The sequence below is a fragment of the Pleuronectes platessa genome, chromosome 5, assembly GCF_947347685.1.
Source record: "Pleuronectes platessa chromosome 5, fPlePla1.1, whole genome shotgun sequence".
NCBI lineage: Eukaryota > Metazoa > Chordata > Actinopteri > Pleuronectiformes > Pleuronectidae > Pleuronectes > Pleuronectes platessa.
In genome coordinates, this window is record NC_070630.1 from 17925376 (window position 1) to 17997464 (window position 72089).

Here is a 72089-nt window from a genome sequence, read left to right on the forward strand (position 1 = left end):
ACAAACTCTAGCTATGCTAATATTTCTCTGTGGATACATCACTGTGGGTCTGTGACCAATAGTGACGATCGCAATACGGATGACAGCATCTTAACAATGAATTCTGAGGAATCGGATAAACATCTATGATGTTTTACATTGAGCAAGTACATAAAGGACATTTCTTGTTAAAAACTGAAACTTTTTCTGAAACTACTAGGAACCAAAGTCTGGATTTGAATGCCTCCACACTTGGTGTATTGGTGGGTTGGTTCCTATATGAAACCAATTCTATATAGAACTGGTTCAAAACTGACATAAAGAAACTCTATTTGAGAGGCGGCACTCAGTGAACTGTACCAGGCTGTCAGCGAGAAACAGACAGCCCACCCAGATGGATTTCTCATTCTTGGGGATTTCAACCATGGCAACCCAAAGACAGTTTTACCCAGGCTCCACCAACATGTTGATTTTTCCATCCAGAACAAATAACACACTGGACTTGGTTTTCACCGACAAGAAAACAGAGTTTGTCAACATTGGCGATATTTTTTTTAAGGAATAAAACACAGATCAGATTTCTATACAGGCGATGGCTCCTATCCATAAAACAACAGTAACCATAGTCAATGCTATATCAAATGTAGACGCACACACACAGACGTACACACACATGTAATAAACTGTGCCTTTCCTCTGCTGATGTCTGAAACGATAAAATTATCTATTCTCCATGACATAAAGATGTTATTATTCTGTTGTGCAGGTCACACATCTGTGGTTAATAAACACACTGACGCAGGGCTCATTTATTTTCATACCGCATCAAGAAAAAACAGGAAGTGTGAGGTCTAAAAGCAGAAGCATGTACTGAGCGTGAACAGGAAGTGTGCAGTGAACGTGTACAGGCCAGCCTGTTGTGAAATATGTATTTTAATAAAACAAACAGATGTGAAACTGTCTGAAGGGACTTTCTTCTTCTGCCCAACAGTTGGTGCAACCCATCACATCAGGCACAAAGTTCATAAAAGTTTGGATATCATTTACCAACAAGGCCGCCAAACTGGCCAACCACCGTCTTTTTGGTCTTTACCTTCAGATACCAACCACATGAGTGTCTGCTGCAGTGGGTGGCACACATCCCTGATGGGAGATCTAACGTTAAATGAATCTTGATCATAAACAAGCTGCCATGTTGTCACTGATCAAGGTAAGCAAAATGTGTTCAGGCAGTGAAATGAAAAAATAGAGCCATAGATAGATAGACAGACAGACAGATATATAGATAGATAGATAGATAGATAGATAGATAGATAGATAGATAGATAGATAGATAGATAGATAGATAGATAGATAGATAGATAGATAGATAGAAAGCAAGTTATTTGTCTTTAATCAGAGTCAAGGAATATGATGAAACAAATTTTTTCCGAATACTAAAAATATAATTGAAAGAAATTGCAGTGACTAAATTGGAAATGAATTAGATAAATATACGTTTTACTTATTATTGTAAATGTTACTTGTATATGCTTTTTCAGTTGTGTTTTCACTTTTAGAAATGTATTAGTTTTATTTGAGGGAAGGGAAATGTCTTCAAGTTAGCTTCCCAAATCCTTATTTTCCTCATTCCAAATATAAGTTTTAGACATATTTCCTCAGTAAAAAGGATCATCTATGAGAATAAAACGGTTCTGGTAGGGACGTGAGATTCTTCCCTGCTTCCAACATCTGTCTTGGGGAATGTGACAGCATCTAAAGAACCACTTGTGTTGTTGACACTTTAGTTGATTTGTGTGAATAAAGTATATTGTTGCACTTTTCATGTCTTAATAAATCAGCACCTAATCCATAATATTTGGATTCCATCCAAGTCACTTAATATCTGCGCCACAGCCAATGGTAGCTGTTTCTGCTTTGTAGGTTACTTGTACAAACACATCTAGATTCACTTCCTGTTCCGTACAATGGGAAGCTCACTGCAATTAGTTTATAACACGTCCGTACAGGTGGGTACATTAAATGCTTGTCACCTTGACAGTCACATCTTCTCACTTTTATATGCATTTCCTTATTAGCACTGTTACGAACATAACGCTTGAAGAAACACTCCATGTCAGGACAGCGGTTTGTGTTTGACTCGTATCACGCCCCCCCCCTTATGACTATGCGGGAGTCTAGGGGGGTTTTCAAGACACATTTATTGAATGGTTGTCCTGTGAATTAGGAAATATAGAGCCCTTTGTCGTGGTTTCCTTCAGCTCTTCCGCCGCGGTCAATCACACCAGCCAGTGAAAGTAAAAGCTGAGCGAGGGGGCAGAGGAAGTGGTCAGGACGGCTGGGAGAGAGGGGAGTTTAGGGAGTTTTTCCTGTGCCTCTAGTTTACCATTTTCTACCCCCCGCCCTCTTCATCCTCCGCCTTCCTCCCCCTTCCTCCTCCGTCTTCTCTACCCCCCCCTGTCCTCCGTGTTTGCCTCACAGCTGTGATGTTGTATGAAATGAGGGCAGGAGGAGGAGGAGGTTTGGATTGAGCTCTGGAGCTGAGGAATGTGCAAGAGGGAGAGAACATGGCTATAAAAGGATAGCACTTCCACTCGGCTGCTGATGTCACGACTCAAACATTTCCTCCTTCCTTCCCTCCTCAGTCTGACTGACTGACTGACTGACGCTGCTGTTTCGCCTTATTTCTCCTCATGATTTGTTTTGGTGTTTGGGAGGAAAAACTGATAATAATCGGTTTGCACAGCAGTCATGACTTATATGCATGATGTCTGATTAACATATTAGACTCACATGAACTATCAACTGTCACCCTATCACCCTTTTCACTTAATTTAAACAAAATGTTTGCTTATTTTCTCTTGAGCCCCACAGAAATTGACATTTAGTCATCTTTTCTATTCATTTAACTTGCATTCTCTATTGTTATGTTTACGTCATAATCGGTATTTGTCAGTGATTTGCTGGTTTGTTCTGATAACACACTGTAGCATGAATACATCGATCAGCCAGCACATAAAACTGGCAACTGGTTTTAATGTTGTAGCTGCTCAGTAAAGATCTACATGTCTTTATTTGGATTTACTTTGAAAAGTGACCGATGTTTAGTGTCTGTGTCTTTGTCTGGTATTTAAACTGAGATAGGCAGATAAATAGGAGCTGATGAGAGCCAAGATCATCAGAGATTATTAGCTAATTAAGCTAAACATCATGTCTACAGCCCTATAACATGTATTGATATCTGGAAAAAAGCATTTTTTAACAATGCATGGCAACATTTTCTGTCTTCATTTGGACTTTATCTTCATAGCATCACTTACCATAAGGGCACTAACCCATATATTTGTTCAACTTGACCTTTAACCTTTGACTGATCAGCTATAAAAGTTAATCATCTGGAGATACACTGCCAAGAAACACACCCATAAAGCTTGTGGAAAAACCAAGGGAGCGTTTTGGTTTCATTTTTTACACACACACACACACACACACACACACACACACACACACACACTTCAGACAGTTGGTAACTCTCATGTGAAGAGGTGGTTATGGGTGGAATATTGGCTCAACGCTCAGTTTACAGATTTTAAGGTGCAATAACCCACCGGGCATTTTATCTTTTCCTAGGAAACGTTTTCCAATGAACAGTTACATAAGCCCTGCGTCATTCTCTGAATGGTGGACAAAGGTTTGCAGTTGAAAGATTACTCAACCGTAAGGCTTCATCTGCAGGTTATGACAGAGAAAGAGGGAAAGAGGGAAGGATCGGTGTTCAGGAGTGATTTCGCAGGTGGAAATGTGATTATGTGAGTTGTTCTAGAAAATCTATCTATCCGGCAAAACTGAAAAGAGATCACTGACAGAAAACTCGTCATTTAAGGATCACAGTGAAAAGATTTTCCCAGGAGCAGTTTCTTTTCTTGCAGCTGTGAGTTGCATGAATGACACCCTTGTCCCGAGACTGTTGCTTAATGTTATCTTTGGATAAGAATCACTCTCTCTCTCCTTCTCATACTCTGCATCATATGTAATTACCTCAATTCAACCGATCTCCGCCCAGCTCGGAACTTTATCTGTTAGGTGTGTATGCGCGAGTGTGTGCGTGCGTTTATGGGTTTGGATATGTGTGTGTGTGTGTGTGTGTGTGTGTGTTTGTACAGTGCTCAGGATCAGGTGACTTGGGTAAAGGGAGATATTTGACACCAGCAACTTTGTGGTTGATTATTAACAGCTCCACAGAAAGTGGTAGTGTATAAAGAATGACCTGTAGCAGCTGTTGGATTAGAGCATTATAAAGTGATACTAAATAAAAATTAACAATAGATTATTAATAGTTCAGTGAATAGTTAGCACATTGATTTAGCGCATTATTCTACACATGAAGTGAGGTTGAGACACATTCTGACGAAGGATGTCTCATTTTAACTTGTTGTCCCACTACGTGACTCCAGTCTACAGAGTTTTGGTGAACTTTAACCAGTCTGCTCGGGCTGGGAGGTTAATATTTCTGTACAAACAAACAACTCCCTGATCCCTTCTTTCTTGTCTTTTACTGTTTACACTCACTGGTCATTGTCCATCACCATAGCAACACATCCTGCCACCGGTCCAAAGGGAAACCAGTTTTAAAGACACAATGCACAGTAAACTGGTCAGAGCAGAGGTCTACTGAGTGTCTAAAACCCAGATACACATTAACTAGTGTCCTTAGCATTTTCAAAGTTAGTGTGTGATACAGACAAATAAGTGTCATATTGAAACTGAGTCTAAAGGCTGCCTCAAAGGACATGTGGATGTTTATGTATGTATATATAATTTGTAGGCCTTAAAGTGTGTACCTCGGTGTAGAAGCACAGACAAACACTATGTAGAAGATGATTAGAACCCTTAAGGGTGTAGTTTGGTCGCTTGGTTTGGTCTCAAGAAAAACATTGCATTACATTGTTTCATTCAAGAAACAATATATTTTTGTGTTCATGCTGACTGACTACAAAAAGTAACTGAGCACTGAAAACATGTACTCACATTAACTGCGGGCCCACTGGTGTGTTCACATCATTCCCTGGTTTTGTGACTCTTCCACTGTGGTTTGTGGGAATTTGAACCATTCTGGTGGCCTGAGACAAAATTAAGTAAATGAAGATATGATATCGGTCAAGAGCGTCTGTCATGAGAGAGGGAGAACAGAAATATGGAGCAGTTTAATGGAGGGGACGGAATGGGGTCGGTAGTTAGGTGGATTATCAGTAGGCCCTTGTATTGAAGGAAGTGTCACAATTTCACTCATACTTACTATCATAGACTGTTCCGAAAGACAGACAAAGCATCTCCACTTCCTCCCTCTGTTGCTGAACACCAGAATCTGTGCAGTAGTGATCGGGGGATGAAGCTGTGGTAACGAGGTCCCGCTTTAAATACAGTCTATCTTTGGTATGTACGATATAAACACTAATGTACGTGTGTGTGTTCATATATAATTTTTGTAAGAAGTTTTGAGCATGCTATGTATATGTGAATACTGTATATGTATGTGTTGGTATAATAATATGATGACAACATACCACAAGTGAACCACGGGGATAGCTTCTAAGTTCAAATATGAAAAAATATTGAAAAATATTGAAAAAATACATTAGGGGACATTTTTGCTAGGTAAGTGTACGATACGTAACTTTATCTGCTAGGGGTCTTTCAAAAGTAAGAAAAGGGCTACATAGAAATTTATTGACAATTACACACAGATTTATACAGTGCAATCTATGGGCAGCACTTTTTCTATGAGGGGCAATTTGGACTTCAGTGTCTTGCCCAAGGACACTTTGGCATGCAAATGGGGAAAAGCGGGATCGAACCGCCAACCCTCTCCAACAACACCTAAGACCTTGTTTGCTGACGTCGTTTATCAGTGTTGGATTATTGGAGTTGTTGCTTTTACAACCATTGCTGATGAAATTTTACCTCATGTCATTTTTCCCCGAAGTTACGGCAGCGGCGAGACAAAACCATGAGTAAGAGGATATGACACAATAAAAGTGACCAAAAAGAAACATCCTTTTACCTTGAATTAGGGATTCCTCTGGGTTCGGATTGGATAGCGTCTAAATGTGCCACATCTTTCTGTCACACACACACACACACACTTGTTGTTGAGCCATCATGTGTTCTCTCATCACAAACACACGACACAAGAGTTTGGGTGGATGTGGATGGGAACCAATGACAGTGCTGAGACCAGCTTAAATCCACCAGACACTAGGGTCAAAAATAGAAGAAGAAAGTATTTATTACGAATTGATCCAAACCAGCTGAGGTGTAGAATCCGATCTCTTCCACATGCTCATTTTGCATGCTTACACAGAGAGAGGGAGCAGTACAAGTTAGTGGGAAGCAGCCACAGGGTTGCACGGAAAATATAAACTCCCCCTATGGCCATATCTCAAGCTCTGGAGTTCTTAAGAAGCCCCCACATGTCCTTTTGGTTATCCGATTCATTAGACCGTCCACAAACAGAGACTTCCGCAACTGCATTTTCCAGCCGCAAATCATCATCTGCTTTATGTTTCACTTCAGTCAGCAAAGATTGTGCAATGTTGTAAGGGCAAAAAAAAAGGGAGAAATATCTCAAACTATTTCACACTGATCATCCGATAATTCAGAAACCTCTTTTGTTTATGTTTGGGTCTGTTTCTCAGTTACCATGAGCCGTTACTCTAACACTGTGTCCAGATTGCTGCCTTGCTACACAGTACAGGGGTGTTGGCTGTGGTGACTCGCTGTTCAACGCAAGACCTCTCAGGGAATAAAATGAGGAAATTGCAACAGGGTACTTTCGTGAACTTCTGCTTAACTTGCAAATGTGCGTTACACAATCCCACTTGTCCCAAACAGGTTCTGTCATTCAGCCCATAAACCTCGGTCGACTAAGTAAACTCAGGACGTTCGGGTGATCCATCAAATGAGTTGAAGGCTGGATATAACAGCAACTGAAAGTTTCCAGTGTAGAAAGCAGAATTTGTTTAACCCAATGACTTTCTCCATTGTCCAAAAGCCCCAAATATTAAGCAGGGGTGTCTTTGCAGATACATTAGCTTATAGATTACGATCTCAGACTGTATACAAAGATAGATGACACATCTCCACTTCCTCACACTATCCAGAAATATAGCCAAAATATATATAATTAGACAAGAGGTATTTGATGTTTGCATTGACTTTTTAGTTTAGTCCATTTCCACTCCACTAACACAGGAAAGGACGGGGTTATGAACTATAAATTGAGGAGCTGTTATGCTGCAATGTAATGAACAGGTGGACCCCAATGCAGGAGATACGTCTAAAAGTATATTTTTGTGTTCTCTCAGGAAAGGGAGGGTTGGAAAAAATCTAAAGTCCAAATAAACTTCAACAAAGAGAAGCACTAGGTGAAAAAGCACTGGTGCAAACAACAGATAGGAAACAAGATGAACAAGACAAACTGACAAAGACAAAGGGAAGCACAGAGACGTATGAAAGGGAGACAGGCATCAGGGATCACAGGTAAAAGTCACATGGAACAGGTGCCGATGAACACAAGAGCGGGAAAACGGCAGGAAATCAAGCTGGAGACACTGGTGGAGCATAATTTCAAAATAAAACAGGAAACAGAATTCAGAATATAGAACAATTAAACCCAAATCCAAAACACAAGTTAAAACAACATAGTGTCCATGATCGAAAATGCCCCAAAACAGACAATCCAAAACCTTTTTACACAGTTTTTTTTAGAGTTCAGGGCTCAGAGTCATAGCACATGTCTTCTATCTTTGTATCCCAGGTCTGTAGACTGGTAGGCTGGTACAGCCATGAGCCACCTGGGAAGTCTGTGTATTGGTTTTTGTAGATGCAACATGGAAACGCTGACATCAGCTGTTTATTCATCCAGAAGTATTTTTCCTTTTTCTAATCTCTGACATTAAGCCTAATGAAGTCTGGGAATGTGTGGAATCCCCATAGAGTGGAACATTTCTCATAGAGTGTAAAGAGCTTTGGTTGCTGCTCCTGACCAATGAACAACCACTTGAATTTTGGTACACGTAAACTGTATTTGTAGAGATCACGGAGGTAATTTGTTACAGAAACTTGGAGCATCCCTGAGAACAGCTCTGAAAACACTGCAGCTTTTACCTGGAAATGAGAGGCTGTGTGATGGTGTGCGTACGTGAGGTGATCTAAATACTGCACTGTATACACAACAAAGACGATGTGTGCCACTAAACACAGCAGGGGAGAGGACGACAGGCACTCCACATGCAATCCTCGTTTCCATTGTAAAACAGTAGAGGTTAAATAAATTTATATGAAGTCTTAAGTGTAAAGTGCAGGAATGTTCATAACTCCTTGGCCTTATGAATATGAAGCTGAAATGTGCTGTCTCAAATTGATCCTAAACCTTCATGTTAGTTTAAACGACCTCAAATAATATATTTTTATTAAAGATTTGAGTTTACTGTTGGATTTCACCCAAAACATAACTAGGTTATATTCCTCAAGAGGTTGAAAATAGTAAATTCTTAAAACCAATAACATATAATTACAGCATTAATAACATGCTGCATTCCCATTACTTTCCTTCAAATATCTGAATGGCATGATGGGTAAGTAAAATCCTTCACTATGCATGTGACAATGCAATTTATAAAATAATGTATACTCTGTTATGTTTGTGGCCTTTTTTATGTAAATGGAGGGTAAAATAAGGAAGTATCCACTTCTCACAGAATAAACAAAGAGTCCGTTTCATTTCTTTATACATTCAGATTTTATTTTTGTCCCTTTCAGGCAATTAAAAATATAAGATTCTCTTTTTTAACTGCTTTTGTCCCCACTCACATTGGCATTTCACAGACCTTGAAAGATTTCTCCATAAATAAAGTACAAAATACATTTTTTTATTCGTTAAACACAAATAAATATCATAATAAATATATTAGTTTTTAAGTTAAACAACACAAGGCAACCAATAACCAAAAGGAATACTGTGGTGTTAAAAGTCCCTGAACCAGGTTTTCAAAATAACAGGGGGACGGGGTGCAGCGCACAAATTAGACATCAGAACGTTTTACAGGAGGAAATCGAATAAAAATAAGTCACAATTCTGACTTAGACTAATATTTAACTCTAAACTCACTGACATTCATTTTACTATTTTGATCTTTAAGCATTCATTCATTTACTCGTGCACCCCAGGCCGATTTAGAAAAATGGTTACACACACACAGCCTCACATGCATATACACAGACACACGCACAGACATACACACAGGCAGAGTGAAGTATGAAGCTTTGGTTGAATGCTACTGGGAGATTTGACAGTTTCTCCCATTTGAATCAGCTGTAAAGTGCATATCACAGATAAAAATGGGATCAATGACACACTTCAGGTCTCACTGATAAAGGCTACAGAATCAAACATACTGTTTGTGGCACTGAGAGCAAGTATTATCATTAAGGCACTGGAATTAATCAACAATTTACAAACCAGACTATTTGCTGGTGCTGTCCGGACCTGCAGAGGAGTTAACTCTAAGGGAAGACCACATACAAAGGTCTGATAGGCTTTTTAAGTATAAAAATAGATTCTGAAGACATTTGGGTACTAATCTCAGTATTTGTAGTTTGTCCATTTTTGCAAAGATAAATTAAGATGTTTTAAGTGTTGTTGTTTCATCTAAAGCTGACTTGTCCCGATTAGATCTGGTTCTGAAGAAAGTCCAGACAGTTTCTCTTCTCTTCTTTCCCTTCGCATCCTCTTAGTCAGACAGGGACAGACGTTCGAACACAGTGAGCCTCTTGGTGGCTGACCCGTCAAACGTTGGGGACTCGGTTCCGCTGGAGCCTCCGCTGGAACCTCCGCTGGAGCTGCTGTAGCTGTCCTCCAGGGAGTCCTCAGAGGAGAAACGCTGGAGTGCAGCAGGCTTGGTGAAAGCCCCGTGGCCTCCAGAGCCAGGAAACAGCGCGTTGCTGTCCTGGTGGTGCCCGTCAGCCTCCATGTTGCCAAACCCTCTGCTGTTGTTGCTGCTGTTGTTGCTGCTGTTGTTAAAGTTATTCCCATGGCCACACACACAGCGCGAGGCCTTTGGCTCCTGGATGGTAGGAATGTTGTGGATGTCTCCGGCGCTGGCTCGGGTCTGAACGTTGCCAAACTGGAATGCTGCTCCCAGTGCAGGGGAGTCGGCAAACACCGGAGAGAGGAGATCAGCGGGAGGTGGAGAAACAGAGGGAGCACGACTGAAGCCCAGGTTAAGATCGTTGAAGGATGAAGGGAACGATGGAGGAGAAGAGCTGCGTGAAGACTCCAGAAAGCCAGCAAAACTCACACTCTGACGGAGCTGGTGGCGTGGATTCTGACCGCTGAGACATGAAGGATTTGGCTGTCGCTGGTTTGCGTATTTGGAGGGAAACGGAGCTCCACTGATTTTCTCCTCATGGATGAAGTGGCAACGTGAGCCGTAGGGGCAATAGCCAAAGTTGTAGAAGGTTCTGCACGGCTCCGTCTTGTACTTGGGGTGGCGGTTAAGTCCCCTCACCTCATCCTCGCCGTGGGCAAACTGGCACTTGCTGCCATACTTGCAGCTGCCGGTCTCCTGGAAGCCGCGGCACAATTCAGTCTTGTAACGGTTAGAGGACAGCTGTGGTTGGATCTGGGCCAAAAAGGAGGACGACGGAGGGAAGCCCGGCGGGGGTGCCACAGTCGTCGCAGGACCCAAGGGGAAAGCGTCCAGGTTCTTCAGTTGGGCGAACGAGGAGAGCAGGGTGCTGCTGGACTCCGTCAGGCTCATGGAGCGGTCGGGCCTGAAGGGCGGCTGCTTCGGTTTGGAGATGGGGGCCTGGCTCCAGATGTTGGACGGCCAGAAGGGGCTGCCGCTGTCATCGCCGTTGACGTGCTCGTTGCTCAAGCTGTGGTTGGAGGACTCGGGAAGGGAGGGGGGGTCGAAGAGGGAGGGCGACCGCTTCAGGCGACTCTGCCCTGGGACTTTGAGTTGAGACTGTGTGGCAAGTATGGCTTCGTCCATGGACAAGTTCAGGAAGTTCTGTTAGAAAGGAGTCAAACTGTCACTATACAAACTTCCACACTTATAATTAGAAAAACAACAACAAATAAAGAAAACTAAAAAACAACAACACTTGAACGGTTTCTAATTTTTAGATCATGGTTTTAAGATTTATTTCCTTTTTTTTTAAATTTAGAATATTTACATTTATTTGAAGAGAAAAAAATTATCTTCAGAGATTGCGTGCACACAAAAAATGTCAAAACAAAAGTTATGAAAATAAAATGAACAAGATGTTAATTTATGAACTTAATCTGGGAAAAGGAATTTCCCTCCTTAAATCTCTATATTTTTCACACTAAGGCAAATCCTCTGTGAGTTTCCGGAGTTTCAAAACTTTTCTCTGTCGGATTACAGCAAAACAAGAAGCAGGAGTAAACAAACAACAAGAAAAACTCTTCAGGGAGGGAGTGACAGAGCTCTAGCCCGCTCCAGCTCCATTTTTCTTTCCACAACAACAGCTTTGCGCTCACCTTCCTGAAGATGTCGTCGAGCATTTCGGACATGCTGTACCTCTTTCGCAGAAGGGAGAAGAAGAAGGAGGATAAAAGGGTTTCAGCTCTGATCCAGGGGCTCGCTGCTGGATACCTGTGTCCTGACTTAAAGTTGTGTCTGTGGCTCCTCCGGCTGACGTTATATAAAGGCTGTGAAAGATCCTTGGGAGGAGTTTCCATTCGCTAAGTTCCCGGATGACCCGCCCCTCTCTGATCTCACCCTGAAAGCCGAGTCGAGGGGCGGGTCCGACAGCAGAAAAAAAACAAGAAAGAAAAGTGTGTAATTTTAGCCAGCTGGGTGAAAAGTTTCAGTTTTATTTGTCCAGATATAAGGACCTAAATGCTCTTTCCATTTATGGATATATTATTTGTAAATGTATAATAAAAAAAGAATAATAATATTAATAATATTAATAATAATAATAATAATAAGTTGATTTTTTATTTATTTAGACAGATAGATATAAATATATACAGATAGATAGATATATAGATAGATATACAGATATATAGATAGATAGATGGATAGATAGATAGATAGATAGATAGATAGATAGATAGATAGCAATAATACACAAGAATAGGAACAACAATACGCTTTATTTATGTAGTATCTATCATACAATGCTTTCCAAAAACCCATTTATATAAAGGACATGAGGACATACAATGAACATAAAAACATTTGTATACAATGTATGGAAAATAAGAAGGCATTAAAAGCCAGTGAGTAAAACATGAGATGTTATAAGAGTGTGAAGGATAATACCACAGTAAAACAGTGATGAGCTGGGGTTAGGGTGTCAAATAAATAGTCTCATATTTAAAATGGTGCCAGGCTGTTTTTGGCTTAAAGAAATATTTTTTTACATCAATCCTCAATAATATGTTAATATTTTTTATCATGATTCTTTATGTGATTATTTTACATCAGGCAGAGAGAGATGACTCATCCCAGCTCTGTGAATGTTTTCACAGTTTTATTTTGGGCCTCATTGTTTTCATCCTACAGTAGTGGAGCAGCAGAAGTAGAGCAATGTACACAGCCATATATTTACAGTATACACACTGTGACTAATGGTGGGTTTATAGGAAGTGTTATAAATCCCTGACCAAAGAGTTTCGGAGTGTTTTTTAACCCACAGAGAGCCGATGAATAACTGTGTCTTGTTTTGTTGTAGTTTGTTACCAGAATATATGCAGCTACTTTTCCCCTTTACTTCCTTTCGTTTCTGGGATTTAAAACTGAGAACTCTCATACTCTCGCAGAGCAGTGACAGAGACTTTAAGGGCTTCCAGTCATCATTAGAGGTACTGATTGTCAGAAGGCCGAAACCCTTGGGTTTCAGGAAGTTAGTATGAAATGAGCAACTGGACAAATAGTCCAAACAAAATGAACCTGAACAAAAGCGTCTAATTTTGCCATTTGTGCACTAGAATGTATATTTTTTTACATTTAACTTCTATTCACATGCACAAATCTGTTTCTTCAATACTCTGCTCTGTCGAGTTTCTTCACTTTTCACTCATTACTCTTTTTTCTACTGTTATTCTGGAATTCTCACCTCCGCTAAGTGATTTGTCAGATACTGTTACATATGCTCTATGAAGAAAACAAATCTTTATTTCTACTTTTGCTGACTATTCAATAATTAAATTAGAAGCTTGACGAAGCGGCGAAATAAAAAAAGAAAGAATCTCCTGGCCTGTTTAGAGTCACCCTAACCCAACTAATAAATCAAGCAGCCTCCATTGTTTGATGTCAACATTCGTATCAGTTTCTGTGTCGTTTCGGAGATTAAGGCAGTTGTGCTGATATCAGAACACAGGGTGACTACATTATTTTCATGTGCCACCCACTCAAATGAGTCATGTAAAGTCCTGGCAGTGACAGTGCATTCTACACAAATGTTGTGCAAGTGTAGAAAAGGCAGTGCAATAATAATAACCAAGCTACAATTAACAGTAAACGGGTGAGGGTGGCCAGCACAAGTAACATCGGGAATCCAAAATTTGTACAGATGTGAAATGTCAAGTTAATCAAACTTCCTTAATCCAGCTAAAATGTAGGTATCAAATTTTGCTTTAGGTCCCGGGAATTTAATATAGTCCGAGACTTGACGAAACTGACATACAACAGATTTTTATTTTTTAATTATTATAGATTTTTAATTGTAAGCAGTATTTCAAAATGTATTTTTACAATTACACAAACCTTTCACTTCCTAATTACTGTTACAAAGAAGTAGGAATTCTTCTAGTATATTGTCGTTGCAGAAATCGAGCTTAATTACTGATGCATTAATAAAGTATTTTAATGTTATACGTGACTTAGGGGAGTATACCTTCTTCATATATAGTCTATATATAATGTCATCTTTTATTTGACCATAAAGTCTGAATTTATTTTAAGACGTATCTACAGCCGTCCTAAGATTGAAGCAATAAAATATTAAATTAAAATACATTAATATATAAGTAGGTATTGTAAATGTACTAAGTAAGTTCCCACTTCTGCTTCAAGAAACCCTTAGCTCTAAGTTTCACTGCAACTCGCGTCCCAGTTCTCCCCTTTACCCACAAGAGATTTTACTCGAACTGGCGATGAGGTAGGGGAAGCAAATTATGTTTGTAGTATGTGTTTCTTTACATGCTTGTAAATATGTGTTTGTGTGTGTGTGTGTGTGTGTGTGTGTGTGTGTGTGTGTGTGTGTGTGTATTTAGGTTACCTCGCCCTACTAGTTTCTGTTCTATATCTTGCCTCAGCTGCATGGAAAGTCATTCTTAACAGGGAGGGGCACACACACATGCACAGACACACGTTCATTCTCACACAAACACAAGCTTAAAGGAGCATTCCTGCTGACAGTAGCGTTCAAGTAGTTGTTTTTTATCTTTCTGGTGACTAAGTGAGTGAGATCTCAATGCCAAGTTTTCCAATGAGGTTTTTCAAATGACATGAAGGCTCCTAACATGTTTGGGCTTGATCACATGAGTTATGTGTGAGGTATGAGTATACTGTGGGAAAATCTGTAATTTGAGAGAAATGGAGGTAAAAGGTCGTGAGTTTGGTAAAAATCCGTTGAAGAAAATTACGTTTCCGTAATAGCTGAAGAGCTCAGGTGTTGGAAAGTCTTTAAAATATCGTGCTCAATTTGAAAACTTATAATAACTGCGGTATACTTTGTCGGGATGATATAAGGACAGTATTCCTCAAAAGGCTTCACCAGAATGGAGAAAGAACTGTGTTACTGTCAAAGTTTAATGTTTAATAAATACAAGTTCAGTGTGTCTACTGTAAAACATATCAGACCAAGAGAAGGTCACACCGAAAATATCCCACATCCTCCTAGTGCTTTTTGTGCCCTGCAACTGTGTAATGTGACCAGGCAGTATAGATGGATCATTAACTGACATAGGTCTGTGTTTATCAACCATATAGCATCGTCCTTACATTGAACCGCATCAGGAGACTGGATCCGTGGTCAACAACACACAGACAATCAGAAGAGCTACTTTTAGGCCTCTTACATACAGGATGAAATGATTTAGAATCAATTCAAAGAAACACTTTCAACTCAAACTAAATGATAACAATGTTACTGATGGTTCTGATCAGAGGCAAAATATTCTCATCATTTAATCCTACAGTCGATATCATTGTTAACCACACAGACATTTAATCAGAAGCATGTATTAATGTTTTAACAGAATGAAGATGATCTCATATTGTTAATGAGATATGAATTAGTTGAATCTGGAGTATTGGAAAAGTGAAGTACCTCAAATACAGCATTCTCAAGTACATTGCTTCCCACCCTGACCTTGTTATTGAGTACCAGTATGCCTGCTGAATAATCTGAATATTTAAGAATGCGTAGAGCTACATCTAAATGTAAGTATATATAATGTTTAGAAATATACAATACCAAGCCTACATTAAATGATGAAAGGAAGGTAGGCCTACTGTTCAAAACAATTGAATCACTTCTCCAGTTCTCTTTATGAATACATAACTTTTGTAATGACGCTGAAACGACATTGTATGTATTGAGCCTGGTTTCTTTTCATCCCTCAGGATTTCCTCTGTGGAGAGAGAACCAGGCTGTGGTCGGTCCCACTCAGAGGGAATCTGGGGAACTTTTCACTCTGACTCATCCTGGACTGGCTGCAAACTGCAAAGTCACCAGCACATGGCTCATGATGTCAGCCAGGTGAGTTCAACACTGGACACGGCCCAGGTTTCCATTATGGCGAAACAAAAATTGATGTTGACGACTGTGATGATAATGGTTATGAAAGGCATATAAAAGATTTGGTAGCTTGCGCTTGTATATTAAAAGTGACAGAATCGATCCTCTCTCGCCTTTTATTTTTCATTTCCTGTGATCCCTCTCTCCTCGCCCCAGTTTCTCCTATAAAGGCCCAGGTCACTATAGCTTGACCAGCCTGTGCCTCTAATAAGTGATACTTTGCAAATATTTAACCTCGTCCTCCCGTCACATTGCTATGGTGACGCGCCAAACAGTGCACACATTAGCAGCCCCGGGCTCAGCAGTTACTTAGCAGCGGTCTCGGTGCAGATCTAACATGTTGTAACCCCAGGCGGCTGCTCTTGCGACCGAGATTACCAGGCGATTCGTCAGGAGAGAGAGAATGAAGAGATGGAGGGATGATCATGAAGGATGAAGAGGGAGGAGAGATAGTGAGCAAGAGGTTTAATCTCCCTAACGAGTTTACGTGCGGGAGGTGGGTTCGGGGGAAAGTACCCGGCTCTCCAAATACAGTCTACGGAGCAGCAGGTACACAGTGTCTCCACCGTTATCGCATATGCTTCATGTAACAGATAAGGATGTTTCTGTGTAGGATAATGCGCCAGCAGATGTGGACTTTGGAGCCCATGGATTGGACTCACTGAAAACCAGTGAACGTGCAAACACATTACTGTGAGGGTAACTCTACTTCTTTAAGGCGAGAGTCATGTAGTCAACACCATTGTTTTCAAGCCGCAAAGGTGTGAAACTGAATCTCAGTTTACTCATTTACTTTTATTTGTTTAATTAGTTTATTTGACAGAAATGAACTGTTAACCAGAAATGGTACAAAGCGACAAAAATATGTATATCCAACATATACATTAACACAATATTGTATTTCACACCACAATAATGCAGTATAGAGAGTTAGATATGTAACATTACAAAATGATTAAGAAATAAAATTACTTTTCCAATGTTCAAATGTTCATTTCAGTTTCATTACTTTTTCCTCTGTAGCGTCAGTCTATGCTTTAACTGTGAAGAACTTTGAGAAATTCCCCACAGCTGCATGTGTCTGTGTTTACATCAGACCATAGGCTGCGTGCATGGACGCCACTACCAGTAATCTGGCAGGTTGATGACTGGTCAGAATTTTGGGGGGGTATGTGTCAGTGCCGAGGAGCAACAGGGAAGCAGTCATTGGGTGTTTTCCTTTCTCAAGAACTGTATAGTGACAAATCGGTCGTTTAACGAAGCCTGTTTCCTGACTGTCAACTCATCTCTCAACTGCTCATTTATAAAAACTGCTCTCTAGTTTTGTTTTATCAAGTTTGAATCTTTTGATAATATGCTGTTATATAAAGAAACAAGGTCTGATAAATAGGGCAAAGTCATCAAAAGTATGTGTGGTAAATGAACTGTATTTCTAAGTATTGTCAGTTTGCCCATACATTCATACAGCACTTCTATATGCAACACTTTTTCTATCACACACCACTGTCGACAAAGCCATCAGGTGTAACTTGGGGTTCAGTATCTTGCTCAAGGACAATTCCGAATGAAGACCTGCAGGAATCAAACTACCGACCGTCTCTACCTCCCGAGCAACAGTCGCCCCTGCTACTGCCTCGATCCTCCTGATTTCACTCCCAAGGCTGGGAGTGTAGGGCTGGTCATCTCAAATATTATCATTATTAAGTGAGTCAGAATACAACAAAAAAGAACTGTTGACGTGACATCATCCAGTTTCATGATTTAACCAAATTTGAGTTACTCACGGATTACACATTCACATACAGGACACACACAGACACACACCACATGCATTTGATAGTGTCCTTTCTAAAGTATGCTATTGATGTCCGGTCCAACTTCACTCGATTTGTATCGTAATCAAACGATATAGAGTTAAAAAGTAACATTGACGAAATGTGTTTAAGCGATAAGTGTAGAGTGCTGGCTTCACACAGAAGAACAGATGCATCAGAGGAAGATCTGAGGGGCAGAATAAAAAGGATACGAGACTGAATCAAACCGGCACGTTGTGATTTTAAAGATTTAACATAGGTTCATAAAAATCTGGGCAGACATCACCTTCAGTCTTACACCAAGCTTGGTTTTTTCCACAGCGAGAGGGTTAAAGATGTACCCAGCACTAAGGTGTAGCCTGTGGCATGACGCTCAACAGGTTGGACTTGTTTCTGCAGGGTTTTTCCTCAAAGCTTGATCAGGCGTGATGCAGCTAAACCCAATTCTAAGCAAGAACCTATTAATCACTTAATTGTGTTCATTATGTGTGTAAGAAAATCTGCAGTAATTCATGCCTGTTATGGACTTGTAGCACTTTTTGACTATGAGCACTATTAACATTTGTTTTTCGTTACTTTATAGAATGAGCAATAAACATTTTAAGGCAAAACAGACTTTATCTTCAATTTTTCTTTTTTTCCAAAGCTCATAAATAATGAGGAAATATGAAGAAATAAAGTCCAGCTTCCACCACCACGCAGATGTGTGGTTTGGGAGGAATTTCTGCTGTGGGCCAAACTCTGTCAAAAGACAGATGTTCATATAAAAATGGAAATAATTCATTTTCTATGTTAAATCCTTACTGGGACTGTAGGATGGCATTTCAGATAATGCTTGTGCTTTCCAGCCTAAAACTCAAAAGTTGTTTATCAGCCTTTTCGCCTCAGGCGAGTCAGAGGTGGTGGTTTCTTATGACAGAGTGAAATCTGGAATGTGTGTGTGTGTGTTTGTGTGTGTGTGTGTGTGTTTCACATGTGTTTCTATTCCACACGGTGTTTTCTCTGGAGAGTTATACATTTCTCATCCACATCCCAAACAAATTTCCCCCCCACAGGAACAAACAGGAACTTAACAGATGTGGGCAAAAAAAAAAAAGATCTCACGTCATCTTTATGCCAGAGTCCTTCAGACTGAGCATGAAGGATCCTGGTTTGATCTACTGGTCTAAATGCATCAAAACCTCTTTTTATTCAGGTTTTGCAGCTCAGTTGATGATGATGCAGTAGATTTACCTTAACCTAATCTGTGTTATATTGCGAGATGAAGCCTTTCGAGCAGTTTTGCAACAAATGTCAGTAATGAGTCATCGCTCTGTTTGTGCCTTTGCAGAACATGTGCCATTTTGTGTCCTAGCACTTGGGCTCTTTGAATCAAAACAAGTTTGACGAGGTCTTGAAGCAGCATGGGATCATGGGAGTTGTTGTCTTCACCACCGCTACGTGACGCGACTCAGCTCACGTTCACGGATGAGGTCATTTATTAAAGTCTTATTCACGCTACACAGCAAAAGATAATGAAATATTGTGATTCATCATGATTGACTGAAACAAACAGAGGTAACCGGCAAACCATGTGTTTTACCTTTGGCGTACAACGTCTGACCCGGAAGTTACAGCAGGTGAAAACATCTTGTTACCTTGAGGTTTTGGTCAAACATTTGTTTCTGGTATGATTAAGTGTGATATCTGACCATATTTCCTACAAATGAATAATCAGACAAACTTACTGAAAGCTGAAACCAGTCACCTGTTTTAATTGTTTGTAATCCTGTGGCTGATTAGATTGTATGTTTTCCAAAGGTCATCGTGGTGCTGCAGACAAACAGTGTCGAAATACAAACAATCGTTGAACAAATAAAGTAATTTTACTCTTTGAATCTGATAAATAGTCAAACTAAACTAAAGTAATGCTATGAGCGTTTTGGCTTTTGAAAGGAGCTGCTCCTCTATCCCTTGGATAAAAGAGGCTACTCTGGCTGTTTCCATTCATCTAACTGCAAATATGATAATAATGGTAGTAAATAGCCATCACAGTCTGACTAAGTCTTGGTAAATATGTTTAAATGCAGAGCAATCCTTTAAAACCTCAGCCCATTGGCTGAGTAGCTGCATGCTTTATCAGCCCGGGTGTGTGCGGTTGTGTGTTTGTACCGCAGGCTCTCTTGTGCTTCAAGGTCACACGCTGTGTGTGTTGTCAGGAGATCTCCACGTCCTTTGCTGCATTATGACCCAGTCAGTGTGGAAGTGCTTTCCTGCCGCTGCATGTACCTACTGTGATTCCAGCACAACTACAGCGACCTGCCTCCGTGGCCTCTGTCCAGGTTTCATCCCGTGTGCGCCAAGGGCCACACAGAGCCGCAAAGAGAGCCGCGCAGACTTTTCCGGGTGATATATTTGGGACAGTCTAATCATGGCGTTCTCTTGCCAAAACCTGGAAGAGCACAGCCAGATTTTTTAGGGCCGCTGACAATACCCAAAAAAACAAACCTCGTCCACGGGGACAAGGAGAGAACAAACTAAAATGATGGAGAAAGTGAGCACAGCGTCGCACGTGGTGCAACACACTTAGAACGTTCTGAGCAAGTAAACAGAACTGACCCCGACAAAAATACCGGGAAAAAGTATTGATCAGTGCTGATTTGAAAATAGCTTCCTCTAGCATGTTGCATGAGTCCAGGCGAGGCCAGTAGATGGACTGTTGTGTAGTTGTGTCTGTGTGATACCAGGAACGACTTTAGACAATCCATGTAACAGGAAATCATTGACCTGCACTGTATCACGGGAGAGGTTATAAAGCCTCGACCCTGAAGATTTCGTATCGCCAAACCCTTTAGTGTTGGGCAACGCTGTGTTGTTACACAGGAAAGGAGAGTGAGCAGACACAGCTGACTTTCCCCCCTCCTCCTCCATTTCCTTTCCCATTTTTCCAGAACACTTCTTCCTCCTCACACGGAAATGGGGGCCAGGTCGCAGAGAGTTAGAGAAGAATGAGCGGGGAGGGATAAGACGGGAAGCCGCAGTCGGAAAATGAAACAAAATGTTCTGAGCGGCTCGAGGCTGCAGCTCTGGCTGCCAGGAAATGAGCCTGGGAGTGTACGTAGTAAAGTTTACAAACTCCCCTTCACATGAGTTGACAAGTCAAAAACATCCCTGGAAACACATGACAATTGAATTTATACATAAACACATGTCTCATATTATAGTATGGACTTTCGAGGTTTAAGACACCGATTTGTATGACATTGCCCAATCAAAGGTTTAACTTGAAATTATAATCAGAGAAATGCTACTATAATAAAAGGACTCCTGTTGCTTGTGGAAAAGGAATGGTGGAGAGAGGGAGACTAAAAGAGCGGAGGAGAAAGAGATGAATATTTCAGCGTTTTTTTTTTCTGACAGCTTCCTGTAAAACTGTTGTTTTATGGCCGTGGGAGGGCAATTTCCAAATTCAGCTATTCCAGAGAGTGTAGATTTATAGCTGCAAAAACAGTAATCTGAGAGTTTACCCACAGACACACACATTTGTACCCCCTTCCAATTCATAGAAAGTAAAACTCTTTTCAGAATCATTTTAAAAACCACCATCTGGCTAATGTAAAGATTGACCTGTTAGATATTCATTGGTGTATTCTGAATACTAAAGGCGGAGTAGTTTACCTGAGGAACTCAGACTTTGTTACTCTGTTTAGATAATAAGTTCAGAAATAAATAATTCCCAGCCATTTCCTTCCTGTTTAACAGCTGTAAAGTCTTGCAGCACTCTAAGGAGAATATATGACTGTCATGAAGTTGTTCAATTTTTTTTCTCTGTTTTCACAAACAAGACTCTCAATGTTCTCAATTTGTAATTCAGATTCAGAGCATTTCTTTTTTAATTCCTGTCAATAACCACTTCCTTTATAGCACATTCCCAATGTCTTTCCCTTTTGTTTGTTTTTGCTGCGTGCATTATTTACATTTCATCTGTTTACATCAGCACTATAGCAACATGTTTCTCCATCAAAACATCACGGTAACAAATCTTTGGTCTATTGAATTTGAATGATAGACAATCTGTAATAAACTAACAGAGCTTTCTCGGCATTCCACGCTAATATAGCTTCAGCTACAGCTCTGGGTATTTCTCCTCCACAAATCCTCCTCTCACCCTGTCAGAGCAGGAGGCTGCCTGCTGCAATGCTAAAGAAAAATATGGCCCTTGTTACAGGCTTGGCCTCCTCCTCTGGTTTTAAAGAGACACGTGTGGCGAACGTTGAGGAAGAAAGTCTTCACACGGATGAATGATGAAGACTGGGCTTTGGGAAACCATGCAGGAGCCCCGACCTGAGATAAGCCCAACTTTATGGAATTTCTTTAAAAAGGTGCCTCGAAAGATTACAATTAAAATCTGATTTCTTTTGGCCATTTGTTTAAAAATAAATATCAATCTCTGCCGAGATCTCAACCCACAAGTACAATAACTGATGTGACCTACAACTAAAGCAAGGAGCAGAGGCTGATAAAATAACTTAAATATTTCACTCTGACCTCAGGACTCTGTGCAACTGTTTTATTGTCTCATTAACCAAAGTATGAAGACGTTTGACGTCACCCTTCGCTCTAACTCTTTGATGCTGTGCCACTATCTTCTTTAACCGCCTCAGTCTCGTTGGACGACATGCCAAACTCCACTGATAACGCCTCGGAGTCTCGTACTACACTCCAACCTTTGATTCCGTCTGGACGCCATGCGAGTGCTCTGCCCTACGCTTTCTCTTTTACTCCTGTTTCCCTCCAGACCTTTCTTTAAAAGGAAAAGTATGTTCTTGGCCGCACTGTCGGAACAACACACACACACACCCACAGAGAAAGAGAGAGGGAGAGATCAGAATGAGGGAAGAAGGGAGTTTCACAGATGTGCCTTGGCAGTGATAATAATACGATAATATCCAAGAACTGACACAGAGAGCTAGAATTTTCTGTTTCTTTTTCAGAGCTCACACACTCATTACAGTTGAACATCCGTTCTGACTCTCGTTTTTTTTGTTGGTTCAGTCCAGGATTTTTTCCAAAGTGCGTACATTTTGCTGCATATTTGTCTTCATAGACACTAGTCAGTATGTAACGTTCAGTTTGTTTTTAAGTTTCTAAGCGTGAAAAATTTGCCTCTAGTTGTAGAGCATGGATGACCAGCAGTTCAAATAAATCAGTTAGTCTGTTAGATATTCATTAACCAGGAATCAATGAATTTGACATCTACCCTCAGGAGTATTCTGAATGCTTTGGATTTTGCTTGGATATACTACCACATTTTGAAAAAGGTCTACCTTGCCAAAACTTCTTTTCAGCTCACGTTGCCTACATGACCGCATAATTCATTTTTCACAAAACAACATATTGGACCCCTCAACCCACAGGACACGTTGTGGAACTGGAGGGTTAAAGCGAGGGACACTGGGAACCTTCAGAACAGACACAAGCAAATATATTTAGTTGCTAAACCAGTTGGGTGTTACCATAGGTACCAAGTTTATGTATCACATTAACTACACACCCATGCTGTACATGTAAAGCATCCAGATATATATTTACACGTTTAACATATGAACATATATCTTTTAAGATGAAATAAATGAATCACTTTGTTGATAGAGACGAACAGCAAGAGACACAGAAACTCCTCTGTCCTTTGTTCAGTCCCTCTGCTCCTCACTCTCACATACACTTTGTATTTCCCACTACGCCACTATTGACGCACACGCACATGCACACGCACGAACACATATACACACACACACACACACTTACACACACACACACTGTACTGCCACTGACGCCTTTGAAAGACTCTCTTGTAAAGTGTGTGAACAGTACAGAGGTGTAAAGCTGGAATAGGATGGCATTGAGTGTGTGTGTGTGTGTGTGTGTGTGTGTGTGTGTGTGTTTAGTGTGCAGTGAGTAAAAACATAAGATCATGTTCATATGTCACATTCCAGATCCTCTATGCAAATCAAAAAACAGGAAAACACACATTTTTAGGGTTTTTAATGTTGCACTAACACTAGGGTACACCGCTGTCCCTTAAATCAGAAACAACCTTGAGCACACAGGTTGATATATATCAGCAGTGGCTACTTAGATACGTGCAAAGCCTCAATGATTCTTCAATATATCCACCAGATATGAAGTCTTGTAGTGTTTGAGTGGCGTTACAGGGATTACATGTGGCTATTATGGAATTGTGGCAGAGTAGCAGTACCATCCTTTTTGGAAAACATGTTTTTGTTATTTTTATAGCCCAATATAACTAGGGATAAGCCATTGAAAGTAACATTTATTTTAAATCACATTGCTGATGACTCTTTGAACACGTTAAACCAGTGACTATTCTAGAAAAATATTATCTTGTCGTCACAATTCCATGAATCAAATGATTTTTGAACAGTTGGCAGTCTGCATGCATCTTAAAAATGTTGATTGGGTTCTTCGAGTCACACCTGTCAGGTGACAGTATCGGTGCAGCATTACTGCAGAGGCACAAGATGCTCTGTCATCACTGCTCATCTGCACCTAATGGAAAATTACCCATTTCAGAGTGTCCCAGTTTGTACCCAGTGTACACTTACATTTACAGTCTAGATATGGGCTGAATTGTTAGATTTGTTATGGCGCTCTGATAACTCTACATGTAAGCTGAAAAAGGGAATGCGAAGATACCTGATAAATGTGTTTTCTTTCGATAAATGTTTTTTCTTTAAATAATAACTGGTTAAAGTCCAGCTCTTTATCTCTCTCCGTTAGGCAGTCTTCAATCTATCATCAAGAAAGCGCCAACACCTTCTTTGCAACGCTAACTGGGTCAAAACGCTGTGATTTCAACATCTACACACATGCCGTCACTTACTCCTCGACTGCTATTCATGTATGCTCACATACACATTCCTCAAAAAACAGGCAGTTGGCCACACAAAAGAAAACCAGGCAGGGACATTTGCTGTACTTCTCTCGATGATTGATGTGTTACATGACGGCAGGAGCAGGGAGGAGGGGCAGGGATTGCAAACCCATGAAGAAATAAAAACTTGTGTACAGAAGAATTAACAGGTGCTGGAGAAGACAGCATGCAAGACGTAAAAAAACCAAAGCATGCTATAACAGTGTTACCACAAATGTGTGGATCTGTTTCTGTGTGTGTGTGTGTTGGTGTGTATGTGAAGCCTAGAGACAAGTTCTAGGGTGTGGCCTGGTGTTGCTTAAGTTTGACAAAGGCGAAGTCTTATGACATCAGCAGGTGAAACCTGTTTTCAGTTTGTGGCAGGAAATGATGCAGTGTGTGTTTGTGTTTGTGGGTATAGTGGGAACACACTTGTCTTATCTCCATTCTGGTTGTTAGGTTGAGACGATGAAGAAAACAGTTATAATATGCTGTGTTTCAAGGTATATGTAGTGATAGATAAAATGTACAAATGATTATTGATCCCATGTGAACTTGAGCTGACGAGGGCTCCTTATGTAAACGGGTGGACAGAGTGTTTTGACTGGCAGCTAAAGCCCTGGCTGGGCAGATCGTATTATATAATGGGACTGAGTCATTGTCTTGTTTATGTGACAGACAACACACACGGGCCAGAGCTGTGTGAGGACCAGCGAGATGAACACACACACACACACACACACACACACACACACACACACACACACACACACACACACACTCATGGTGAGTCAGTGAGGAATGTGTGCTGTGGGTTTGAGTGGAGCCGTTTGCACAGCATGAGGACAGACGGCAGCTGGGACCCTTCATGCCGGGGCTTGACGCGCTCGCAGTAATGACAAGCATTTCTCAGAACTGTCATTGTGAGGTCAATGCTGAAGGTTTATGTGCTTTTCAAAGACAACCAAGTATTTGCTGAGAGAAAAAAAAAAATCTGTTTGTCAAGTTAAAATCAAGCAGAGGTTTGTTTTCGGCATTCCTACACCAACCAGTGATAGTCGCATTGGTATAGAAATGATTATTCTATCCAAGGCAACAAAGTAAAAGTACGGGCTTATCAGTAGAATCCACCAATAAGTGACAGACTCTGTTGCAGCACAGTCTGACAAGATGGTTAACGTTTAACAAAAAGTGACTGGAAATCCGTTGCTACACTTCATCCCCAGTCCCTCTACCAAAGTTCAATTTCATGGCCATTTCTAGTCGTTGACTGTTTTCCTAAGAGACTCAACAGTTTTGTTTTGGTCGACCACGCTGCCAACTGTGTTTCCAGGGGGATACAAGCTTTTTGTCCTTAATTACATGTTGACTGGGCAGGACGCAAAAAGGGGCGCTCCTAAATAACAGTGACGGGAATTAAGGCTTTTATTTCATGATGTCATGAGCATAGATCCAACACGTGAATGATTCACAGGGATGTAATCAGTATTGGGGGCGATTGGGATCTGTTTCTGAGAACCAGGCTCTATTCATATAAAGAAGTCCGTTTATGATACATGAGTGAACACATACTCCACTTATGAGTTCAAATATGATAAATGAAAATGGTAAAAAATGTTTTATGCTGTTGTTTGAGGTGTTTCATGCAAGGGTACATTCTCTGAGTCATGCCTCATTTCCTCTGAGCTAAGGAAACATTTATGATCGTATCTGAGTTTTCAAGGTCTGTAACAGTCTGTAGACCTGTCAGCAGAATAAAGTCGCTGTATGTAGTGAAAGAACGATGCAGCGTGACATTGTTGTCATATGTCTACTGCAAAAGTTTGGGAAGGCAGAGGGGCCATTCTCACCTGGTCTGAATTTTACGCTAAGATCTTGCTAAGATTTCTGGGCACATGTGGAAAAGGGACCACAAAAGAGTGGAAACATGTCGAGAAGGGAAGACGTCAGTGATCATCTAAAGGGAAAGTTAAGTTTCAACACTTCTAATGATATCAATATTATACTATACTATATAATACAGTGCTGTACTATACTATTCCAGGCAATCTTATGCCACACTACACTACGCTGTACGTTACTATCCTACACTTCACTATGCTACACAGTGTTGTACTGTACTATACTATGCTAATCAATGCTACAGCATGCTACACTATACTATGCAGTACTATAAAGTACTATATAATACTATGCTATACTGTACTGTAATATACTTATGAGACATAGTACACTATACTGTACCATACCATACTCTACTATACTAAGCAGTATTTTACAGTACTGTGCTATACTACAATGTACAATAGTATACATTTTAGTATTCTATGGACTAATACACTGCAGTCATCTTGATCGAGCTGGACAGAAGTGTAGTGCATAATAATAAACTAAGCCAAACAAAACTAATAGTCTCTGCCTTCATTTGGATCTTATTCTATTCAACATTAAAAACAATTTTTAATGCTTTTTTACCTCACAATATTACCTCAAGACCTTCACATTGAGCACTTGTAAGCATTGCAACGAAATAAAATAGGCAATGCAATGTTTGTGGATCATCTCATCAGGAGCCATTTAATACATGAACACATAATGTGCTACTGATGCCCTGCTCATCTGTAAACAGGAAATGTGCCTGGCCTGCTGAGAGTGCAATGACTTGTACGTGACACATTTGTATAACCTCTCGGAGCACGTTCTGTGACTACAACATCATGTCATCTCTCTTTTCTTCATATGGGACACTCTCCTTTGAGAACTTCCCATCTTAGAATATACATTTATTGTTAGCCTCTTTATTTCCGTGTGATGACAGTTCAAGTTTCCAGAGACTAATACACTTTAGTTCCCACAGCTTCACTGTTCACCTCCCGCCTGTTGTGATGCTACAGAGAGCCAGCGCTTATTATCTCCAGTGTCAGACCGCATGACTGAGACTCACATGATGAGGATAGGTACCATCAAAGAACTAACTGCAGTGACTCATGACCACCATCTCTTGATTTGAGTGTGCAACACTTGAAACTGTATATTTTCTCACGTGTTGGTTTTACCAGTATATGTGCCTCATGAAATTACAGTATGTTTGTCACTTCCTCTTTTTGTCAGTTTTATACATTTACCGTCCTTCTTGTGCTGTGGTTTCCAAGTTCTACAATGACAGTTTCCTAATCTATGCGAACTGAAAGTAAACATCTTTCAAATGAGACATCCACACACGCGACAGCTTAGTAGCCAATATGTCATATAATGTCACCTTACTTGTTCTGATGCATAGAATGTAGCCTATATAAAGATGGACGACGATGGACTTCTTCCCCCGAAAATGATGTTAAAGTACAGTTACAGTTGTCTCCATCTCACTCTTGACGTCATTAGGAGCCAGATTCTGAGTTGTAGTTATAGTGTGGTGGAGCGACGGTATCGAGGTCCTTTCAATTCATGTGCTTGACCAATTGCAAGTTAGCCTCAGGTGTCAATCATGACGTTTCATCCCGTTTTTATGGCATCAAATAACTAATTTAAACCAAACTTACGAGAAATATGAGCATTTTATCTTGAAAGACAGGATCGATCTTTGTGAACTAGGTATTTGTGACCTATACTGCAACCAGCCACCAGGGGGCGATCAAGATGCTTCACTTTTGGGAGTCATCATATTGTCCCTCTGAAGTCTCTGCTCTGATATGAGCATTCCTTGACTAGTAATGTTAGCAAAGAGGAGTTAAATTTGACGGAGTCAGTAATTTTGTTTGACTTTGCGACCTCCTGAGTGCACTCTAGAGGAAAGAGTTGCTGACAGAACTTTTTTGTATATTACCTTGCAACTAAATAAGCTAGAAATATTGAACATGGTATGTAAAATGGTACAAATGTATAAATTAACTAAAATCAAACAAATAGGAATAAACTGTGACTAGTCCTGAGATATACAGAGCCCCGAAAATATACAGATCTTGAGCTAAACATGCAAATCCAAACCTGTCCACAGGCCTACACTTAGCTCTTGTATGTAGATTCAACCGATAGTCACCCCAGACCGGTTTTGTTTAGCCTGCTTTTAAAAGACATTCCGACTGCAGCTATTCAGCCTTGACTGAAGCAAAGCAGTAGTTCGGTGCGGTTAAGTAATGCTAGAATGGTGCTATTGTTCAGAAATTAATCTACTCAGCCCGTTCTTTAGTTTCTCAGAGGCAAAGCATACCAGCTCTGCTCCTCTCCTGAAAGAGAAGATAAAATCTCTGTGAACTCTCTAGATTCACCTGAGGCAAATTCTGCACGTCACACACGTCCTACAGTCGCTGCAGTATCGCTCCCTCTCACCTGACAGGGTAGGCGTGGCTTCTGTTAATACCAGCCCTAACGGAGAGGTGTGTATCAGTGAAGCCACCTTGTAGTGGGGCAGGGGGAAGATCACTGACTTGGTTCAAAATCAACAACACAGTGATCAGTCACATGAGGAAACGAAGTGGCCGGAGTTTGTTTGTGGCACATGCGCGTACCATGAATCACTGTACTGCAATTCCCATTGATGACTCAGTCCCCCATGACAGGGCAGATGTAGGATAGCTGAGCCAGCAGCTTTTATCACATGGAAATACTCCAGATTGGAACAATGGAATGCACAATAATTTTACGTCATAATAACCATGTGAGCTACGTTTGGCAGGAGAACTGTTTTTCCTTCATGGAAACTGTGGATCTCCAACTTCTGAATGTTAAGCACCTGGGCCATAGCAAAAAAACATTTCAACCAAAGGTTCAAAAGGTGGCCCAAACTAGTTTTGTGCTATTTGGGCCATATTCACCCTTTACGACATCGGGCACTTTAGATTCTCATCCAGATTACACCTTGCCTAGAGCACTGCATGTTTGCTAAAAAACTCCCTCATCTGTTCTGGGATATTTGGGCAACGTTTGCTATTTAAAAAATGGGAGACTTTGGGCTCAAATCTCTTTCTTTCAGGCCACAACAAGGCAAGAAGTGCTGCATCATAGGCTAAATGGGGCCCATGTCCATATGTTGTCTGGGAAGCGAGTAGTAACATAGCCACAAAATCAGCGCTGATTCCGACTGACCCCTGCTCAGTTGTATGTTCAGCCCGTTGCTTGTCACATTTGATTCACCATTCATAATGTTGATAGATCAGCCGCTTATCATTAGTAACTGAGTAATCAGATTATGATTACATATGGGGCTTTTGCGGCTTTTGAACAGACTTTTAATGGTGTGAATCAGATCTGAATTGACAAAGCCATCTCAGTCACCAGTGATGTGAGCTCCCACCGCTAACAGCTACAGATTCAGTCTGGAGACAGCGGTGATTCATTGGAGTCAGTCGGCTTAAAAGGTTTGATTGTACATGTACTGAACTGAGATAGAGACCGTTTTGGCAAACACATCACAACAACACCTGTGAGAGTTCAAGACACAAAGCCACAGAGCAGCTAATGATAATTATTATGACGACAGCAAATGAGGAAGTGATGAAATTTAACAAATGTTGAGGTAGAGGGACGGATCATCAAAACATTATATTATACACAAGGTGACAGCTGTTTGTTTAGGATTCAAGTCCAAGGACAATTATACAGCAGTAATATGTGTATCACATTTCTAATTACACAAAACCTGTGTATGTAGTTATAACCTGGCTTGTTTACATCTCCATTGTCAATATGTGGAACATTTGGGGAATTACCCGGCCCCTACGTCCAGTTGACCCTCACAAGGGCATGTCTCCCGAGTCAGCTCTCCCCTTTCTATTACTCTACTCCATCTGAGAGGTAAGGGACCTTTTGGTTCCACAAATCATGATATGTTAGTTATGTTTAGTTTACTAGCTAATTTGAAGTTAAAGTGTAATTTAATAACTTTTTGTGTTGTTGGATTTATGTAGGGCCTCCACATGTGTACCAAAAAATCACTTTGGGATTTTGTTCTCTAACTTGTTTTGAACCGAACCGTTTTTACAAAGACGTTTTCCTTCATCTTTAGTCGTTCTTACTTACTTTTTGTAAAAATGGGTTGAGAATGACTTGTGATTGTTCAAACCCTTGTAGCCACAGCTTCATCCCCCAATGCTACTGCGTAGACTCTGACTCCAAATGTGCAGGAGGGCAACCTTTGTATTAATGATATTTTGGCTTAATTTCTTGATAGTTTATTGTTTTAACCAAATGACATTTTCTCAAATTTGAGTCGTCTTCATTTTTTATTTAAAGTGACATGTCAACAGGGGCAAACCAATGACAAACTGCTGCTTTGTGTTGTTGTAGAGGGCACAGACAACAACAAATGTCTGTGTCTGTGAGTGTATAGTCCAATACTCTCAAGTAATATTGGATCCTTGATGATGAGTCATGTCCACGAGTTAAAAAATGTATTTTTCATAGGTGTTTCCCTGAATGTCAACAACATGCACACTGTACCATCAGTGACAGTGAGCATGAGTCCACAATACAAAACTGCTGTGTTATTAATTTCCCTCTCTGTTTCAGCCACCAGCAGCCCGACAATGAGCTGGCCGACCTGTGTTTTGGAAACAACAAGTGCTTATGGAAGTTTTGTAAAGTCAGAGCTTCCTCATGACATTTTTTTGTTTTTTGTTTTTTTGCACAAACGAATAAGTCAGTTCATCAAACTGTGTGTAAGCGTCAACACGTGTTTGTGTCCTTCACTGTGCAAAGACCAGTCTTCTAATCAAATAGCAGAAGTGTTTGTACTGGAAGATTTGTTAAAGGTTAACTTCCTCTTGGTTTTATTCATTTTTAGCTTTAGGACAGGGTCACGCTATGTGTGTGTGTGTGTGTGTGTGTGTGTGTGTGTGTGTGCGTGTGTGTGTGTGTGTGTGTGTGTGTCTGCCTCCTCACAGGGAGAAATAATTTTTCTCAGGCCACTCAGAGACCAAGTAACCGTCGACTGTGGAAGGAATTTACTGGCGGAGAAACAGGAAAATTTAGTAGCAATAAAAAAGGTCATCAGGTGTGAATTTCTCAGTAGATTTGCAGAGTTGAGGATTAGGTTACACTTAATTTGTTGATATGTTAGAAAATAAATGACAGCATAATGTTGATAATTTGAACACTTTTTATAAAATTATTTTTCATGTACTTTATTTTTCTTGCATTGTGGAGTCCAAGAAAAATACCCCCTCCCAGTCTAGAGGGAGTGCATTTGATCATATTCCTGGATACACTGGAGTTAAAAAACTGGAGCGTGGCCAAAAACTGAATCACGTAGGACAGGAAACTGCTGCTACTGCACTTTAATCTGTCGGGGGGGAAACTATCAGGCACGTAGCGCTTCTGGCTGCATCCCAGTGACTGATAACCACGAACCCCCTGAGCGGGAGACTGTGGGAGAGAAGTGACATCAGTCATGACCTGACAACAATACAACACACATAAGATAAAGTGATGATACAAAAAAGGCGGTTTGGCTTCCTACAGATAGGAGACACACTGGACCGGAGGGCTCAACAACAGTATGAAAGTGTACATGCATGTAAAGTTTGTTTTTATAGTTTCCATATGGCAAAAGTGACAGCTATATTTGTTTGTGGATAACATATCCCATCATTTTACTTTTTCTTCTGTAATGGTCAGAACTTTCATTTGGATGTAGTTAATTTTCATGACAATATCTAAAGACAAAAACAACAATTGCAGTGACTTGCTAGTGGAGTTTGGCCCTGGGAACTAAACATAGAAAGATTAAATCAGGACTTCTGACACTTTTTTCCTTTTAGGACAAAGTCCCACAGAACCAGTCACTCTTTCTGTTTTAAGTCTGGCTGCCCAGTTCTGTGTTTTATTATACACAGGCTCAGCTGATTCACTGTATAGGTTAGTGTGTGTGTATACGCTGGAGTGTGTGAGTTCATGTCTATTTAGTTCATTCACATAAGGAGTATTCCCTGAAGTGTTTCAACATGTCTGTATAAATTCCAGATGCTTTTATGTTTATAGTGTATGTGTTTTGACGTGAGTGTATGAATGTGTTTTTATTACACTTGACGAGTAGGCACAGTAAATTTTGGTGTGTGTGTATGCGTGAGAGTGTGTGTGTGTGTGTGTGTATGTGTGTTCATGTGTGTGGGTGTGTAACATTGCCCATGAGTTGGTGAAGTTTACAGGTTTATTGTTTTATTCCGTCCATGTTGAAGTGTTTTATGGAGCAAAAAATCTAACAGATGTCTGACAGTGTCTGAATCACCTCAGAATTAATGACTACTCGTCTGGAGTTTACGTCAAGATGGCGATTAGATTAAAACCCAAATGTTGTTAACTCACATTTATCTCACCTTGAAATCTCAAAATCAGCAGTTTACTGTACAGTATTTGCTTTGAATAATCCCGCTTACAAATTCGAGGGAAGATTTGCAAAGATTTCAAGTATTGGAATCATATCTTTTGAATGCTTTCTGGTATATTTCTATATTTTATGATACGCTGAAATCTGAATCCATTGAAGAAAAGAACAAACATTGTATGTAATTCAATGCTTTGAAGCGGCGGTGGCTGTTAATTATCTACCAGGTTGATTATCCACCAGGGTGGGGTAGATGCTAGATGCAACATGTTCGTGTTAATTGCACCGCTGAGATAGTTCCTATTATAAAGCACAAAGTACAGTAGCTGAATGTTCTTCAATTTGCATACTGGAGTCACATTTTAATTATGGTATTTAAAGTTCAGAGTTTTACTCATAATCTGCTGATAATTAACAAACAAGCATAATAACCAAGTAACTTTAACTGACTGTGAATGCAAATCAGGCCACTTACATGTGCCGTCCGTACTGCAGTGCATTGCTGCATTCACACATTGAGACAAGTCAGCACACATTTAAAGATATTTGACGGTTACACAGGTCTGTGCCCTCCCCGAGCCAGCAAAGACATTTTGATACAAAAATATGTACAGTATATATTAACATACTTAACAATGAAAGGCCTATTTAAGTTTTATTACACAGTTCTATTACAGATAAAAGACTGGAAGGCTTATTCTACACAAAGAAAATACGTTGTGTGTTTGCTCTGTGGTGTGGAGTGAAAGCTAACAGTCATATATGTAGTGAGATTTCTAACAGGCAAAGTGTGACTCGCTTGTTTCACTCTGAATGGTCGGGCTCATATTCACAACCATCTGTCGGCTGGACGTTTCATTACACGTGTAATGACGGCCGCCTTTACTGTATGAGTGACAGAACGTGTTAAGCATTAACTTAACTGTTAATAGATCATTTTTATTGCCTTGTTTAACCTGTGATTTATATTTTCATGGGGAGAAATAAAACTCTGGAGCTTGTTCCTTGTGCCATAAAGTCATACATCCTTAAAGAATATAACGTTGAACATCTTGGATGGTTCAGCTATTCATCAATATTTAATCTACCAATTATTCTCAACATCATTAGAATATAGTGGATGATAAATTTAGCTTCATAGTTGCTGTATAAAAACTTAGATTGAAATAAGAGTTCTCAATCTGTTCAGTGGAGGACTCACAAACCTGCCTCCACACCATGTGAGCTCCACATGTAACGTACACACATCTGCACAGTGTGGTGTATTGTTAGCTCTTCCTGAGTCGATGGGGTTTTGGGTTTTGGGGGAGACTCCAACACATGTATTGATTCATATACAGTAAACACGTGACTGTATATACATATTGTACTGTATAAGGAAAATGTTTTGGTCTCTGTTTGTTTAGTTTGGAATCTTTCACTCAGTGTTAACCACCACACAACCCTCCCTGAATCAGACAGTGGAAGCCCAACCCCCACATCCTCTAACCAACCCTGTGGTAGACTATAGAAATGTGTCAAGAAATTGTAGGTGGTTTTCCACGCTTCACACATACTGGACCAGAGAGAGAAAAAAGACCCCCACACTGCAGAAGGCCCTTTCCACTTGCCATTTGCACATGATCTCTATATATGAACTGTACAGAGTGGGAGCTTACAGGGTCATCATGAATTCCTTAATGTGTGTGATGGAGGAACACGGGTGACATCAGGTGAAATGGGCCACGGCAAACCACAGAATTATCTCGTGTTCATGGGAAACAAGTGAGAGTGTCTGTGGTGGGCTGCAGTGAATGGAGAGGTTAAACAGTTTGTCCAGATAGTCAGAGGGTGTGATGTGAAGAACATTGAGGGACGAACCTGTGATGTTTTCACCTGAGGAGGTCGATGCTGGGGCAATAATAGACTTGGGGGGGTCATAGTGGACTCTAGACAGACTCATAGAGTGAGCCTAACAGAAGATGTTCAAATCAGGGGCTACCTAATCGAAATGAAATGATCTGGTGTACAGACGATTTCCTTTATTTGCATCGGCTGCTTGTCCCGACCTTACTGCTGTCCCCTAGCAACAGACCTACAGTTGGACACAAAGAGAAAGTTTGAATGCTTCCTCACAGAGTCGTTAGTTACTCTGGTAAGTAGAATAATAATTTACATGGTATATAATCTCTTGCTCACAGTGTCCTTAAGTGCCGTGGTCCGGTTATTAATAGAGTGAAATCATATCTTTCAGATGCTGAAGGATACCATGTAGACACTCCTGTTGTGACAAAGCAGCAGAATTTGATGGTTGTGGAATCAGAAGGGGCTGAAAGGACACAATTGTTGATCTCATTTGGAAGAGCCTCTGAAATGAGTCATACAAGTCACTCCGGTGTGACACAATCAGACTTTAAATGCAGCTTCTGAAGGGACGCAGCTACCGTCTGACATCGAGCCTGTTTCCTCTCCTCATAACCAATGTATGTTTCTTTCTGTTGTGCAATCATCATCCAGGCTTGGTTTAACCAACACTCCTGTTTCCCAGAACCCTGTGACATCATTCCCTCAAACCCTCTAGAAAAGAGCATCAGTCCGTCTATACTGTGAAGCATGAATGTCTGCAATGATCAACTTTAACACCTGAAAGTTGGTAACCCCGTGAGGAGTCACAACGTGCGGCAGCTGTTTTCAGTGCCGAAGGTGAAGCAATAAGATGCTAAACTGGAGCCAATAGTACATTGCTCTGTGGTGAAGAGAAGGAGAGAGTGTCACATAGCGTGATTATGAACAGAACATCATGTACCAAATAGGCTCTTTGATTTGATTCGAATAGCATCCACCCACCCCAATGGAACCTTCCAGTCCTACGTACCAAGGGGCCTCACTTCCTTTTCTAAAAGCCTTTCCATTTCCTCCCCGTCTGAGCTGAAGCTCTGCTTCACAAGCAAAAACTAGTCAGAGCCGACTCTACCCAGTTCCCTGTTTAACACAGTGTATACTGATCTTTGCTTGTGTACTGGAACCTGCAGAAACTCAGGTGCAACTAAGTAACACATCATTTTCTGGCATCTTTTAAAATGTGAGTGGATTACTTATAAAGAAATAAAAAATAAAAAAATATATTTTTCATGTCAGTTTATAGAAATGTTATATAGTACATGTAATAGTTCTGTAAGCATGAGTTCATTTCGATTTATGTTATTGAAATAAACCTATGTACAAGAGATGGTTGTGAGTCAGGGACTTAAAAGAGAGTGTATGCATATTTTTAAGTCCCTGACCCCCTCCCACCCACTCTCTTGACTTGTCTTTCTTTTTTGTGAATGTCTTCTTTTTTCCACATTTGTTATACTTGTTATACAGTCTATTAATACTTGTTATTAATAGACTGAAAATGTCACAAGGTGTGTAAACTCTCAAACCCAAAGAAGATCAATGTACACAATCATCTATCAAACTCCACAAAAAGTGAATTCATGAAAACCAATACAGGTGGCTTGCAGGTGGTTTTGAATGAATGTATGTATTTTCTGTGAGTAAATGGCGTGTAGAGTTACTTAAGTTCACTCCATGACACTCCTTGAACTCATCTGAACCATCACCCATAACACACTTGGTTGTGCAGCCTTTTGTGACCAAAGCTGGGTGAGAGCAAGTTCTGTCATGTGAAGAAAAAACTGAAATATAGAACAAAAGCAATCTCAGAACATTTAGTGAAAACTGACATTTGGGAAAATCACAGGTAAAGCTGAAGTAGAGAAAGTTAGTCAACTGTTTTTTAAAGAGCAATCGTCTGCTGCCATGGATGAAATAACTATATTGTTTAGTCACACATTTATGTTCTCATTAACTCTTCATATATCATCTGTTCAAGACGTATTGAGGTCATCAATGTTGGGAAACCCTGTGTATACTGTGAGACAGTACAGTCTGTGCACTCCTCAAACATATGAATCATAATCGCTGACAGTTTTGATTTACACCATATAGCATACCAGCGTCGGGCAGCATCAAACAAACATTCACCATCCTTCATTGTAACCATCACATTAATGTTGTTTGTTCCAGCACCATTTGTTCAACACATGAGCCGCTGTATTTGTGTCTGTGCGTGTGCGTGTGCGTGTGTGTGTGTGTGTGTGTGTGTGTGTGTGTTTGTGTGCGTGTGTGCGTGTGTGTGCGTGTGTGAGAGATACAGATAGGGTGTGTTTGTGTTTCACTAGTGTAATGCTGCCACCTGCTGGTCACCGTCAGTACAACGGATTCAGAATCAATCATATAGAGCAAGGATATAATTTACTGGTGGATTGTAGAGTATGCGCACTATAACATTTTCATTATCTCTGATCGAGGCTAAAAACAAAAAGAACAGTAATAAACTGGTGACTTTGATACCAAAATAACTAAGCAAAGGTTTATTGTGTTTTTTATTGTATTTATTAATGGATGTCTGAGCTTGTGTTTGTAAACAACTCTGATTTTCCACTTTTACAGTGTTTAAGTGTCGATCCAGCAAACTTAAATCTGGTCTTATTTGAATGTCCATCTGTTCTTTATTAACTCATCAGAGGATACATTGTATGAAACCCTTATTTCAAACAGCTGCTTCTTACTGTTGTTTTCCCCCACAGCTCATCTTCAGACTCATATGATGTCAACAAATACAAATATTATTTTGAACGATACTACAAGTTATCGTTACACACTTAAAGGTCAAGTGTGTACAATTTAGGTGAAAGGGATCTATTGGCAGAAACTACTGTGTTTCATCGAAATTGTACAAATTGTTGTTTCCTTTACCCAAGAATGGGCCCTCTATATTTAAATACTATATATTTACATCTGGAGCGGGTCCTCTAGGGAGGCCGCCATGCTTTTTACAGTAGTCCAAACTGGGCAAACTAAAATCTTTTGAGTTTGTATGATAACTGTAGTTCCACAGGTTCTCTTTCATGTTTGGAAGGGGAGGGGTATTCAGCTGCAACATGCAACTTCGCCACTAGATGTCACTAAATTCTACACACTGAACCTTTAAGCCATTTTCAGACATGAACTGCGGGAAAAATACAGAGATTTGGCAACAGAGTTTACGCAGAGTTTGTCTTTCACATGTGCACAACACAGCGGGAGGTTCTTTGAACAGACAAGTTCACACCAGCAACCGATCCTCCACATTATTCAGGCGAGAGGTGGAGCAGCCAGGTGCATAGATCACATGATTTTTGTAACAACACACAGACACAATCTCTTTTGACATCTCTGTCGTTGTTTCTGAGTGTGTGACCCGGCTTTTGCACCGGGGGATGTTTCTTTTTCAATTTGTTTTTTCAATTTTGTGCCTGTACTTGTCCTGTATTGCAGGGGACTTCATACCTGGAGGCCAGGCAGAGAAACTTTGACATTTGTGTTCACACATATTCCGCCTTTCCAGGAACTGTGGAGTTCAGTGCATGTCTGATAGCAGCTACACATAACGCTGTTCTGTCACATTAGGGTTTTGTGATCTATTTTATACATGTTGACTGGAGGAGCCTGATTTAACCAGTGATTCAAACACCGCAGTCACCTACATTCATATACTAGACAGGTCTACTGTCTTACTTAAAACTAAGCCACAACGCCTCGTGCCGAAGTGACATCTACACATCGTCACCTACGAATCTGAAGACACGACAACTTTTACAAGTTTCCTGCGAAGCGACCAAGATTTATTAAAGATTTCTTATACATGCTGATTTATTTCAGGTCTTAGTACCTTGTTCAGTGAAGAAAACCGTAACCGTGTCCAGTGACATTACTCATATATATCATCATCTCCTGCTCTATTCTCGACATGAAACTGGAAGTCAGTGGACAAGGGTTTCATTATTACTCACGACCCTTTTGGGAAATCAAGCGCCGTTATTTCCTCAGTGACCAAGCCATGTTCTGCTCTCTCTCTCTCACTCACACACACACACACACACACGTTTGTGCTTCTATCTTAGCGAGGCCACTCATTGACATATAAAACATACCCTAGCCCCTTACCCTAACCTTAACCATCAAAACTAAATGCCTGACCCTAACCCTAACCTAAGGCTAATTCTAACCCTGATCCCAAAACTAAGTCTTAACCCTGAAACAGCCCATTAATTTGAATAGTATCAGGAAAACCAACACATTTTTCATTGTTCATCAGGTTAATACATCATTGTAGAAGAACAGCTGCCAGTTGTGATACAGAAATCAGCATCATATCAAGATTCCAATAATAAAGCTTTGATTCTGACAAGATAGTCTTTTATCAAACCTCTGCCTGCTCGTCACAGGATATTCAAACCAGAAGAATGAGCCAGGTCATTAAACAGACATGGGGTAATGAGCTGAAACAAGACTCACAAAGACATAGCGGCACATAGAAATGGATACATGAGGAAGTTAAGGAATAATTTATGAAAAAAACCTATGTCACAGCCCTGTCAGGAAACAAACGGAGTCTCCCGCCACGCTCCTCTGTGAGACTGTACTTAAGCATTTTAATCATGGTACCTTGAGCAATGCTAACTTGAGCTTGCTAACATGCTCCCAATGGTGCTAAACAGCACGATCGACCGTGCTGAATCGAAACATGAACGGAATGCCTTTCCTTAATGACTGTAATCCCTCTTCTTTTATTAAATGGAGCATCAGTAACTATTCTTGGACACTCTGGCTCTGTTGCTTGCTTTTTAAGCTTCCGTTAACTTACTGGTTGACATAAAACACATCACAAGGGGTGGATAAGAGACCAGATTTAAATTCCAGTATAGATTGAAACACATGTAGATCTGTCTGGCACTGAAAGTCCTCCATCAAGCTTCAAGAGGATCACTGGGATTCCTCCTCTGAGGACTATGAACGTCCATAGTACTTTATTGTTAAACAATCTATTCGTTTCTGATATTTTCAATCAGGTCTAAAAAAGTTGGGCTGAGCAGCAGATTGATTGACTGACATCTCTTAGGTGCGGCTTTATTACATTGCATTACGTTACAAATACATTGATCAGCCTACTTTCACACACTGTGGGGGGGTTTCCAAAGGATAACCATCCGCTGACTGGTCTCATTTTTCTCCTTAGAAAAATACTAAATACATTTTACTCTTTTATAAACCCCAAATACCCAATAAACACATGGGGAAAGCATATTCAGTGTCCAGAACACAGAGAATGCAATAAATGCTTTAACAAGTAGGGCCAAAAGAGTCATGACACTAAAGCTCATCAAAACCAAACTAATTATTTGTATTCAGTTAGGACTCAAGTTTCAGAGAAGTGATTCTGACTCATCTTTCCTATAATAAGTAACTTTTTTGATGGAGGGGGGGTGGATAGAAAAGCAAATGACCGGCTGAACAAACACGGGTAGACTGAGGGCAGTCTCAGAGTTCATGTTTGGATTTGCAATTAGCTACCCCACTCTGAGGTTTTAAAAGGCAAACGTGTTTCCCGACATTGGGGAGCTGGAGCATTGCCACATCACGCACGTCTTCCTTCTGACCTTCTTAGTGAAACTGAAATTTATGAGGCAGTTTTGCAGGTGTTTATGTGTATGTGTCTCTGTGGGTGTACAACTTTCTATCTTATATTCTACCCACTCGCTTGGACCTGTTAGTGTCTCCCTGAGACTTTGAATGTTGGTGGTATGTGTTTATGTGCTGAAGGGCACAGAAAGGTTTCTCAGCTCCCCCGTTCTCAGAGCACCACCCCTTCCCGAACAAACACACAAACACTCTCATGCAGATCTGAGAAGGAGTGAATCAGACACGAGAGATGCACTTACATAACCTCCTCGCCACACATTCACATCTGAACATTACACAATTTCACAAGTGTCCTCCTGTAAACATTCAGGACTCCACTGGAAAAAACCCAAACTGTTTTCATCAGACGGCCGGGCAACAGAGGTCGAGTGTGTACACGTACAGTAGGTGTGTGTTGGAAAGGGAGAAGGAATGGCTGGTGTCAAAGGGTGTTCACAACACACACACACACACACACACACCTAACAGACACACACACAACCTTGTCACATGGGTGTCAGCCTGATGTACGACCAAGATGCACCAGAAAGCCCCATCCCCATCATGATTCCATTGCATTAACTCTGAATGGAGCTATTCGGTTGTTATTTGTGAACAAAAGTGTGTCTCTTGCTGATGTATAGCTAGCTACACTTAGCTGGTTATCACAGAAGCAATAATTGTGAGAAAAGAAAAAAGATAAAATGAAATTTGTCATTTCTTTACCCTTATATATATTTCACTAAAAAACATGTGAGAGTGAAAAGATTTACAGGTTCTTAGGTTGTTAGCTATGACCCAAAGGTTTTGACCCGGATATGGATATTATGCAACACGTAACATCACACTTAGCAGGCGAATGGTTGTTGTTGTTGTATTCCAGGGCAACAACATGTGAAGTCAGCCTAAAAATATGAGAGATTGAGGGATTTGTTGTAAACGCATTAGATACATATTTCTGTTGAATTAAAAAAATCCTGAAAAACGTCTCATTGGATTTAAGCAGCCTAACCAGTTTGTAGTAATCATCGTGTGGAGTTACGTTATCTAAATCCTGTTGAAATATGGGCTTGACCAATAGCGAGTCAGTCTCAGTTGTCAATCATGAAGTTTCACTGTTTTTTATAGCATCAAATAACAAATTAAAACCAAACTGACTGGAAAAATGAACACATGAACAAACATCAGTGTAATAACAACTTCCTAAAATACCAGGAACTATCTTTGAGAATAATCTATTTAAGGAGTAAGCAAGTTTTACGACCTTTACTGCAGCCAGCCACCAGGGGGTGTTTGAGACGATTTGGCTTCACTTTTGGGAGGCTGTTGTGTTTCCCATCCCACATACAGTCTATGGTTGGAACCAGACATCCACCACAACTTCCTCCATACGTCTACTTTGCACCTTAAATACCCTCATGGAAATAGTGCACCAATAGACCAGCTTCAGTCTGACCTCGTTGACTCCATGGTTGAAATGTCTTTCTCTCTAAAAGTCTTTCAGTCTTTCTCTGAAGGTCTCCACCCAGACACCAAAGCATAAACATCAATCAATAATTAGCTATTTATTGCAACCTGAATTTAACATTTGGCTTCAAAGAAATGAATCACAGCTCTCAACATGTGACGCAATCAAAGCTCCAATCTTCTCAAAGCATCTCTGATGCTAACTAGGCAACACACTTTTGACTCTAAATAAGAACATTTGCTTTGTGGGTGATCACTTTGTTCATTGAGGCAAATTTATTGCTTTTTGTTTTTCCAGCAGACCCTTTGTTCCAGACACATGCACGGTTCAACGAGTGACTTCACTTAACAGAAGAGATCCCGGGAGAATGTGGACCTATGTAGCAGGGTCCCAGCAATCATAAATAAATCAGTTCATCAGAGGAAGCCAGATGCCTTACTTGTTCAGCTGCACAGCAGGAGACGGGAACAGAGTGCAGGAAGTGAGCACCGGCAGCTCAGCGTAGTTCAGCTGATCGACAAGACCCAGTTATTAACCTCAACCTCTACGTTTTAGGAAATACTGACAACACAGGTGGTGTGCAGTATTTTGCTCTGAGAAACCATCCATACTATGTGAGCTTGTGTCTTACTTAGAAATTTCTGATCCAGATCCCTTCAAGTGTTGTTACTTTTGCATATCACATAAACATCTTTAGAATAAGAAGCAGCGTTTGAGAATTGAAGGTTAAACTTTGCAGATCTCAGGTTTGCTTTTTGCTGCCACTTCCACGGTTGTTTTGATGAAGAAAATTGATCGAAGCCTTTGCACAATACAAGGGTTTACTTTGTGCAATTCATTTCCATGTTATTTACCTTTTTCAAACCTGCTTTGAAAGTTTTCACATCAGTGACGGAATTTCACTGAGCTTTTATTTTTCCAAATGAAAGGTTGATGTTTTGTTTTTGAGGAGGTTACATCTCGAAGCTGTGGGAGCAGCAGAGGAGTTTTCATTTCATTTGTCGATTTATTTAATATATTTGTCTTCAGCCATTGCTCAAAGTCATTTTTGACATCGCGCTTATTGCAAAAAAATCAGGCGTGTAGAACTTTGCCTCTGAATTATTTGCCATTTCTTGCCTTTGAGCTGCATCACTGTTGATGTGCTGCAAAGGCCTCTACTGTGTTGAGTTGGTAGAGTTCAGGTTAGGTAAGCAGGCAGTCAACCCTCCCTGTTGAGTTTAAACAGACACCAATTAGACAAAACCCAGTTTCTTCTCTGGGAAACATCTCTGTACACAAAAGAGGAAGTGAGATTAGATTTCTATACCTCACATTGTTTACTTGTGCTTGGTTTCCATTTCCTCGCCATTACAGCAAAACTCACCTCATGGAAACTTAAACCCACAACATGGAGCGATAATATGTAAAGCTTCTGTTTTTTATCATCTTCCTCTGGGTAAGTGGTTGCCAGTCCCTTGCTGTTTACATGGGTATACGTCTGCACATCACAAGTCCCAAGTGGCGTTTCAGGAAACTGTGTGGGGTTTTGTTTATCAGCATCCACCCTCAGCCTCAAGACTTTGTACCAGCACCAGCCTCACATCTCCATCCTCTCTCCCTACTGATACGGTGCCAGCAGCAGGGCTTTCACTGATCTGTGCTTGCGTGTGGGAGGCCCGAGAGAGAACGGGCCATAAAAATACATCCCCTGCTCATGGAAAAACTGAAACTAGCTGATCACAATACACCAGCGTCAGTAGAAACATCACCGGCATCATGTAACATCTACTGAGAATGTTTTTATATGGAAACTCATAGGTGGTTATTAAACCCTATGCATAATTGTTTACTGTATACTTACCTTACCCCATGAACTTATTTTATTTCCAGCCAAGATGCATTTCCTATGCATCTTTCGCAAACAGGTCTAAACCTGCTGTAATGTCCTACAATAACTCTGGGATTAGCATAGAGTCACATGAAAACCAGTTGTGTTCCAACAAAGTGTACATTCTGTTCTCAATAGGTTCAGGGCAGAGACATTAAAACTATATAGATAATCATTGGTTTCAGTATAACCTTTCTGAAAATAGACCGAAATAAAAAAGATAGATAACATTTAGTTAATTCACCAACATTATTTATCATGTATTTACAGAGTAACCTTTGCAGTTTTAATTTAAGTGTGTGTTTTCTCCCGCAGTGGTTCTCCTTTCCTAACTCCTCACGACTTCTCCTTCAGTGGAGAGGAAAGGAGATTCTGACTTTAGTCTCCAGGAAATCAATGTATTGTCCTCAGTAGTCATGGTCATGGACACAATACTATCTGTGTGTGTGTGTGTGTGTGTGTGTGTGTGTGTGTGTGTGTGTGTGTGTGTGTGTGTGTGTATGTGTGTGTGTGTGTGAGTGTGTCTGTGTGTGTGTGTGTTTATGTGTCCGGTCCATTTCCCTGTTATCTTCAGAATTTTCAGACAGAATTTCAATATATGTTTTATCTCATCCAAACTCAAGTGTGGATTTTATTTGTGATTCTACTCACACGTCTCAGTAAATCCGACTGCATTAGTATGTGTTTATCGGCGTCCGAGAGGTCTGTGTGAGTGTGTGCATAAATCTCCTATCCTCATGCTATGATTTATTTTTTAATGAACAACCCAATACATTCCTCGGTCAAATTGATCTGTTGCATCTTTTCAAATAAATGCGATCAATATCAATAATCTGACAAGGCTGGGCACATCTCTGGAGGCTAATGCACAACTCACTGGTTTAGGTAAAACATTTCTTTAATACAGATTAGAGCTCAGTAGAGAGGAATGCAGTCTATCAGGCAAAGGCAAAAAAACATGTCAGAAAACCAGATTCACTGAGAAGCACAAGGTGAATAGAGGAAGATCTGGAACTCGTGGCACAAAGAAACGAGACAAAGTGAAGATGAAGTGAAAGAAACACACTGACTAAATAAAGTTGAAGCGGCTGGAGACAGGTGAACCACATTAGACCAGGTGCAGACGATCAATGCGGCTTGAAGTGAAGACAGTAGTAAAGAGAAAGCAGAATTACTACAAAATAAAACAGGAAGTAAACATAGAAATCTGAAGTTGAAGCACGTGGTGCGAGGCTTGCTCTTATTTTTGAGTTTGCAGACTACTACCTAAACACAACACAAACACCCATGCTGCGATAACTCACATAATCGGTTGCTGTGTGTAAGAATTTGCAGTTTCTCTATTCGGCTATGTTATTTAATTTAATGCATATTTGCAGGCACATTTATTGTCAAACGGATGAAGATTTTCCCTTAATTTGCTGTGATTTTAATTATTTCCTATGCAATGTTTTCTTTATTTAAAAAAAGTTTTCTCGAGTTGCAGTGTGTTCTTCTCTTAGGACAAGCTCAATTCTGGGTCCCTAAAAAAATTGTACACGTGTGCATATGGTCACAATGTTTCATGCTCCAAAATCCACTAAAACAACATCGGCTTGCACTTTGAAAAGGTCAGAGGCCTCGTGTTTTCATGGTTGTGATGGTTTGTGCGATCGTCCTCATGTTTGTGCTGCTGCTTTTGTGTTGTAATGTATACGGCTATCTACATGGAAATCAGGGTGTCTCTATTACAGGGTCTCACACTGACAAAACAGTCGACTCATCATTCCCAGTAAAAAGCTTTGATCGAGCCAAAATGGAAACCAGACACCTAGAGGTCACACTGAGACAGCATGAGGTTATCTGGATGATTTCCTCCTTTTTTTATACACGAACAATTAAAAAAAATCACTGAAATGACTCAACCCCATTTTGATTCACTTTTGTAAAAAGTTTCAGATGTCAAACTTTAAATAAGACGAGTTAAACAGCTGAGGCAGCACAATTGGGTTTGTGTCATTTGACCACAAACGTGAACTGGCTGTGAATGGGAATGATTTATCAGGAAAAACTTTGAGAGAATTATTTTCTTCGTCAAGTAGAAAAGACAGAACACAGAAAAATGAGGTTTGAGAATCGGTGGTTGATTAATCTCAGGTAATTTGTTGGCTGAAGTAACTGCCCTGCACTGAACTTCTTTCTGACTTTGGCAGGTAGCATCCGTCTCTGTCCTGAAGGCTCACCTCATGTTCATTTGCATGTTCCTCTCCTACACCTCACTCATAATTCTACTGGAAAAAGTCCAACTGGAACAAGGAAAGTGAGTGAATTATTACTATTTTCCATTTAAATGAACAAACCTGACTGCCCAGGTTTATGCTGTGATTCTTTAAAAGTCACGCCGTCATCGATGCACTGTGATGGTAAATTCCTGATTCCGTATCGTCAGTCACTTTTCCATCTGTCATAACATTTCTATATTGATAATATTTTAAGGGTTGCTGCTCAATGTGATAATCTGATTATTTTTGTTTCACCATATCGAACTGAAGTCACTTAAAGTGAGTCGCGGCTGCTGATTTCATGTCAACAGCATTCATAGGATCACATCTTCTTTAGCAATTTGTCTTCAAAGTAAAAGCACATTTGTTTTGAAGCCGCGATGCAATTGATGGAACTGAATTACAGAGCTTGTATTTTGAACAAAATATGCACTTGAATCTGAGGAGTTTGTGGCAGTTGCTTAACAGACCTCTCCTTCTCGAACATGTAGAACAAATCATGAAGCGTTCGATTTGTCTTTCCTCATCACTGTTTGTAAATAATACTTTTTTCTGTTTCTGTTTTCACTTGTTTGTATAAAATGTTATAAATAAATAAAAATGAATGAATGAATGAATGAAATAGACGACATGCAAAAAACTAAAAAACAATACAAGCTCAGGAAATCAATCCACCTTATAGATAAATTTAACATGTGAACACTAAAAAAACAAGTATTCACTTTATGAAATACATTGACAATAAAATCTTCACTGCAGATAAACCAAAGTGGATGAACACAAAGTTTTCTAACCTCACTCGGCACCATAGGCCCTAACTAGGTCTAGGACATTGTGTGCAGAGCTTATTATAAACTGTATAATAACCTCTGCACACAACGTCCTGCACACAAACAACAAAAAGTGCCAAAATATTGTAGAATTGTTTGAGGAGGACTCACTAATGATAAGGAATAATTCAGAAGTAGCTCTGGAGCATCAACGCAGCCCAACCACAACAGGCAGGTTTTGAACTGGCACAGCTCTAGCATTAATTAATTAAAAAAGGAAGAGTCAGGCTGTTAAATCCAGCATGTGATCCTGCCGGTTTACACTCTACAACATCTCCAAAACAGATGTATCCTCTGCAGGCACTCTGCAGGGCTCCAAGTCACAGTCTCTCTGCTTAAATTCCCTCGTTGCCTCCTGAAAGACTTCCCTGACTTCACAAACGCTTCGTCTCCATTGCTTCATGTAGGCTCTGTCCCCTCTTCTGGCTCCCTGTGGCTGCTCATGCTACTTTTAAATCCCTGGTGCTGGCACTCATGGCAGAAAGTGATCATTCCACAGCGCCATACCTCCGGGCCATAAGCCCCACACACACAAGTCCATGTTCTGGATTCTGTCATGACCGGCTGATTGGCGCCAGTTTTCCTGCACCAGCTTGGTTCTCACCACACCTGGGCCCAAATGCAGCGGTGGGATAATCTTCCTGCTGCAGTCAGTCACAACCGAAGGCTCCTGATTCATCCTCCACTGAATATGCACTCCACTGAGATCTCATGCCAAAGTCCTCTCCCTGTCCCTTGTGCTTCTCTCATACATATTTCAAGCAGGTGTAGACTAACAAGTTCACCTGCTGCCTCAAAAATGTGAGTAAACTCAACTTGAAGCTTCATTTGAATTCCGAGAGTTTAATTCTTGAACTCTCTCTGTCAAACAAGCATATACACTTCCACTCAACTTACAATTTCAATTCAACATAATCATATTCATTTTAAGTTAATTGTCTCTACTTACATTTACTTAATAGCTTGACCGCGTTCGCCTGTTGCCTAAAAATTCCGTCTCCATCAGTTTACTGTAAAATGGATATTTTCAGCAACAGGAACAAATAAGATACATGCAATGAACAACGGCCTATATCACAAAACACAACTTAATTTACAACTTAAAGCAGAGAGCATTCGGATTTTCTCAACTCAGAAGCTCTTGAGGCTGGCACTGCTCCGCCTTTATTAATTTGCAGCTTTAGTGATCCAGCTCCAGATAACGATCAGCTGCTGCAGATGTTGAGAAAGACTTGAACCGAAACCTGAGCCGGAGCGTGTGATAATCCCTCACCTTAAGGCAGCATTAACCTTCATATACCTGACTGTGAGACAGCTGGGCCCGCTGCTCTCACAAAGGGACCTGTCCTATAACTCAGGGAAAGTCATTACAGCAGAGTGTTGATAGTGAGGCCGGCGGAGCAGACGTGCGGAGACACAACGCCTTGTATTTTTATTTGCAATCATTTAAAATAACAACCGCAATGACAGCCATCTGTGTTGATGGAAGGGATCTCAATTTTTAGGAGAATCTGTGCACTTCAACCCCCGGTTTCCTGTTGGGTAAGAGAAACCAAATCACACACAGTGGTTATGAAACATATTCAAACAAAACTGGGCACGTTTAAAGAGCTTGTGTGGAACGGCTTGACCTGAAAGCCTGCACCCAAATATTTCTATCTTTTTTCCAAGTATTTTTCCTCTGTCACCTCGCTGTTTGGCAACATTTTCCGGATGTTGCCCAATGCCCTCTTCCCTGTGAACGCAGGTGAGGTGCGATGTACTGGAACGTACCGTAGCTTGCTGTTTGTACACAAAGTACTCAGATGAGTTTCCGATCAGCGTCACGAGGTGCCCGAGGCAGAGAGCAAGCAAGAGGGAGCGAACGCTGGCTGGCAAAATGGCCTCATGTTGTTACATTCATCACAATACATTTGTCAGACACAAACAGGTGTGCAGATCCCCTGCAGCTGATAGATAGCTGTGGAATTTTTAAATTATTATTTTTCTAAATAAGTGACGTTTTTTCCCCACCTTGTTTTCCAGCACAGACGTCTGACAAACCACAGATATCATCAAAGTTATCACTGCTTTGTGTGTGCGTTTGTGTGTTTGTGTTTGTGTGAGTGTGTGAGTGTGTGTGTGTGTGTGTGTGTGTGTGTGTGTGCTATCTGGTATAATCTGATGGCAAGAGAAGCAGGGATTTCACAAATGCCAACATTACCTTCAACCTGCAGGAGAAAACCTCAGCCCTTCTTTTCCCCTGGTAAAAAATCCATTTGCCATTACAATGATTTAACTGGGTGGGTTTGCCTTATAGTGCTGTTAATATAGCTCATTTGAATTCATCATTATCTTCATCCATCATAGCATCAACTTTAGTCAAAGGATGAGACTCACGTGCACATTTACACCTAAAATGTTATTTTACACATTTCTAAGATGCTTCTGTTTCTTAATGCTGGAATGTGCTTTTGTGGCTTATTATTTTCTTCCCAAGAGCTTAAACTTTACATCGGTGTTTGTTTGTAGATGTGAATATTTCCTGTTTACATATTGTGTCTTGTGCATGCACTATAGGTAAAGATGTACGGGACGGCAGCTCCCCAAGTCTGTTAAACTTATTCTGATACCTCGTCCTCTCTTGGAAAGGAGAGTGATATATATAAATCTAGACGCACTTGGGATTCAAATCTTCTCCCTCAGGACAATGCTGAGAGACAATGGACGGAGGTCTGGGGTCGTGGTGGCAGCTGATCATGGACTATGACAACAACAAGCTTGCTTTGATATAAAATCCTATATTGAGACGGTCCTGACTCTAAACCAGTAATCAGGGTGATAGGGTTATGTTGTTCAAGCAAGTAAATAAGTCGGAAGTGTTTTACATGGCTTCTAAGATTCTAATTATTTCCTATGCAGTGTTTTTTTTTATACAGTACACAAAATCATTTTAATGTCATCATTATAAATGACTACTTACTGTTGTTTTAGATGATCAATGTTTTTTGTTAAGTAGGGGAGAGGAGCAGAGGAACAAACCTCAGCCCACTGATCAAACTCAGTGCTGCTGTGGTTCATGTTTTTAAACACTAGATGACAGTAATACATCTCAGAGCAGGAGTGGAAACACCGAGACGCAGCAAACAGGAAAGAGGGGAAGAAAGTAGTTCAGGGAGAAAGAGGGAATAGAGAAGGGGCTGATAGGACAGAGACGAAGAAGGTATGAATAGGAAACAGGAGGAAGATGAGAATGAGGAGAAGAACAGAAAGAGCCAACAGAGCTGGGGGAAATGAAAAACAGAAAGTGAAAATAAAAAGGGTCGTGAGAGAGATGGATAAAGAGACAAGGAGGCTGAGAGGAGAAAAGCCCATCAGAGATAGAAAGAAGTGGGTATGAGACAACTATCTGTCTTGGATGGAAGAGGAAGGGGATAAGGAACTTGGGGGAAAAGGACTTATGGAAAAGATAAGTGGAAGATTGGGATGTAAATGGCGAAAAGCGGATCTGTATTGTGAGTGATGGAACAGATATGGAATTAGAAAACGTTTCGTTAATATTTTAAACCGCTGTGGGTGTTCGGCTGTCATCAAAGAAACAAATTAACTTCAATTCTCCGCTGTCTGTTTTATCTGATCTCTTACTCTCTTCCTCGCCCATATCTGTCTCTCTACCCCTCTCTCACAACACATTCTTTAGGAATTCACATGCTTACTTCTAAAAGTCAAAGTGGTCCGGGGATCTTATTAGGTTCCAGATACTGGGCGCTTTTGCTTTGGAGGTTTTCCAGGAATGCCTGAGAAGAAGGAGAGCCCAGAACTCGCTGGAGGGAATGAATATCCTATTATGGTGGTTCGATTCCTGGCACCTCCAGTCTGCATTCCAAAATGTCCTTGGGCAAGATGCTGAACCCCTGACGACACAAGCGTGTATATGGTGGTGCTGCATATATAAGCATTTTACAAGTCAAATCCTGACAATATGCAGGGATTCTGTATGTGAGAACACACATTTTCAAGTCTTTCTCAGGAGTTTTTCCTGCCAATCACACAAAAACACTCGATAATGTCTGAGTGAGCCCATGTGAGATCACAGCAGAATAGTCTACAGAAGCCTCCCAGCGAGCGAGTGGGTGGATTGATCACGTTTATACCATGTGACAGACGCAGAATGGATGAAATATCTCACAATGAAAAGACGCAGACGAATATGTAAACCTGATGTGTTGATGCGCTGCAAACAAAATCACGTGGCCTCCGCAGAAGAATAAATATGTTTCTTCATGCCTCTGCCTCTGCACCACCCCTCACCTGAATTCTGCAGATTTGTTGCTTTTGTGAATGCGTCTGAGCAGAGAACCTCCCGCTGCGTTGTGCATGTGGGAATTGAAAAACTTTCGAGATAATCCGGACCCATTTCTCCAGAGATCCTCTGCAGGACATGTCTGAAAACAGCTTCAAAACGACAATGAGATTTGAGCTGTGGAGATTGTGAACGCATCTGATCGGAGAATCTCCTGCTGTCATCCTCATGTGTGAAAGGCAAAGCCCCGACTCTATCGTTCTAACATTCTCTGGAGCTGAAAACGGCTTATGAATGTGTGTGTGAATGGATGAATGCGACTTGCACTGTGAAAAGCTTTGCGTTGTCGATAAGACATAAATACAATCTATTCAATATTCACCATTTGGCTGGAGGAAGCCTCTGCACCAGGAGACGCTGGAAATCATCACTGGGGAGAGGGACGTCTGATATACCCTGCTTAGCTGCTACAGCGATGGATGGATGGAGTTTAAAAAGTTGCTCTTAAATGTAAGTTAGAGTTTTATAGGTGTCAAGAGGGGGAAAGTGCAGGTCTTTACAGCACGTTGTAAAGTATAAAACCTCTGCAGGACTTTACCAACCAATAATTCCACACTGTAACATCCTTCCGAAGCTCCGAGCTGGCAACAACTGAGGCCGACACTTGGACACTTTGACAGTGCTTCAACTCGTCTCACATATAATGCGCTGCCCAAGGTTTAGTGCAGCTGAAGTTTGCCCCCAGTAAGGCTGCCCGAACGGACGACTACCAGAGGATGTGCAGTATTCAATGGAATCAGACAAATGTGTGTTGTATGAACAGTCTAGTTGCAAAATGCACTGTTAAACTTTATTATAAAGGGGGGTGGAGCTGCTCAACATTTCTGACAAATACCTTTTTCCTTCGGTGCTGATAACATTTGAATAGCGGCAGACAGCTTTATCCCCTGAATCCATTGAAAGGATGGTTTGACATTTTGGGAAAGACGTGTTCCCACTCTCTTGCTGTGTTTTAGATGAGGAGATTAACAGAGCTCCTGTGTGTGTCCTTTCAGAACGAAGATACGACCAGCAGCAGCTTGGCTGAGCTTTATACAAAAACAGGAGGGAGCAGCCACCTTCTGTTTTTGTCAGAGAGAAAGAAAAATCCAACCCCCAGCTTCTGAAACTCAAACATTGACATATTGTATCAATAGACTGTATACAGATGGACAACGTGACTGCTCCCTATAAGTGAAGCCATAGTGACTTGATCGCCACCTGGTGGCTGGCCGCAGTATAGGTCATTACCCAACCTCTGCTGTGTCAGATGGGACCCAACAGAAAGTCAAAATACAATGCAAATACATTTTTTTCAAAGAGACTATTATTTGTTCATGCTCAAGTTGGGTTTTCATCATTTATTTTATGTTAGCAAAAATAGGGTGATAGGTCATGATTGATAGCTGATACTGATCCACTATCAGTTGACAGCATGTATGGGTGGGTCCATCCCCTGATAACTGATGTGCTGACTCTGGCTACAAACGTGCCAAATGGCAGGGTTGGTATCCAGGATGTGTTGGCTTCATTTCTGGATGATGGAAGGAAGTGGAGATGTGTTCCATGCATCTTCATATTACGTCTGTGGTTGTATCATATTTGTTCAATATGTACAACATGTGAGTTTTTCAACCTCGAGTTTTTTTTGTTATGTTTCTTTGTATTCTTTGCCTTTACTCTTTACTATTATGATGTGCAAACTTGCAGTTAAGAGACATTCATGAAAATTCTCAACTGGACACTTACTACAAGTTATGCAAAAAAATTGTATCCGTGAACTTTACAGATTCTACATAGATTATAGCCTGTGTGCTTTTTGGGAAATGTCCAACTGCCTTGTCAGTCTCTCTGTGTATAAGTACATGTTGGGAAAGAAGTGGAAGGGGAGGAGGGAAGGGGGCACACAATGCTGTCAGGGTTACAAAGGTGGAATCACCTATCACATCTGTTTTGTAAGAGTAATGTTGATTTGCCTCTGTAGACACCTTCAAATGAAATCCCAGCATCCTGAAGTCAACTGGCCTCAGGTCTGCTGTCAGCGCTCATCTGAGCAGCTTTGAGCTAACGCTGCACTGAAGCTTCGTTTAAGCTCCAGCATCGCATCAGGTAATTTTAAACTCCGCTGATCATTAATCTCTATACAGCAGAGGGCTGAGGGGGTGATTGACTCTGATGATAGTCATCTGACAGTCTGGCTCTCCATCAAACTGTGAAAGAGTGTGCACCGGTGTGAATGAGTTCATGAGGCAAGCACTTGGCTTAAATGATGTCAGATGCTAGAAATAGCTGAATAGCACACAGACACATGCAGTATACAAACATACCTACATATCAGTACATAGTTAACTGTAATTCAGGTGTATTGTATGCACAAACATACATGCATGCATGTGCACACACAATTACAACTTAAAAGTTGTTATAGTTGAATAAAATATGTATTAATTATGAATCTCACTGTGTATGTGATGCTGCTAATGACTTAATAAAATGAAAAAGAAGTGTTGTAATTATTCCCCTTCCACATCTCCTGATATGAGACTGAGTATGAAAGATCCCTGTTTTATCTTCAATAATTTACAAAGCTTCCACCAAAAATGGTCAAATCAGAACAATGCGTGCATAATTTATCTCCTCTGTCTCTGTGAAATACTCCGAGTCAGAACAACTATCACAAACCCAAGTTAAACATTAAAACTTCGGCCTCAACAAATCCTACTTACAAGGGAGACTCCAGCTAAATCCTGAACAATGTGACTTTTGCTTAGCAACAAAGGCATTGGCCACTGCAGCCGCGAGTGATGATTACAGGAAGCTCATGCATTAAATTATGTTTTGGACCAAAGGGTCAGGAGAACTGGAAGCAGCGTAACCCTGTAAACGAACAGCACAGAGAAGTACGGCTGTCCATCGCTCTGGCAACAAACATTGAATTATCATTTCAGCACAAACCAGCAATCCTGTTCCTCCTCCTGATGAGCGAGTGCACCACTGAAGATCGGCACTATGTTCATATTGACAGAAAGGAGTGAGCTTCTCCTTACAGTCAGCTGAAGCCTGTTCTCACACGGGATCGTACCTGCTCAACCCAGGCTGCAAGACCGAGTGTTCAGGGCTGTGATTGGCAATGAAAGCGGCACCTTTCTCCCTATTACAAGTCTGTGTGCAGTGTCCCCTATTTGCATAATCTTGCTTTGACTTTCAAATACTCAAACTTTATATGCTTGAAAGCTGCTTTCCTTCTGCACAGAGTTAGAGACTGTGGTCAGTATATTTCAAGTCAGTTACAATACATCTAGGAAATCATTAACATTACTGACTTTTCACCCTGTTAGTTTACTTTAAACCAAACTTACTGCAAAAATGATCCGAGAGTGTGCATAATGTGGTACGAAATCTAAATTAAAAGACAACATGATTGAAGAAAATGTTCCAGCATTTACTTTTATTTTGAGGCAGGGTTTATGACCTATACTGCAGCCAGCCACCAGGGGGCGATCAACATCACTTTTGGGGAGCTTTCTTGTTGTCTACCTTTATTTACAGCCTATATTTTAGAGGAAATGGGTTTTCTGAGTCATAGTCAGAGCATATCCGTGCAACACGTCACCTAAATGCATTCACTCCTTCTACACTATCACATTAATGTAGGTTCTCTTTTCACCTCACAGGTAAAAACAGCAGCTTCCTCCTGAGATGGACCTTTGAAGCAGATTCTCTCCCTGCACCTATTTTTCAGCAGGAAATGATCAGGATGCTGTGGAGAGTGCTGCTTTTAAGAATAATTAAATTGGCCACAACTGAGACCAGTTTCCATCATGACTGATAATGTGTTCCTCCTAATCCCATCCTGTTTCATTCAGCTGTGCTGTGTGCTGCTGCCGGCAACATCACCAAAAGTCAGTCGAGGACAGGGAGCTGTGTGTGTTAGGCTCTGTTGAAGAGTGGCTGTTTGTTCATTTATCTTTTTTCTTGTCGTGGATAGTAGCATGTAAAGCTGTTGTGTATAAACTTTCCCACCCCAGTTTTTGTGTCTGTGTGGGTTTGTGTGTGATGATTCTCGGGAATGATGAATTAGGTGGCAGCATGCTGATGCTAGGGACACACATGCCTTGCACACTGTCACCACCTACACACGGCTACATTATGAGCCACATAAATCTTAAATTACATGCTTAAAAAGTATTCCTTAAAAGTTTTATAAATGTAGAAATATGTAAATGTATGCAGCCACTTTCAAAGCCAACAATTATGGAAATGGGTCATCAAATAAATTCTAAAGAAAGGAAATAAGAAATAAAGTTTAAAGAATTAAGTTACACGTTTTTTCCCCTCGTGACAGCAGTGATTTATCCAATTCTGTGACTTTCAACCTGTCTGACGGCTTCCATCTTTTTCCATTTCAATCATTCTGAGGCACTGGCAGAGCCATTATGCCTATCAAGTCATCTCTCTCACACACACACACACACACACACACACACACACACACACACACACATTCCCGAGGCTTACCCTTGCCCCAACCCTAATACTTCCTCATCTTAAAACTGGTATTGGTCCGAACACACACACACACACACACACACACACACGCAGACACATAAGTTTGACGAATGCCGTTATACCGAAATTAAATAAGCATTTTCAAATATTGTTCAACATGACCCCACAAAATGTATTTACAATGTGCAATATCCACAAGTAACAGTTATCAGAGGAAGAAGTAAATAGATAAAGAAATAAAGGTGAAAACTTGTGTTAGCTTCATGATGTAAAATCTAAGCGTTGAACTCTCCTGATATTTCTCACAAGCAGCTTCATACCCTGCATAACCTTTTCAGAAAGTTTTGATCAAAGTGCTGTCAGAAGATCAGGGAGGTGTATTTTTTGTTTTTCTTACTTGACAGCGGTATTTGCAGGCAGTTATGTGTGTGTGTGTGTGTCTGTGTGTTTTTACCCAGTAGATGCCACTAACCATATTGTGTCAGGGCCGTGGTGTGCTGCTGCCCCTCATGGAGCCCAACTGGAAAACAAAAGGCTCACACCTCCGGGCTGAGCATTCACAGTTCAAAAGTAAGTGTCTTTTTCAAAAGTAGGTGGAGTTGGTATGAAAATAAAAAGAAGAATACACAGTGTTATGTCCTAGCTAGCGGTGACAGATACATATACTGTATGAGCTCCTCATCTTCACCAAGTGCCAAGTAGCAGCAGTGAACAATTTGAAAGTTGATAAAAAACCATCAGAGAATGTGCATGACCAATCCAGAGGCAACATGAATTCTGTTAAACTTTATCCAGGGAGAAGGAGTTTCTATGTGACAAAAGTTGCTTCCCTCTCTGCAGATAACATTTTATAAAGGCAAACACCTTTTATTCCCAAATCCATTGAAAGTATGGTTTGGCATTTTGGTGTAAGACATGCACTCACTCTCTTGCTGTGTTTTAGATGAGGAGATTAGCAACACAAAGCTACAGTAGAAAATGGCCGTCCACAGCTTTAGCAACTGTCAAACACAATAAAGTCAGGGGAATGTTACAGTGAAGGAGACAATACAGTGGGTGGTTGGGACAGGAGGGAGATGGGGTTCCCCTTTGCATGATGATAACGCCATTTTGGGTCCTTGTATTAAAAAACATAAGGAGCTGGCCACAGGAAAAGAAACATACATCCACAACAATAGCTCTAAGTGAAAACATACTTTTTATTCCCATATTTTGCTGAAGGGATGGTTACATCAGTCAGATACCTACCGTCCACCATTTTGGCCAAATGGAAATACCTCATCAACAGTACTTTGGTCGTAATTATTTCACAAATGGGGCAGATTCCCATCAGCCCAAGCTTTACTCTGTGTTTAGTGCTAATTAAAAAAAGATTTATATGCAAATTAGCTAAAGTAAAATGGTGAGCAAACCTGCTGAGGTTAGCATTTAGCTCAAAGCCCAGCTGTGCCTGTATAAAGCCTAATTGAACTACAGGCATGGCTAAAGGCGTGTAAAGACCCCCCCCCAAGTGGGTTTTATATGGTTCAAGTCGACTTTATCCTGCTTCGTATGCAGAACTACAGGGATCGTGTCTCGTGCGTCTGTGTGTTGGAATAATGACTGCAACCTGCAACTCAGAAACTTTTCCTGAACACATCATGTGTGTAAATAAAACATGTAACTGAAAAGTTTTTGGAAGCACGTTTTAAATAATTTCAAAATAGTACACTCAAATGTCTTTTCTGATAGAAAAAGGAAGGATTTTTTCAACAGTTGTGGATCCCTTAGAGTAAACGACCTCCCAGCCTCTGTCTCAAATCTCATCCTGGGTACCGAGATCAGCCGGTTAGAAGCTCCAAGTGTGCGACCAGGTGGTCTACAAGGTAATATCATTTTGAAATCAATTCTAAAAACCACATGCAACCAGTGCATTGAGGCGAGAATGGATTTGATGTGGATATATTTTCGAGTTATCTTGTAAGAGTACTGCCTGCCGTGTTTTGAAGAAGTGGCAGGCTGTTGATTCTATTCTGGGTTAGCCCGGTGAATAATGAGTTGCAGTAATCTGGTTGACTGGAGACAAAAGCATGAATGATCTGATCTGACTTGATTTGACTAATAGCAGATTGGCTGATATAGCTGAAATGTAATTGTAATTCAGAATCAAGAATAACAGACAGATTTCTGGTCTCATGGTTACACGGCTGACCCCGAAGCGTAAATGCCAGATATACAGTGTCCCTGTGCCTCAGGTCCAAACACCAGGACGGTGAACCAGAGAGACATTAAGACAGAACCAGCAGCTGCTGAGCATCATGTGTAAAATATGTATATTTAAATTGAAAGCTTTTCTACTTCAGCCATTTGGATCTTTCTGCAACAATGTGGCAGCACAAGCCACACACGAATTCTCTATTTTTATGTTTATCCCTTTCAACATGGTACACTAACCTTTGCCAAGATTTGTTTGCCAAGTACAGTGATTCCCTTGCTGTGCTAAAGGAGGCTGAAATAAATAATTAACAGATCTCCCAGTGTTTGCATTGCTTTTCAATCTATTTAAATGCTCGCCTGTAAGTCAGTGGTTGTTCTGTATGCTTGTTCCTAACCTTGCGTGTGGGTGTTTAGCACTATAAGAGGCCGGGTGGAAAAAAACAGAGGAAAAAGAATATCTGCAGAATGTGCTGTACACGAGTAATCTGCTTTGACGACAGTGCTGGTGTGGGTTTTTAATAGAAACTGAAACAAATGTATCCGTGCGGCAGGACAGACGCCACGTTAAGGGACAGAGGGATTGAGAGAGGTGAAGAAAAGAGAGGAAATCCAAGTGTGAATGAAAGAGAAAGAAAAAGTGTAAGGGAGGGAGAGATGATTTCATGAAATCACAGGGGATAGACAACAGAGCGGAAAAAGGACAAGGAAGGAAGGTACATGTGTTTGTGTGGGAGCATCTCAAGCAACACATATATGTGTGTTTATGTAATGCTGGATATGTCCCCTCGCACATTTCTCCTGTACATCGTTGCGTCTGCATTATGTGGATATAAAGTATACGTGCGTGTGAGTTTGTGTGGGTGTGTGCGATGTTTTGTCTTTTGTCTATCCTCAGCAGCACTGAACGTTCCCTCCCTGCTTCAAGGACGGCGTCAGAAGGAGAAGAAGAAGAAAGTAGACACGTGAAAATGAAAGAGAGGAAGCCAGCAGACAGACTTCAGAACTCCTTTCATTGCTTTCCCTCTCACTTCTCACATTCCGGAGAGGAACATACTGTAGGGAGCGTGAAGCAATTTAAGATTTTGCCATTGTGTTTTCTGCTCAACTTTTTTTCTCTGACTGTAAAAGGCCTAGGTATATCTTTCAGTTATTGCATCTGAACTTCTCCTGCAGTATTTTCCTCTCCTCCCCTTTTTCATCTCCCCGTTCTTCAGGTCGTATTTATCTTTCTTCTTCCTCCTCCTTCAGTAATATCATGCCCCACCCACATCGCGGTCACAACCAGTCGTCCATCTTAAATATCCTCGACGTGGCAGGACCCGCTGCAGAGATGAAGGTGAGGGAGCGGCCTGCCCTCTGATTGGACTCTGCTCAGTGATTGGATTGTCTTCGTCCAGTGACATTCATCTGTAAAGACAGGGCCATCATTTACACTTGTAGTTTCAGTGTCACAGAGACTCTGAGGTTGAGCTCAGCCAGTCTGAGGAATGGTGATATTTGAACTCAAGACTAAAACAAGTACACCCCTCCCTTAATTTGTTCCTCCAAGGCACCTCACCGGCTCCAGCTCCGCGGGGACCACAACCCTAAAAAAAATTGGGCCCATATCCATCTTTACTTCTGACTGCCCCCTGCACTCCATTTTTCATCCCTCCCTTTTATAACTCTCCTCATTCTCCTCGTCTCTTTATTTCCTCTGTCATCTCCTTCCCATCTACATCCTGTGTCTCTCCTCTCGTATCCAACTCAGGAGTCTCTCTTTATTTTCCTGCTTCTTCTTTCCTTCTTGGCCCTATTAACAGCTTCAGGCAGTTCATTCTTCCCCTGACCTTGGACACGCTGAACAGTCCGCTGACACACTACACTACCCTCCCTCTTGACTCCGTCTAAATGAGGCTTCAACCTTTCACAGCACAATTATTTTTCCTCCTTCCTCAATTTCAACGTTTCATTTAGGGAATTATTTAGGAATTACATGAAACACAGGCAAATGCAAGCTCTTTAATAACTTGCCCAGCTGGACACTGACACCATGTCTGCAGTGATTACTATCTCTCTACATCAGACGCCTCTCCCGCTTTCATTTTATTCTTCTTGACCGCTCTCCAGAATCTTCTTTCCAGTAACACATGTGCATTCAGGAATCTCGATCGAGCCAGTCCCCACGTTGTCCTCCTCCTTTTCTGCATTTCCACGCCACTAAGCAAATTCACATCCCCGTCCTGCGCACACACTCCCTCGCTGAATTATTTATGTCTACATCAATAAATCCAAAGACACATACAATTAAGTTGCATCAACTCCATTATTTATGGCCCACGTTGGAAGGATTTCACCTGTCATCCCCGATTTGCCCATGAAAAGCCTCCTCTGCTGTACCACATGTCACATGGCCCTGCATGAACAAAGACGCACTGCAACAAAGACAGAGCTCTCCCTGCAGCCTGGCTGATGAGGCCCCGTGCTGCCCGGGAGCATGTGTGTCTGCTGCAGGGATGGGAATGAACGCAGCCACGCCCTAACACATTACAAAGAAGGTGGCATTTCAAACGTTAGTTGCATCTTGATTTGAACGGCAATATACGTTTATAGTGTTCCTCAATTTATCACATGAAGGCAGCACAATGAAAAGGTAAAAAGTCTCAAACTGTCCCTGCTCTTCACAATATTGTGTTACGCTGTTCAGGCTTTAGTGGCTCATTGCGTGTTTGGACTGAAAACATCTCTTCCAGAAACAAAGTGCGATGACCTGCTTTGATAAGGTCATGTAGTTTCAGCCAGTGGTGAGTCGATACGCACCAGGGAGTCAGGTTTGAGCATCGGACCCCTCACTTTAAAACACACACCAAGTCTAACAGAATTTTTTTATGATGGTAAGCATTTTATAATTTATCTTTTGTCTTGATAATTGCAAGATAACCTGTTGAAATCAGTGTTGATGTTGCAGAGTAATTCATGGGAATATATGCTTATGTCACAGTTGAGAATCCAAATCACAGGTGAGCAAACATCTCTGATCTCAGCATGAAATCAGTAGCTACAGTGATCCAGATGTCGACAGGAGTCTTGTTCATTACTGTAGGGAACAGTAACCTAAATGATGATGTGAAGTTTATTAATATTTCAACTGTTATTACATTTGATAATGAGGGTAAATGCTGCAGTACATTTGAAGTATGCTTTATACATAAATCTATCTACAGTAAAAGTCTCCATGCATGATCAATGTGGTCTGACAGTTGTAGAGTGAGCAGCAGGGAAATATCAATAATTTGGTTTAATTTGTTCTTGACCTGTATTAACGTTTCATCATCAGTACATTCTCCCTAAAATTGAAATAATTGCCCGTCTTTATTTCGAATGTCGCCTGAACCCATTACTATTGAATATGAATTACACTTTTTCAAAGAAACCACAGGAGGAAGAGGCTGTTCTCTGAAGTTATTAAAAAGTACCACCTGGCTCTCTTCTCCAAATAATAACCGAGAAACCTATTACAAAACTGACAAACTGATAGGAGCTTCTTGAGACTCTTTTTATTTTTTCTAAATTACTTCTCAGTCGAGCACCACGGTGCATCGGTGTGGCCTCACAGGTTTGGGATGGGATAATCTCCCCGATTCCCGGCTATAGGCGATATTATTCATCATGACAAACTTTTTTTCAGTCTGGGTAGATGAATACATTTTTAAAGAAACAGAGTTGTAAGGCAATTGCATTTAACTGAGGCTACTTAGGCTTCGGCTTGGTATTTATCTTCATTCAGCTCGCTCAGCCGCTCTTCTGGGCATTCTGTGGCTGCTGTCTGACTATACAGGAAATCGTGACTGTGGTTTTAAATCCTCGCCGTGGTCCCTCCATGTAATGAGCAGACTGCAGTATTTCTAGAATCCATATCTGCTTTCCCCCAAAACGCTGCGTTATGGAGCAATAATGTGGCCGTAAAACAGCTATGGCGCAAATAATATTAATAGCAAATGTACTTTTCTCACTTTTTTCTGACACTAACAGTCTCACGGCATTCACAGCAGCAGCAGAAGCAATCCACACTGAACATCTCAGGAGCTGCATGCAGAAATACATCAAGGCTAGTTGTGTGATGCATCAATGAGCTGAGATAGTTTGTTATCAGCACAGATTGGGCCGAGACTCCATCTTCTGTATTCTGCACACAGTTGGACTTTCTTCCTTTTATCAGACGAGGCAAACTTTTTCCTCCACACAAAACACAAACGGATACTTTTTGTTAGTGTGTAGGTCCAGCTGACATTTTGGTTTATCTCTATAAACAGCTATCTGCATATATATGAAGATATATTAAAAGCCAATAGCTGATGCGACGTGTTTTGTCTCTTTTCTCTTTTCATAGATTTTGTACCTGTGGGCAACCGAGGCCTGGAAACCAGCAGGCTTCCACCTTCCAGCCTCCAAATCTAGTCCCTTCAGATTTTTCGTATTCACATACAGAATCTATTTATAGAGATTGTCACGTACTGAGCTCAGAAGTGGTCATCTGAATGGAAAAAACCCTGGCATTGTTAGTGACTCAGTCAGCTTGTTTGGTGAAATCCATCATCAATATGGCCGAGTCCACTTTACGACCACCCCCCCTGGATATTACTTCACAAATATTAACGAGCCCCAGGATGAAATCGGTCATATCAAGCAGAGCTTCACTTCCTCAGCTCCACAAATAATCCAACTGCCTCCCGATTCAATCACCTGTATATCCACATTATTCGTATTTCTACTGGAGGGAACACATTCTTTTTTTCAACTAGAATAACAAGAACTAAATCTGGATCTACCCCTTTGTCTGGATCCGCATCTAAATTAAGTTCTTCATCAGCCCATATTCCATCATTTCACCAACATGCTAATGGAGTCCTAAATCAAAACTGTACTTAAGGCATGAGAGGCACAAAGCAAGTTGAGGTTTTGAGCACAAGTGATAAATGTGCTTTGACGATTCAAAATAGATTATTTTACAGCTCATGTGCAGACAGAAAGCACAGAGAGATGTGTCGTGACTGCAGAGCTGCTGCTGTTCTCAGTGGAGACATCAGGAGCCATGGACAGCTCTGAGCTGCCTGTCACTCACCCTCCACCGGGCTGCAGTCGATGGGCAGTGACGGTGGACTCCTGCTGAAAGTCATCCTGTCATCAGCGGAGCTCAGGATGAGGAAACAAAGGACCTGGAGGTGGGTGATCTGCATTCCTGATGCTTTATTCAACCCTTTTCCCTAAAGAAGCCGAGCATGACAGGTGAAGCCAGACATGTGGTGTTTTCTAGTTCTCTCCGTCTTCCCCTTGACTTTTACACTAGGGGTGGGATAAAACAACGATATGGCAATACATCGTCGTCCTGGATCGTGAATATCAATATTTAGTTGTTTAGTTTGGTGTCATTTATGCTAATTTCTTTCTATAGTTCTATATTTCTGTCAACATTTTATTTGAAGACTAAACTTGTTCTCCTGCAGAACTGTACTGCTTTCTGACGGTTTGGACTTTTGTTAGCATATAGCTATTTTAAATTGGAACGATGGCCCATTAGAATACTGATAAGTTACCGTGTGTGTTACAAACTAAAGACACTCACATTAGACTTTTTTGTTTTGTTTTTGTTGTTCTCATCTCAGTTTGTGTCATACTCCATAAACAGACACTGAAACTACAGTAAATAAATCCTGCACTTTATCTTTTGAGTTCATTTTGTATTCTTCTTCACTTAGACATGTATCGTGATGGATGATTGTATTGTTGTCATGCAATATATCAGATATCACTGTTATGTGATATTATTGTTATCATGGGCCATGTATCATATCGTATCATGAGTTACCCATATGCTTCTGACCACTATTTCCAACCAAACCCACAGACACACACACACACAGCTTTTTAAAAATGCTTATAAACACTTTTGTATCAACACCTCATCCATTCGCTGTCCTGCCCCAACTTTATGCCACATACAAACAACCACATAGTGTTAATGCCTGTCCTGCCTATAGCACATTAGCATAACAGGGTGATTGTTCTCACCAGGTTATTTTATTTCTGCGGGAGTCCACCCCAAGATCTATTTCTGCATTCACAAGCGTCCTCCTTTGCTTCATCCACACTGTAAGTATTAAATCAAGATGGAGTCTTAACAAGGCCGTCCCACTCAAGCTGCTCAATCAAGTGTGGCAGAAAATACAACCTGCGCATGATATCCTTTCAATGTCCAACAAATTGATGTGAGTCAGTGGCGTACTCAGCCACTCCTTGTTATGAAGTGTCTGTGACATAGAGTATTTATCAGGTATTTACCTTCATCCACCAGCAAATACATCACTTGGACTGGATCAAAGGAAAAGGCAGTCTAAGGTGCAGACAACGGAAGCCAGCTGTCAGCAGACATTACAGTTAAACTTGGCATGGTTTTCTTCTTCTGAAGCGTATATTTTCTTTAAGTTTACAATGATGTTTCCAACTTTGTCGGCAGGTTGAAGGCAACTCCCTGCAGCGAAACTCTTCAAAGGGCGAAGAGAAAAAACATAATGCTGCGGTTTTCTCTCAGCGATGTCAGATCAACTCAACTGGGAAGGACACAGGGGTTCAGTCGGCCCTCAGGCACGGCCGAACACAGCGTTGTAGAAATACCAAGGTCCAAAAACTGGGCTTGCTGTTGCACTCTGGGGGAACCAGAGGAAAAACAAGCTTAGATTTAATTTACTAAGATTTTTTTTTTTTTGAAGAGCAGCGGCTCAGCCCCTCTGATCTGCTCGGTCAGATGAAATCAGAACAGCACTGTACTACAGTCCTCTGGTAAACAAGTTACCTGTATAACACTGAAGTGGAAATAGCTGTCTGTCCAATTTGTTGACATGATCAAAAGAACTACAGTTTTGAGTAAAGATGTACCAGTACAAAAACTATCATTTAGATGAGCTAAGGTTGAGTTGTGTTGTGGATATTACTTCATGACCTATATAAGTGGACGTTCTAAACCTGCCTGTTTGGAATGGGCACTTTGTTTGGCCTGTGGTGATACTGATGGCAAATAAGAGCTGCTGCAGGACTCAGTCCACACAAGCCTGAGGCTGCACCACCGCTACTGCACAAAGTGCTCTTCACCTGTTTATTTAAAGTTCAGTGGAGCTTGACTCAGTCCACAGAAGCCTGAACTGGAGAATCAGTTGTTGATGTCATGACTGAGCCGATGTAGTGATCAACAACATCACTTCCAGCGCTGGTCACCAGTTTATTCAAGGTTTATCAAAAATTAACGTCCACATCGCACAGAATTCCATAAGTGCAATTCCTTGGGCCCATTAAAAAACGCATGCCAAGTGTGACGGTGATAGCATGAACAGTTCTTGAGATATATAAACTGAGTGCAGACAGATTTCTGGAATGAGGAGATATATAAACCTCAGAAAAAAAAGCTAATGTTCTCCTTGGAGGCCTTTAGATCCTCAAAAATATCTGGAGCTGAAGCAGAGTTGTGAATGCACAGACAAGTAGGTCAATAAAAATGTATTAGTTTTGTTAGGTCTTGTTACTTTTCTTCCCTTAGACCAGGTTTCAAGGTCAAACATACAGAAAGCGAAAATGTCTTCATCCGCCTTTATGTCCATATAGTGTATAAATAAACTGCTTTTGAATGAGCAGTATGAGCAGCACTCATTTAACGCAGCACTGGACAGCACAGCTGGCATTTGACAAACACTCATCTACACAACGTTCTTATATAAACAGACGTGGGCATGAAGAGGCGTAGAGCATTTCAAGATCTCCCCCAGAGGGACAAACTCACAACCTCTGGATTAATAACAGAAACGTCTGCACGTGCAGCCTGGCACACATGAGCGCGTGCAGACGGAGCCACGGACAAATTCCCACATATTAACAACATACAAACACACATGTTAATATAATGCAAATAACACATGCTGATAATTCAGAACATATGGAACATAGACCTCAAACAGCAGCAACCACTGATTAAAGAATCTGTGTGCTTAGTCGAGCAGCTGTTTTCCCAGCATCCACTGCCCTGTCAAATATTGAATATAATAAGCCAAAATAAACACGATGGGTAGCTGCAGCGTTTAATTTATGATCAGATGGAGAGTCCAGTTTGGTTCATAGATTCTCAAACGGAAAACAATATAAATTACCTCTGGCTCAGAGATTGCATGAAATAAATCGTCTTTAATGCCGGAGCGCAAAAAAAAAAAAACTATGCACAGGTGGCAGGACAAAAGGATACGCCAACCAATTTGTAGTGTTTTAACCGTTGCAGCAGCAATTCATGCAGGCAGGAGTCTGAAGGATACCCTCAATGAGAGTACCAGATTCTAAAACCTTATTTTTTCAAATGAGTGCAGGTATAAGCTTAAACCACAGGTCCAACACCACATTTCTCTGTTAGGGCTGTGGAATTGAAACTGTGTTTTACAAGGGAATAGTTCTTTGCAGGTCAACTTCCTTGCAGGTGTTACACTAGCTGTCTGTTTCTGAAAGAATCAAATCATCACAAAATCCTCCACCTGGTAGTAGATGAGAGCGCTGCTGCCTTTACAGTAGAAAGCACAGAAAGGTGCTGACTGGAGTCTCATCCTCTTCTAATGGTGCTGGGCTGCCATGGTGGATGCTGCTGTTCTCCAGTATCATCACTCATACCAGTCTAATGTTTTGCTGTTCTTACTTCCTGATTGTGTCATTGATCACCAATGATTGTGATTCTTACCCTTTGTGTTTTCGAAGTTAAAAACAGGTAAAGAAGATACTATTGACAAAAAAACACCAAAGATGCAATAATTAAAACTATTAATAAACCAGCCTGGATGGCCATTTGCTATAGATACGATAGTACCTGCTGCGGGTAATCGGAAAACAACTTTTTTTGGGGCAACTCTCAAGTCAAACATGGGGGCATTGCCGCTTTGAATCTGATCTGAACAAAGAAAGATAAAGAACACAGTTTACATACATAATATTATGTCACAGACTAGATTAGACACTTCCTTATTATGAAAGGAACGCCACCAACCAGATGATGCTTACGTGTGTTCAGAAGCAAAACATGGCGGCCTGCTGTTTAAATAGGACTTTTGCTTTCTGAAGCAGGTGGAGAAAGGAGAAGAGGACAAACTCGTGGAATTGGGGCAACAGTATGTACAAGCTTCACCAGCCGACGTCTGTCTGCCTCCATGTTTGTTTTTATTGTGAAGTCACGTTTAATCACAGGAGTTCCCAAATCCCTGGATCTGCCACTCAGAAATCGCTTGATTAAACGCCAAGTGTGTGTTCTGGCATCTTGACTGGCTCGTCTCACGTGTGTGTTCTCAAGATTTAAAGATTAAAACTCTGTTACATCGGTCGTTATGTAAGTGGTCTGACGCATTTTTTTAAATCAGTCAAGATTCGACAAACCTTCAGCGTGCACAATCACAAGTGAATTCAACAGTAAGATGTGTTATAATTTATAGATTGCTAAATCATCAGACACAGCCTTTTTGAATGACGAGGAGTGGATATTTGTTGTTGAGATAAAAACAGTTTAGAAGCAGAGCAGAGATACAGGACATGTTGAGATGAGTTTTTAGATTTTAACCGTAGATGGTGATTTGCTGCACTGACGAGAAACTGGGAAGAATTGAAAAACTGGAGGTAAAACTGTTCATGGCAAAGTAGAAAGACTGTGCAGAATTATTTTATACCTTGAAATCTTTAAACATAATACACTGAAAAAGGTTGCAGTCCACCACAAGCTGCGCTAACATTATACACAAATTATATATATAATCATTTAATGCGAATATTGGCATACACTCAAGTCTGTGTTTTCACATGAGAATTGAACGTCTGTAGCCTGAACCCAAATTCAACAGTGTTTTGCTGCATAGAGCAAAATTGGGAACGATCATTTGGATCGACTTGAAGCGTTTCTGACTGGCAGGAAAAGAAAAGTTGAATTATTTGGGTTTTAATGTGTCTGCAGCTATTACTATGTTGTAACATCCTGTTAGAGGAAACAATGGACGGGGAGTTGTTTGTGCTAGGTGCTCATAAGGTGTGTGTTTATATTTGGTATTTATTTAGGAGGTATGGGTGTGATGCCATGCATGGCCACACAATAGATAAAGGAGTTATTTGTTAGAGCAGTGGCACTAGAATCAACATGTTGCTTTGTGCTCAGACAGCTCCAGTAATGCATTTAAATATATGCTTACAATCACAGAATGACATGTTAACATACACACTTGGGTTTTTGTTAACTAGGCGAGCATGCAGCAGCTGAACCCTCGAGGGAATTAGCGGGAGCATGATGACATAATTATAATTTAGCCCCAGTGGTGAATTCAAAGTGAATATCAAGTTGTGCTTTCATACCTCCCTAGTTTTTAGCTTGGTCCAAACCAAAATAACAGGTGTGAAAAAAGCCTCGGACCGACATTTTGTTCAATCAGAGGAGGTGGTTTCAGACCGGATCAACCTGAACCTTGCATTTTTTACAGTGTGCAGGAGATATAATGTTTGAACACTGCTGACATTCATTTTGCTGTGAGCAATAGCATAATGATATTACAGTGGCCAATCTTTTTCTTCTTAGTGTGTATTTGGATAGTGTGTATCCCTCAGTTTATTCTACCTTGTGTGGGTATGACCCAGCCTGGTTTAATGACCTTGCCTGTTGCCTGTGTATTTCTGGATACCTCCTACTTGTGTACCGAACCCCTAAGTCTGAATAAGGTCAGATGTTAGGACTTCAAGTAAATCTCATCAGAGGAAGATAGTAAACACTTCCTCCTTCTTTTCATCCTCTATTTATACACCTGAATCAACAGCATCTTCATGGAATGGTGGGCAATGTCGTATTTCCCCCAACATGTGACTGGTGAGATTACAGGAGGCTTTTTAAGTATTCAAAACTGATTATAATCAGTGCAGTTACCATGGTAATGGTCCTGCTTAAAAAAGCCCAAGCATCAGGAGTCTGGCGGAGCAGAGGTGGAGAGCAGTAACTCAGTAATGGATCTTCATGAGACTCCTGAAGATTATTTGTATATCTGTTTTGGTCATGTGACTATTCTGACCCAATCACGATTAGCTAGTTTAAGATGGATAATAACCTTGAGATTGCAGACCACTCAAGCTCACCAAGTCAGTGGTGTGGGGACAATTTCATGTAATGTTTAGTTTAGTTTAATCTAGTTTAGTTCGACATTATCCAAAGTTATTACAGTTTATCCTCGAAATAACTGAAACAAAATACAGACTTATATATCAAACTTCCTATAGTTTTAAAGGTTTCACTTTGGATCACAGATATTATCACTTGTGGCATTAAACTCAGTCATTGGGCCACTGAAGACTGTATGTTCCTTCTAAAGGGAGCAAGAGTATTTCCGTAAAATAGACTTTTTTATAAAGATGGATGACATGACAGCTCCCCAAAGCCAAATCATTGGGATCGTCCCCTAGTGGCTGTCTGTACTATAGGTGATCAAATCTGCCTCCTCCAAGTTAGTTCAATAGTTTCTACCATTTTAGGTTAATTGCAGTTATTGTACATGTATGCTATAAAAATGTAATGCAACTTCATGATTGCCAGCTGAGACTGACCTGTATTTGGTCAAGAGGGCGTATTGCTAAAGTCGAAAGCCCAAGATGGCGGCTTCCGGGATATTCTAGTATCAATTGTGTACAATATTTGTTTTCCCTTTGTCCATCATCCATTTTTTAATTTTCACTCTGCACCAAACACAAAATTGTAATCAAGAAGGATTTAACCTTTACATGTAATAACACATCGATAGATAATCTTTAAATAAAGAAAACATAGAAGTATTTATCTTTGTAATCAAACATGAATCATCCGGCTTCAATATTTACAGATTTGTATTGCTCATGTAAGCAGAGGTGCTTCATCAAAATTAAACTCCCAGTCAAACACATTGATTTTGCTGATGGAGTCACTGGACAGTTAATTAGATTCTTCTGCTTTGGTATTCATCATGTTGAAAGCTTATTTTACGTTCTGCTCCAGGGATGTCAGGACGTTTCCCTTGTGCGTCAAACTATCCAGTTTTAAATTTGATAAAGCTGACAGAATGTCCTCCATAGGTACATATGTCTCTATATGTGTCTGTCCCATTGGTACAGACTCACACACACACACACACACACACACACACACAGAGTATCCTCCACTATCTTCTCGGTAAAAGGTAATGAACTCTTTGTTTGCCAACTGAATCTGAGTTATTTTTCAATGACCACACAAACAGTGGCATTATTGTGGTTCTTCTGTTAAAGCTCAGATCAACACAAAAAACACATGACACATAGACTATAGCGAATCCACACAATGACACTACAAAATACATGGACAATGCAATTTCACGTACAGTAGAGTGCAAAATGTTGATAGTGCATGTCCATCATGGTTGCTGCTGTGGGGAAAACTGATTTTGAAAAAGGATGGTTTTGAGTGATAAAGATCTGTAAGGTCTCTTAGCGGGTAGCAGTGCTCCTCTGCTTGTCAAGTGGAGACTATTGATAAGGTCGTAAGTTGAGCGTCGGCCTTGCTGCAGATCCGTAAACTCGTCACCGCTAATGTTTTGACATGGAATTGCAGACGTTCAGGGGAGCACAGGATATTAATGCAGTGTCGTCTCTCGACCTCATTACGTCTGATAAATATCAACAAATATTATTGACTAAACCGAGGGGAGAAACATGTATAGGAAAGGGGGCGACAGGATGAGTATCAAAACTTACAAATATTGATAATTACAATGTGTTTCAAAGATAAGCTGTTTTAGTTCTGAAACAAGTGTTTTTTCCCATAACAGATGATGAAGACAAATTGCTGTTTGCTCTAAAAATAGAAAGTCAATGACAGTGATTTCTGCAGTTCAGAGAGCATCCAAGAAAAATAACTTCGCCGAACCCTGACATGTTAAAACTGTGTATTTCCTGCATCCAACTCAATGAATTATGAAGAATACATGTCAGTGCTCCAATTAAACATTTGATCATTGCCAGGACCAGACGCCTCTCGAGAGGAAGAGGAAGCTCCATTTTTAGCACAATGTGAACGTTGTGCTGATATTCGTACACAGCATTTTACTCAGTGTCAGTGTGCTGCTGTTTAACTGGAAGCACTGCATGGATTTGTCATTTCCTAATGCATCAATATTTAAACACTTATCATCCCCACATACTCGGCCAGCGCAACACACAAACAGATAACAGCTTTGATGCACTGTTTGCTGCTATAGGCCCATCTATAGAAGCACTCGATAGAAGAGACTTTTATGTATTTTCATCAAGCCTCACTGTCTGGAACAAGGGGTGCAATTGAAGGCATGCACCCACACGCACACACACACACACACACACACACACACCTACAGCATTCTCACTCATCCTACTGGGACTTCCTCATATACTGTCTTTTAATGAGCAGTTTGTGCAATTATTTCAGCGTATACGTGCAACAAGCCGGATAAGAAATCAATCTTGATAAATCATGGCATACTGAGATAATCAATTCCTGACATTTGCCTGCATGTGTAATTGCTGTCCCCGGGAAAAGTCCCCCCGAGCTCTCTCCTCCTTTCACAGAATCCACCCTACAAGCACGTTCCGGTCCATATCTCCACACATAACACTCCACAGTCATCATGATTAAATTTATGCAGCACAAACATTTATTAATTATTGAACTGATTAGTGACTGTCTCTGTGGCTTAGTCACAGTCAGAACGCTGTCAGTCTTTTTGGGACGATATTTGCTAAAACATAAGCAAACTATAGTGAACCAAATAATCATGTTAGTGACACAGCGCTCTTCACCCCTCTGATGAGAATGATGGTAAATATCCATTTCCCTAAAGTGTTTTTGCTCCCGATTAATGTCAAAATGCTGCACCTCTTTCTTGGCAAATGGTCCATCAAAGGACATCAAATTTGCCATTGCATCCTTCACAACTTTATTTCTGTTGTTTCTCAAATTCTTGGCTATAAAATCATTTGCTCTACAATTTTGTTTCTCGTATAAATTGTTCCTTGCGGCGAATTGATAAGTGTAGTGCCAAAAACCAAGGCAATAAAGGTTGGTTTATGTGCATTAACAACAGATGCAACATTTAACAAGGTCCCCAGTTAATGCTGACTTGCTTGTATATAAAGATGGACGACACGTCTCCACTTCCTCCCACTGTCCATAAATAAAGACAT

General features: G+C 40.8%; 1 protein-coding gene and 2 long non-coding RNA genes across 5 annotated transcripts in view; 1 reads left to right on the top strand and 2 right to left on the bottom strand.

Annotated features, from left to right (window-relative positions):
* Positions 1 to 6511, bottom strand: part of LOC128440854 (uncharacterized) — a 15600-nt gene extending 9089 nt beyond the window's left edge. The window contains exons 1-5 of one of the 3 annotated variants that reach the window (XR_008338586.1): positions 6337 to 6511; positions 6041 to 6234; positions 5276 to 5344; positions 5008 to 5099; positions 3077 to 3114 (exon numbers count right to left, since the gene is read on the bottom strand). This is a non-coding gene — a long non-coding RNA (uncharacterized LOC128440854). Of the gene's footprint in view, positions 1 to 3076; positions 3115 to 5007; positions 5100 to 5275; positions 5372 to 6040; positions 6235 to 6336 lie in introns of those variants that run through there. The other 2 variants (XR_008338584.1, XR_008338585.1) reach the window with 2 other exon arrangements.
* A 2244-nt stretch (positions 6512 to 8755) lies between these two features.
* zgc:162730 (uncharacterized protein LOC564559 homolog) lies at positions 8756 to 11707 on the bottom strand. The gene is made up of 2 exons (XM_053423697.1): positions 11546 to 11707; positions 8756 to 11051 (listed from the first exon to the last, which is right to left on the bottom strand). The coding sequence occupies exons 1-2, from the start codon at positions 11576 to 11578 to the stop codon at positions 9771 to 9773; spliced, it is 1314 nt and encodes a 437-aa protein (XP_053279672.1). The 5' UTR covers positions 11579 to 11707; the 3' UTR covers positions 8756 to 9770.
* A 37273-nt stretch (positions 11708 to 48980) lies between these two features.
* On the top strand, positions 48981 to 55000 carry LOC128440664 (uncharacterized). The gene is made up of 3 exons (XR_008338556.1): positions 48981 to 49064; positions 53125 to 53249; positions 54815 to 55000. It is a non-coding gene; the product is annotated as an uncharacterized LOC128440664 (long non-coding RNA).
* Positions 55001 to 72089: the final 17089 nt, after the last annotated feature.

Excerpts from the sequence above, each read along its gene's own strand:
- zgc:162730 (XM_053423697.1), bottom strand. The coding sequence starts at position 11,578 with ATGTCCGAAATGCTCGACGACATCTTCAGGAAG. Across the intron at positions 11,052-11,545 it reads TCGACGACATCTTCAGGAAG|AACTTCCTGAACTTGTCCAT; the intron begins GTGAGCGCAAAG and ends CCTTTCTAACAG.